The following is a 72089-nucleotide window of genomic DNA, read 5'->3' as shown; positions in this document are numbered from 1 at the left end:
AAAACAACATAGTGGATTTCACCTAATGTTTACGATCGGATTGCGCAATCCGCCCGCAGGTGTATAGGGGCCTTTACACATATCTTTTAGAATGTAAGCTCTGACGAGCAGGTCCCTCTATCCTGTTGTGCTTCTCCCTACTTTAGTTTCATCTACTTCTTACTCACCACTAGGGCACCTAACACTTGGCTGCTTATGGTCTGTTGCTTATCTGGGTGTTACGGTCGCTAATGTAGCAATATATATTATCCATGTCCTGTAGTGTATTGTTCTGTAAGTCGCTTGTCTACAACTTGTTTATGTACTATGTAAGGCGCTGCGGAACACTTGTGGGGCCATATAAATAAATGATGATAATAATAATAGTATCCAGCGGCACCAAGGGGAGTGTCCTGTCCTAGGGAGAGATCATGAAAAACATTATTTATCCACAATAATTAACATCAATCAACTATATTTATTTCAGTATGCTACAAAAAGAGGGTGGAATGCTGGTCTTGTAATCCCACAGCAGAGGAGGGAATGCTGGGAATTGTAGTTCACTCCCTCCTGCAGCAACACAAGGCGGCCTGACGGTGCCTTCCCCATGTCTGACATTCCACAACACCACCACGTGACCTGCCCTTCCCTCCGCCCGGACCCGCCCATTGCTGATGAGGGCACTTTCTGGAGCAAAGCTCTCGGATGACGTCACCCGGAAGTGACAGCGAGTAACGTGGCGCCCGTACTTCCAGCTGCAACCGAGCTGCCTGACAGGACCCAGAAGCCACGCCCTCGCCTGCTAGCTAGAAGGCGGGGCAGTGAGCTACAAAACTCTAGCTCGTCCGCCAATCACCGCTTCCCTAGCCGCCTCAGTGCCGGCTGCCCTGTGACGCCATGTTGGTGGTGGCAATGTATACTTAATATTTATAATAATAAGCAGTCTGAGTCTATCTGCCTTTCAATTCATTTTTATGAGACTACACAAACCAGACGTGGGGATATAGCTCGAGGAAAAACTTTTGTCTGGGGTTCCTACTTACACTTTTTAACTGAACTATTATCGGTGGGTGTTAAAATATTTGAAGATGAAGTGATCAGAAAGCTAGTGTACCAGTAGGGGGATATGGGTCATCTTTATGCTATGGGTCAAGTTGGCCTGCTTGTCACATTATAATGACACAGTTTTGTGCTGATCACTAATAATAAGTGTTACATGTAATCTGCTATGTGTTCCCCCTCCAGGTATAGGTTGGTATATGCTCTGGGAGGGCACAGCCAGGACGGCATTGCAGGAGGCGTGGTGGTAACAATGGTGTGCTATACGATGTCGATATTTTCGGCATTGAAAAGCAGGGGGTGGGGCTACAATGATGCAAATCACGTAATCGGACTGACTATTATAACTCTGAAGTGGATGGCTGCCGGGAGGGTGGAAGGGAGTTTCCTCCGTTGGCCCCTGAACAGGTAGACTGAGGGTCAGGAGCACCGTCCAATTTCCGAGAGCCTCCCGGCAGTCATTGTGGTAGAGTCGGAAAGTTTAGTAATGTTGCCCATCAAAAAGGACTGTCTGTCTCTCTATAAAGTGGTGGCTGTAATGTCTGGGTAAAACTAAAAGATGGGAGCTTGACAACACAACACCAACCACACACCCAATAACTCCCAACAATGTAGGGAGTCACTGGGAAACTGGAAGACCAACCTGGTGCACCACAACAGCAGATCATCCCTGCCCCCAGATTCCAGTGCTAATCAGCTCCCATTGGACTATCTGCCTGCCCTACAGCCTCATGTGTCATTTACAGGAGTCTGGGGGGTGGGCAGACCTCCTCTCAGCACACTACCGCTGAGACAGAACACACCTATCCCTACATCAGATGCCACTACTGATATTCTCTCCAGTGATATTCATCATCGGTCACTACCGATATTCTCCAGTGATATTCAACATCAGTCACTTCTGATATTCTCCAGTGATATTCAGCATCGGTCACTATCGATTTTCTCCAGTGATAATCAACATTGGTCACTACCGATATTCTCCAGTGTTATTTAACATCAGTTACTAACAACATTCTCCAGTGTTATTCTGCATCGTTCCTTACCGATATACTTCAGTGTTACTAACATTGGTGATTACCGATATTCTCCACTGATGATCTCCAACCACTCAGTTGTCCAACCATCTCTCTGTCAGTTGCTAATTCCTGGGTCCCTGATCAGGGGGTCGCAACTTGCTCACTGGGCACAGCAAAACCCATATCCCAATTGGAGGGGTCACTGGTGAAATGAGTTAGACTCCGCGCCTCTGGGTCAGGTCTCGTCGGCACCCAGAATTAGCCGATTAGGAAGTCATACATACTTCCTCCTCGCCTGCTACTGCCTCCCCACTTAGTCACCCTGACTCCCAGTCCTCTGACAGGGAACCTCAAGGGCCAGGTCATGACAGGGGCTTTATCAAACCTCTGCCAATGGTGTATTCAAGATACTTCAACTCTTCCATTTCTAAGCAACGACTGCCAATCAGGACTACAGATGACTACATTAACGAGATTAGCAGCAGCATACCGTCTATGGGGCCTTATCATTTTACACATCATACGCTGAAAAGTGTCGGATGCCCCGTCTAACCCAAATGGCAACAACTTACATTGGAACAAATCCTCCGGTACAGAAAAAGCTGTCTTTTCTTTTGCCGAGTGGGTCAATGGTACTTGCCAGTATTGGGCAGGCATCAAACATCAACACACTATTCAATTTTGGGAAATCATTGCAGAAGTGTAAGCTCCCGTCGGGTTTCGGAATAAGTACAATGGGACTTGACTACTCACTATGTGACTCTTCAATTATATATAACGCTAATTTGTTTTACATTTCTTTACACACCGATTCCCGTTGGGCTTCTGGAATTCCATAGGAATTTGTTAGCATTAACTCCTGGTTTTTCGAGTATGGGCGTGGCGCAGCATAAGGGGGCGTGGCTGGGGGGGTGGGTCATAATGACGAGATTCAGCGCGCTGTGGGGGTTTGTCTGAGAATTGCGGGGGGGGGAGGGGGGTGTCCCGGGGGTCAGTGGCTGGCCGGGAGGCTTGCCTACAATACCGGGGGTCTGGGAGTGCCACCTGATTTTCGGGAGGCTCCCGGCCGAATCGGGAGAGTAGGTAAGTATGAATAACAGTTATATTAGGACTGGGTTGTTACTCCCATGTCTCTTTTGCAATATCCAGCAATCCCCTTGGGTGTCTCCCATACAGCAAATCAAAGAAGAGAACCCTGTGGAAGATTGTGGCACCTCGCTAATGGCCAGCAATAAATAGGGTAACAATCCCAATCTTTCCCATCTTTTTCCAGCCCTTTCTTTAGCATATTCTTTTTTTTTTGTTTATCTGTTTTTATTGCATGTATTAAAAAGGTTACAAAATGATAATGAATTACATCCATCACTAAAACCTAAATATCAAACCAAGTAGAGCATTTACAGTGCTGATGGTATAAATCAACAGGATGCGGTCCCGGCATCGGAATCCCTAACGCCGATACAACACCAGCGCCGAAATCCCGATGTGACTCGGGATGCCGACGTTGGGATCCCGGCAGACGGCATCCCAATCATAAGGCCACAGCGGAAAGGTGAGTGGGGGGGGGCTTAGATTTAGGCATCCCGGGGGGGTGTTAGTGTTAGGCTGCGGGAGGGGGGATGCTAGGGTTAGGCTCCGGACAGGGGGGGGGTTAGCTTCAGGCATCACTGGGGGGGTTTAGGGTTAGGCACTAAGGGGGGATGGTTAGGGTTAGGCACTAAGGGGGGAGGGTTAGGGTTAGGCACTAAGGGGGGAGGCACTTACCGGGGGGGTTAGGGTGCAGGGTAGGGAGAGTTAGTATTAGGGGACAGGAAAGGAGGGTTAGGTGGTAAATAGGACAGGGGAACAGTACTCACCGCTCCCCTGTTGGGATTTCACCTTCGGGATGCCGCAGTCAGTATACTAACAGCTGGCATCCCGTTCATCTGTATTTCATACCGATTCCTAATCAACAGGATAGATAGCAAAATATCATACAAAAAACATATAACGTTGACTAGTATTACTACAGAAAAACATCAAATACAGTTTACAGCAACGGAAATACAATAATATAAAACTAAAGTAACTCACATATAACACAAACAAGGACAGAAAGAGGGGGGGTAGGAAAGAAGGGGTGGGGAATTGCAAGTGCATCAAGCCAAAGTGCAATATACATAACATGAGGCAAGATGACTAGGAGGCCTGCCCAGGGAAATGTAACGGCCCTTATAACCAATACCATAAGGTAGGCATAAATCAGAGCATGACTAAAAGGCCCTGTTCAGTTGTCTATACAGTAACCAACTTGCGGATTCAAAAAGTTTATAAACATGGGTTTGAGTATGAGTGCTAAAAAAAATCCCATTAATTATGACACACTTTTCAGTGTCTGGAACCGTGGACCTTCTTTTGAAATAGAGTAGCTGGAGAAGAAGGCGTGGAGGATTACGGGTTGTCCAATTGAGTTATAAAAAAATTTTTGGGCTTAAAATCGACCTTTAGTAAATATACCCCTAGTTGTCAATAGCAGGAGAGTATTACGTTTATGTGGCCCTAACGACCAATTGTCAAAATTAGAGTACAGCCTTGCCAGGGGGTCCATGTGTAACGAAAACATGTCATTAACATGATGTAGGACCTTCCCCCCAGAATTTAGCAATTTTTCCCACAAATTATGAAACAGTATGGCTGTAGACAATTGACATATAGGGCAATGACCCAGCTCCTCCCTAGCCATGTGACGTCGTTGACGCTGAGCGACGTAGGCTCGGTAAATAACTTTGACATGGACTTCTTGGAGGAAGAGCTGATGATAAGCGTTTAAGTCTGGAGTCATAATATTTCAAAAGAGGGTCAGGATCCCCGATAGAGGGTATAAACTTCTTCCAACCATCAACACAAATAGACCATAGGGAGGGGGATTGGGGTCTAAGAAGTTCTACAGGAGGATAGGTATGGTAACAGTGATGATAGACTGTCTATATCAGAACCTTCTGACATCGTTGGAGGGAGGGTTAGAGAAAAGTGATGAATCTGTAGGTACTTATAGAACTGAGTATTTGGCAAGTGAAATCTTTCCTGTAAAACCTGAAAAGAAAGTATGCAGCCTCCCATGTTACACACATCCTTTATAGCGCTATACCCTTAGACATACTTGCCGACTATCTGGCTGCTCCTTCCGGGAGGGAGCAGCCAGATCGGCAGAACAGGGGGCCTGGCCGGCAAAAGGGGGCATGGCCGGACAGGCTGAGGTCGTTTTGCAGGTGTGACAGGGGGCGGGGCCACGCGATCGCGTCATTTTGGCCCCGCCACACAATGCCGAAAAAAATGACGAGATTTAGCGTGAATCGCGTCATCGGCCCCCCGCTGCGGGGGTTTAACAGATGTTGGTGGGGGGGACGGGGATCGGCGGCAGGCGAGAGGCACCTGCCTTTCCGGGGGGGCGGGAGCTGCACCTGTTTATCGGGAGGCTCCCGCCCGAATTGGGAGGGTAGGCAACCCTGCCCTTAGATCTTCAGACTCTAACTACAGGGGGCACTACTTGAAGGGGCACAACTACAGGGGGCTCTACTTGAAGGGGCACTACTTGAAGGGGCACAATTGCAGGGGGCACTACTTTAAGGGGTACACAACTACAGGGACACTACTTTAAGGAGCACAACTAAGGGGGCACTGCATATGTGCACAGCTACAGGGGGCACTGCATATGGGCACAACTACAGGGGGCACTACTACAGGGGGCATTGCATAAGGGGCACAACTACAGGGAGCCCTGCATAATGGGCACTACTACAAGGAGCATTGCATGCAGGGCACTAGTACAGGGACATCATAATACAGAGTGGGAGGCAGGTTTCTCCTTACATTTTGCGGGGTCACCAACTCTGCTTGCACAAGGTAACAAGCTACCAAATTCTAACAGCGCCTCTAGCCGTTTTCCTTCTACAGTAATTATACACAATTGTTTATCTGGTTAAGCCTGTCAGTCTGCAGTGCAGGCTAGCTGGGCAAAGTGAGATGCTCTGCGATTGACATAAGATGTATCCTATTACATAGGTTCATAGGCAAGTGGGCAATCAGCTGCATCATGGCCCAACCCAACACATCTAAATGTCTGATCAAATATGTATCAAGTCTAACACGAGGCGGGGCCCTCCCTGGCACAGCTGGACAATCCCCAGATTCAAAGCCTACAGTCTCAGGATGTTTACATTCACTCCACCGCCCAGACCCTTTAACACTTCTCACTGGAGATCTCCATTGCGGTATCAGGGGTCATTGGGGGCCACTCAGCAGTTCCTTGCCCGCCACATACCTCTCCACCATTTCCAATTCCTGCTGGTCTGCTGTTGTAGGGTCACAGTCGCTCACCCACTTGCACAGAACTGCAGGCGGGGATTGTAGATATTGGTCCAAAACTACCCTTTCCACGATCTGTGGCCCTGTTAGAGTCTCTGGCTGTAGCCACTTCTTGGCGAGATGGATGATGTCATACATTTGAGAGCGATGAAGTTTATCCACTTGCTATCCCCAGCGATGAGCTTGTTGTGCTCGAACAGACACTGTGACACCCAAATGAGTTGGAATTTCAGTTTTTAGTTTATCAAAGTCTTTGGCATCAGAAAGACTCAAGACAAAGTATGCTTTTTAGTGGTTCAATACCAGAAGAGTGCTAAGAGGACTGCCCAATGAATATTAGGCCAAATTTGTCTCTCACATCCTTCTTTCAAGGGATGCTAAATAGGTTCCAACATCATCACTTTTTGTCATCTTTTGCAGAACATGACTAGCCCGTACGGAGCTGGAGCTAGTTGGGAAATCCGTAGAAACATTTCCAGACTGTGCTGTCAGATGCTGCACCACCTCTTCTAAGGCCTCCAGATCTTCACAATATCCAATTGCTATTGCCTCCGTGCCACCTCAATGGCCAATAGCAGCACCCTGGTGGCTTCCTGCTGAGCCCTAGTGGCTTCATGCTAAGCTGATGTAGCCTGTAGCAAGGCCTCAACTACGTCCTCCTGTGACCAGATGACCTCGCTCTGACAGGCGATCTAGCTGATCAGAATAGAGGGTGGATACTTGTCCCTGAGTAACATGAGTTTGCTTACTTCACCACTCCTAGGGATTCCCTTTCATTGTCTGCATCCACCTGTTACTGACTCCTCCCACTGATGCTTCTGTCCCTAGTGGTTTTCCAACTCCAGTGGTGAGTATTAGTGACCACACTGACTTCCCTTTGACTGAACTCAACCAGACTGACCGTAGCGATCCCAACCCATACCCCCCTGTAGAATGTCCCTACTTAGAAGGAAGTGAGGCCCACAGGCAGGAGTTCAGGGAAGCTCAGCTTGTTGACCCATCCCTGGAAGGCATACCGTGCCCAGTTGGCAGTGGCCTTTCAGGAATGGTGGCAATGAGTGTGACCTGGCGGGACGAATTAAGGTACAGGGTAGCCAGGAAGGTAGAAGGGGTTAAATCAGACGGGGAACATGTCCAGCTGGTGCCCCTAGGGAGCTTTTCTGCGCAACTGGTGTCAGTTGCCCACAAAACCCCTTTGGACAGTTACCCAGTGGAGGACCATACACTGAAGTGCCTGACACAGAGCCTGTCCTGGCCTGGAATGTCGGATGATGCCGAGCCCAAGTCCTGTACCGTTTGTTGGCAGCTTGGGCACTCCAGTGTTTGTGTTTACTCCAGGTCCCTTCCCATAGTAGAGCCCTTACAGCAAGTTGCTGTGGGCATAGCAGGCCCCCTGCTTGTGCCCAGTAGATCGGGGAAGACACTCAGCCTAACCGTGGTGGATGCCACACAAAGTGCAGAGGCTGGTGATCTGTCCGCCATCACTGTGGAACAGGTAGCGGATGAGGTGGTAAGAGGAGACCTAAAGGACAAGGTAGGTACCCCGGGTCACAGGTCATTAGAGGAGGATGGGAGGGTAGGTCTAACTGTTAGGGCAGACAGACGCCAGGTGGAAGTGACAGAGAGGCAGTGCCTGGAGTATAAGTGGGAGGAGGCAGTGGTAGGCCCAAACCAGTGGAGGTAGACCAGGGAATGTCCCCGGCTCATGACCCTGAGACAGGTACTGACGTTAGCAACTGTAGGGCCCTACGGACGAGTTGTCCGTGACTTTAGTGCTGTAGTGTAGTTGACTAGGAAGGGTCTTCCCAACTCAGTGGACTTTGCACCCGCTTGTGAGTTGGCATTCCAGTCATTGAAGGAGGCTCTGGTACCAGCTCCAGTGCATATGGTGCAATTTCAGGACCAGGACAATGTGGTACGAACTAATGCGTCATTGCACAGACTGGGAGCAGTACTGAGCAATGAGGGGTCATATGGGCAGGAGCACCCTGTGGCCTGTTTGAGCAGGATACTGCTATGGTGGGATATGCCACAATTGGGACACCTTGGTTGGCAACTGTTTGGGCATTGGACCAACTTCAGCACTATGTGTACAACTGTCCCCCCACAGGGGATGCAGTCAGGAAGCCGACGGTCGAAATGCCGACGCCGGCTTCCCGACTGTCTAATCCCGGCAGGGGTCTAATGACAGGTGTTGAAATCCCGACGCCTGTCATTTTACCTATGCCGGGAGCCCGATGCATGGCATACCGATCGAAGGAAAGCCGGGTGCGGACAGCCGAGGGGGGGGGGGGGAGGGTTAGGTTAGGGGCTCCCGGGGGGGGGGAGACTTAGGGTTAGGCTACGGGAAGGGGGGGTTAGGGTTAGGCATCTCCTCGGGAGACTTAGGTTTAGGTTGCAGGAAAGGGGGAGAGGGGTTAGGTTTAGGCACTTACAGGGGGGGTTAGGGTTAGGCACTTGGGGGGAGGTTAGGGTCACCGATCCCCCCACAGTGGTAACTGACCACCACCCTTTTCAGTGGCTGCAATCTAACTTGGGGGAAACTGACAGACTGTTGTGGTGGAGCCTTGGACTTCAATGTGACTATTTGGACATTGTGGATCGACAAAGGAAGGCCCACTGTAATATGGATGAACTGTCTAGGCCAGAGCCAAAGCCTCACAGGTAGCTTCCATTCACCTTCCAAGAGACTGCTTGACCAGGAGCCAAATCTTTGGTACATGGCCCTTTGGTGGCCCATCTGAGGAAGGGGAAGAAGCGTGGATGATGGTGGCCGCAGCACAGAAGGGGTTAACCGTCTGTGCTCTGGCGCCATCTTTAAATGGACAAAGGGCGCTAGGCGCCATATTTAAAATGTATAGGTGCCCATTGTATATGTGTTAACAGCGCTAGGCACCAGGTGTGGAAATTTTTTGACCTTTTAATGTGTTACGTGCCGCGGCCCGGTCCCGCTCCAGCGGCCACGGCAATCATGTATGTAAATCCCTGGAGCGCGGCAACGGAGGGCTGTATTTCAGCGGACCATCTCCGGCGGATGTGGCAATGGAGCATGTTAACCCCTCAGTGCGCTGAACCGGGGGGGACGGGTTGTAAGGAGCCACTGAACGCACCACAGTGTGGACCGGAGATGGGCTCCGGCAGCCGCGGCAATGAGGGAGGTTGGTGGAGGGCGTCACAGCAGCCAGGACGGAGTCCCGGACTGTTGACCGCTGGGACCTCAAGCACTCCCGGACTGAGTAGCCACACACTGGGAGACTGGGGAAGCCGGTTCTCAGTGTAGCGCAGACTGCAGGGCTGAGTACTGCACACAGGGGGACGGAGTTAGCCAGCTACCTGTGTCTACTTAACCAGTTGAGTGCTGGGGACTGGGAGCTTGGCTCCCAGTACCCCAGCACTACTGAGCAGAGTGGCCACATGCTGGGGGACAGAGAAGCTAGCTCCCCGTGCTCCCAGCACAGAGAGGGGCCAGTGAACAGGGCTATGTGCATGCCCGCTGGACCACAGACAGTATAGCTCCAGCAGTCCCAGACAGCAGGGCTAAGGTAGTTCGGCGCTGAGCGCAGGGCACAAAGTATAACAAAGGAAGACTGCTAAATAAATATGGAAATGTATTTAAAATTGTGCAGCACTGAGCCAGGAAAGCACGTCCTGGGCTGCAATGCTGCAGTGTGTAAAAGCCTGATGCTGGGCACAGGCACAAAGTGTGTACTGTATATATATTTAACATGATGTATTTTAAATGTATTTAAAGGTTAAAAGTGCACTTACCTTTGATTTCTCTGGAAGACCAAGGGATCCAGAGTCCTTAGTGGGCTGCTGGACCCTCCAGCCCCTTCCAGCGAAATAAACTGCAGTCCTATACAGTATCATGCCTGAAAGTGGTATGAGAAGGTGCATAGGGAGCTGGCCAACGCAGCCAGCTAATTGTTTCAGGGAGCTCCCAAAGAGCTTCCCCTCCGTAGCTGAGAAACCCTGCCCGGGGATCTTGGTTGCCGACCTCTGTAGCTCAGATTCAGGCAGAGGTGGCAGGGTTGGTCCCTTAGCAGATTCCTGGAAGTACGTTTTGGAGGGAAACTTGCCCCAACCCTAGAGGAGCCGACTTCTGGGTGGCGACTAAAACACCAGGTGGGCTTAGGCACAGGGGAGTGACCACTCCCCATAGGGGACAATGTTAAACATTCATGTGGACAGGATAAAAGAGTGCATGTGAGCCTTGTATGAGTGTATCCTTTTGAATATCGAGGACTGCTATAACATCTCTGTATGCTGACCCCCTTAAGCACAGGGAAGAGTCTTTTTTTAAGACTATTGAGCAATAAACATCTTTGCCTTTACAGCGACTGCATCTGAGTCATGCGACAACAGAATTACACTAAACGCTATTCCGTTTTCCGGCTGTTCTGGATTGAGCCCAGGTGTCTCCAAGCTCAAGCCCTCTGCCAGCTACGAGGGATCAGGGGGTATCAGCCGACACCAATCAGGTGGTGTGGCCGCAGCTAAACGCCGCATACACAGCAGTAACCTGTTTCAAATGCCGATAGGAGTTTGGTGGTGGCAGCAACGTTATACGCCCAAGGTGTAGCGGGCGGAGTCAGTAACAGCCAGGGGCTGATCACATTGCCTATATACTGTTTAGAACATTTAAACTGCAAGAAATATATTATGTTTCTTCTATTGCAGGTAACAAGTTTTATTTTATTTTATACTCCTGCTTGGTGGAATAGGACACAAATCTGACAATCTTACATTTCTGCAACCTATACAATGGGCGCACCTGTAGAAGCCCTTGGATTTTATGTTTTTTGGAGGTACCGCGCTTCTCACCAGCATATTGCTCAAATTAGGTGCTCACTTGTATATGATGGTATGCAAGGACGGACTGGGCCTGCTAATCAGCAAAAGGGGCGTGGTCTTGCCACAAAATGGGTGTAGTTATATCTCACGGGGCCTGTCTTTTAGTAATCCCGGCCGAGCAGAGTGCCGTGAGGCGGAGCTGCTCGGCCATGGTTTCACACCAGACCGTCTCATCTGGCCATCGGTCATGACGTCTCTCCTATCAACCACTGCAGAAGCCGGAAGGCGGAGCTCATGAGTGAGTTTCAGCCCGTCTCCGTCAGTGGGCGCAGCAGCCAATGAGAGTCTGACTCTCATTGGCTGCTGAAATACACACATCGCCGCCGGGTAGTACGAGTGTACTACCCAGCGCCGGCAGCGATGTGTGTGTAACAGTGTAGTGTGGACTGCACTCACTGCGGTCTGCACTACACACTGCGGTCTGCACTACACTGGCTGACTAGGGCGGGTCTGTACTGTGGCTGGCGGCGCCCAGGGCACGAGCCCTGGCGGCCCTACCCTAGTTACGCCACTGACTTTCATGGAATTAGGCTGCAGCAGAGTTGCCAACAATCTGGCTGCCAGATCGGCACAGCAGGGGGGAGTGCCGCGAATTTGGGGGTGAGGCGGACTTCGCATTTACGGCCACGTCCTGCTACACAATGCCCGGATTACCGGCATTGTGCGAATCGCGTCATCAGCTCCCCCAGACCGCCCACTTACAAGGGGAAGCGGACGCCAGCGAAGGGGGGAAGCTGAAAATGGCGAAGGAGTGCGGGCAGATGGCGCTGGCCAGGAGACTTACCCACTCTTCCAGGGGGACCGGGAGTGCAACTCGTTTTTTGGTTAGTCTCCAGACCATCCTGGGAGAGTAGGCTGCAAAGGAAGGCATTCCGTTTCCCTGGAGGAGGGGATGGGGGACCCAGCAGCCCACAGCGACTCCAGATCCTCTGGACTTCCAGGGAAAAATAGGAAGTTCAAATGTACTTTAAATATATACATTTAAACCTTCTTATATTAAATATACATACAAAAATTACACAACACAGTATTGGAGCTCGGGATCTGCTCTGTGCTGCACATACATATTCAAACATTTTACTGTATACATTTTATACATATCTGTCCACACTTTATTCAAACATTTGCAGTGTTTTTGTATTTCTAACACCAGTCCCAGTTCTGGGACTTTTAACTCTTTCAGTACTGCCTGAGCTGGAGTGGCGGGTTTTAACTGTTGGAGTGCTGGGGCACTGGGAGCTAGGCTCCCAGTCCCCAGCGGTCAGCACACAGCCCACAGATAGCAGCACACTGGGGGTTAACTCTTTGCTTCGCTGCAGCCACAGGAGGGGATCCGAGCTGCAGCAAATAAAATTACATAATATTTTTTATTTTTTTTAAACACACGGCGCCGGTCAATCATTCAAAAATGGCGCCTAGGGGCAATTTAAAGATGGCGCCATTGGCACTGAGGTTAACCCCTTCAGTGCCGAGGCTGCAATTTTAAGCACGTGTGCCAGGTCACGGGCCATTCGTATTTGTTCGTCAACATACGGAGCTGAGGACATTTTGTGACGCTTTAGAAATAAAAAGTACTAATGGTAAGAAACGGGGCAATGAGAGAGTCTGTAAAGTATTGTATAGCTCAGAGCTATAGACATTTGGGGAGGGGATTAAATTAAGAACGAATACATTCGCCCGGCCGAATCTTTGCCTGTATTTGAGTTCCCCCCTTGGAGTTTTGCACTGTCCTTGGTGCAATCCTGTTTGGTTTGCAGTGACAAAGGGGTGAACCTCACCTGTCTCTCTCTTCTGATATGGAAGATTGTGAATACATTTAGCGACACCTTAGTTAAGTGATTCCAAACCTGTGAGACCCCTATGGGGTACTCGCTGGCCCGTTCATGGGTACTTTAAACATTTTCTGTAATGCGATGAATATAAATATATATATAATAACAAAAAAATCTAATTTATAGCACATTCATTGCTTTTATATATAGTTGCGCCTAAACATTTTTTTCTAATATCAATTATATTGATTACAAATGTATTGCTTTGGAAATGTTGGGGGTACAAGTAATGCAAATGGGCTGCCAGGGGGTCCCCAGGAGGAAAATGATTCAGAACCTCTGACCTTAGACTTTTTTGGGACAGATTCAATTAGAGGCGCACAACGGCCAATTGTGGTAGCCGATTTCTGCTTGCAGCCTATTGGTGGGTATACGGGGTCAGATTTTGTTAAAGATATGAACGATAACGATTGTAAAAATCGACATGTTGGGCATGCATCGACCAACGATGCACGTTCCCGCATGTCACATAACAATAACCGTTCTAGCGCCGGCTCATGGCTAATTCTGCCCCTTTTTGTGGTAAAAACAATATTTTAGTGGTACAGAATTAGTAACATAAGATATGACTAACTATATATATATATAATAGTTTGTTTTATTATAATATATGTGGATTGTTTTATATCCTCTCAGCTCAGTCTGAGCTGCCAACTCTGTATCTGCTGAGTCTGCTCTGCCACACTCTCAATGGCGTCTTGCTCCCGCCGCTCAGCCTTCATCCCTCCCCAGCCATTGGCTGTCGTTGCGGCACTGTGATTGGCTGCCGTGGCTTGTTGCCATGGAGACAAGTGCTGGCAGCAGAGCTCCCTAGGGTTGGGCTGCGTGTTGTGGGCACAGAGTCGGGGCGGGGCTTTCCTATCAGGTGTGTGTGAGAGGTCACGGGAAGCGTCTCCCTCAGCAGCGACGCTCCCGGTTCCCAGGCCGCCCCCTCCCGCCTCTCCCCGGGACCTAGCCACGGCCAGGACTGCCGGCATCAGCAGCACCGATTTCCTGCGCACCCTTACCTCGTCACCATGTCCTCGGGAGGAGACTTTGGGAACCCGCTTAGGAAATTCAAGCTGGTCTTCCTGGGAGAGCAGAGCGGTGAGAAATTATATATGTCACCCCCTGACCATCCTCTGATCACCCCCATGTCACCCTCTGGCCATCCTCATGTCACCCTCTGGCCATCCTCATGTCACCCCCTGACCATCCTCATGTCACCCTCTGACCATCCTCATGTCACCCTCTGGCCATCCTCATGTCACCCTCTGGCCATCCTCATGTCACCCTCTGGCCATCCTCATGTCACCCTCTGGCCATCCTCATGTCACCCTCTGGCCATCCTCTGATCACCCTCTGGCCATCCTCATGTCACCCTCTGGCCATCCTCTGATCACCCTCATGTCACCCCCTGACCATTTTCTGATCACCCTTCTGTCACCCCCTGACCATCCTCTGATCAACTCCATGTCACCCCCAGACCATCTTCTGATCAACTCCATGTCACCCCCAGACCATCTTCTGATCAACTCCATGTCACCCACAGACCATCTTCTGATCAACTCCATGTCACCCCCAGACCATCTTCTGATCAACTCCATGTCACACACAGACCATCTTCTGATCAACTCCATGTCACCCTCAGACCATCTTCTGATCACCCTCCTGTCACCCCCAGACCATCCTCTGATCTCCCTCTGGCCATCCTCTGTTCACCCCCATGTCACCCTCTGATCACCCTTCTGTCACCCCCTGACCATCCTCTGATCACCCTCATGTCACCCCCTGACCATCCTCATGTCACCCCCTGACCATCCTCATGTCACCCCCTGACCATCCTCTGATCACCCTCATGTCACCCCCTGACCATCCACTGATCACCCCCATGTCACCCTCTGACCATCCTCTGATCACCCTCCTGTCACCCCCTGACCGTCCTCTGATCTCCCCCCTGACCGTCCTCTGATCTCCCCCCTGACCGTCCTCTGATCTCCCCCCTGACCGTCCTCTGATCTCCCCCCTGACCGTCCTCTGATCTCCCCCCTGACCGTCCTCTGATCTCCCCCCTGACCGTCCTCTGATCTCCCCCCTGACCGTCCTCTGATCTCCCCCCTGACCGTCCTCTGATCTCCCCCCTGACCGTCCTCTGATCTCCCCCCTGACCGTCCTCTGATCTCCCCCCTGACCGTCCTCTGATCTCCCCCCTGACCGTCCTCTGATCTCCCCCCTGACCGTCCTCTGATCTCCCCCCTGACCGTCCTCTGATCTCCCCCCTGACCGTCCTCTGATCACCCTCATGTCACCCCCTGACCATCCTCATGTCACCCCCTGACCATCCTCATGTCACCCCCTGACCATCCTCATGTCACCCCCTGACCATCCTCATGTCACCCCCTGACCATCCTCATGTCACCCCCTGACCATCCTCATGTCACCCTCTGGCCATCCTCATGTCACCCCCTGACCATCCTCATGTCACCCCCTGACCATCCTCATGTCACCCTCTGGCCATCCTCATGTCACCCTCTGGCCATCCTCTGATCACCCTCATGTCACCCCCTGACCATTTTCTGATCACCCTTCTGTCACCCCCTGACCATCCACTGATCACCCTCATGTCACCCCCTGACCATCCTCTGATCAACTCCATGTCACCCCCAGACCATCTTCTGATCAACTCCATGTCACCCCCAGACCATCTTCTGATCAACTCCATGTCACCCCCAGACCATCTTCTGATCAACTCCATGTCACCCACAGACCATCTTCTGATCAACTCCATGTCACCCTCAGACCATCTTCTGATCACCCTCCTGTCACCCCCAGACCATCCTCTGATCTCCCTCTGGCCATCCTCTGTTCACCCCCATGTCACCCTCTGATCACCCTTCTGTCACCCCCTGACCATCCTCTGATCACCCTCATGTCACCCCCTGACCATCCTCATGTCACCCCCTGACCATCCTCATGTCACCCCCTGACCATCCTCATGTCACCCCCTGACCATCCTCATGTCACCCCCTGACCATCCTCATGTCACCCCCTGACCATCCTCATGTCACCCTCATGTCACCCCCTGACCATCCACTGATCACCCCCATGTCACCCTCTGACCATCCTCTGATCACCCTCCTGTCACCCCCTGACCGTCCTCTGATCTCCCCCCTGACCGTCCTCTGATCTCCCCCCTGACCGTCCTCTGATCTCCCCCCTGACCGTCCTCTGATCTCCCCCCTGACCGTCCTCTGATCTCCCCCCTGACCGTCCTCTGATCTCCCCCCTGACCGTCCTCTGATCTCCCCCCTGACCGTCCTCTGATCACCCCCCTGACCGTCCTCTGATCACCCTCATGTCACCCCCAGACCATCTTCTGATCAACTCCATGTCACCCCCTGACCATCCTCTGATCACCCTCATGTCACCCCCAGACCATCTTCTGATCAACTCCATGTCACCCCCAGACCATCTTCTGATCAACTCCATGTCACCCCCAGACCATCTTCTGATCAACTCCATGTCACCCCCAGACCATCTTCTGATCAACTCCATGTCACCCCCAGACCATCTTCTGATCAACTCCATGTGTCACCCCCAGACCATCTTCTGATCCCCCCCCTTGTCATCCTCATATATTACTCTTCTGTAGCCCGGTTCCATACACCCTAATGTCACGCCTAGACTGATCATCCTGTCACCCTCCGATCACCACTAGTCACGTACTGATCTCTAGATATAATGCTATAAAGCCCAGGTAATCTTTGCACGTAACCTACTGATGTGTATAGCATTGCTTCATGTATAATATATATCTATTTGTATTCCGAGTACTCTCTCTGTGACTGTGTATGATGGTGGATTCTATGTGTGGTGTGCCAGCAGATTGCAATGATTCCCCATGATAAATCTCTGTGTGAGTATTTGACGTCTGGTGTGAAAGATGGTAGCTTTGTATTCTTCAGTTATGTCACTTGTTGTTACTGACCCTTTATAATACACATGTGATGCTAATAGATCTATAATCTCCTGTACATGTCTCTCTCTCTATGGTGAGTTCAGATGTCATCACTTTAGTTCATCAGGAAAACATGTCATGTACGGGATAACCTTCTCCTGTATGTTATTACAGATACTGGACATCACTTAGGAGACCTGTATAAAGCCTCTCGCCTTAATATGATCCTTACATCCCTTGGTGACTTAAGTTGTCCTTATACCTTATACTATAATTCTCCTATGTGCAGTATACGATACAATATGTACGTATATTGTTTTATATTACAGGCCTATATTATTATATGGACCTAAATAATGAGCTGTTTGGCTATAAGAATAAAACTGAGGCCTGAGTTGCCCCTATATTCTATAGGTGCAGCCAGTGATGATCGCCTCACATACGTCTTTGGTGATAGAAGTGTAGGATGGGCATTTAGTGAATGGATCTTGATGAACTCCAGGCAGCTATTCATCATTCATGCAGAAATATTCACTTGATGCGACAGACGCTTCATAAAATCCCGTCCTCTATATGTCAGGCATTCTGCTGCGCTGCAGGTGATGGGTCACCACTCAGCGCCTGATAGCTGTGACTGAGCGCTCTGTTGCACGATGAAGGCTTTAGGTGTGAGCCGTCTGTTGGGGGGGGATACAGGTGTAAGACCGAGCAGCCACATATAGTAGACACAATAGTCTGCAGTACTGTGAGGTGTGAGCCGTCTGTTGGGGGGGGATACAGGTGTAAGACCGAGCAGCCACATATAGTAGACACAATAGTCTGCAGTACTGTGAGGTGTGAGCCGTCTGTTGGGGGGGGGATACAGGTGTAAGACTGAGCAGCCACATATAGTAGACACAATAGTCTGCAGTACTGTGAGGTGTGAGCCGTCTGTTGGGGGGGGATACAGGTGTAAGACTGAGCAGCCACATACAGTAGACACAATAGTCTGCAGTACTGTGAGGTGTGAGCCGTCTGTTGGGGGGGGGATACAGGTGTAAGACCGAGCAGCCACATATAGTAGACACAATAGTCTGCAGTACTGTGAGGTGTGAGCCGTCTGTTGGGGGGGGATACAGGTGTAAGACCGAGCAGCCACATACAGTAGACACAATAGTCTGCAGTACTGTGAGGTGTATGTTGGGGGGGGATACAGGTGTAAGACCGAGCAGCCACATACAGTAGACACAATAGTCTGCAGTACTGTGAGGTGTGAGGTGTATGTTGGGGGGGGATACAGGTGTAAGACCGAGCAGCCACATACAGTAGACACAATAGTCTGCAGTACTGTGAGGTGTGAGCCGTCTGTTGGGGGGGGATACAGGTGTAAGACCGAGCAGCCACATATAGTAGACACAATAGTCTGCAGTACTGTGAGGTGTATGTGATTGAACTCGTTCCCCAGTATGTGATCATTCCTGTATGCGGTGTCTGCACAGTAACCACTTGGCTGGGTCATTTTATCTGATCAATACAAATCATTTGCTGCAAGAATCTGATGGATCTAAATGGTGATTTGTCTTTGTCCGATAAATCCGCCACGGTTTGCTGGGGATTATCGGTATGCAATATCTGGGTATTGGCTATATTGGAAAATGCTGAGTAAATGACTAATGTAGGAGCAGCCCAGACACACGGGTCTGTGCTATGAAGATTAATATACTGCAGGCACTAATGTAAAGCCCGGAGTATGTTATCTGTAAATTTGGACAGATATATTTAATTGGAATTGTGCATCATGTTTGTTCTAAATAAGTGCTTGGCCTAACACCTTTCCAACTGTTCAACTCAGTGTGTTCTACCATGTTAGGAGATGTAGTTCTACAACTACTGGATCAGTTCTTTATTCCTGTTCTGTCCCACAACAAAATACATGTATGAACTTTGAGATCACAACCATCCCTCTTTACTGTAATTGGGACTTAACTCACTGCCCCTGTCAAATGCAGCCCTGTCCTCGCTAACACATCACTCATCTCCTGATATACTCTGTGCTGCTGGGGACCCTGCTCCTCCCACTATGCAACTCTGTCTGTGACCTCCTGCTGTCTCCATTCCCCTCCTCACATCATGTCACTGCCCCTGTCACAAGCAGCCCTGTCCTCAGTGACACATCACTCATCTCCTGATATACTCTGTGCTGCTGGGGGACCCAGCTCCTCCCACTATATACCTCTCAGTCTATGGCTTCCTGCTGCCTCCATTCCCCTCCTCACATCATGTCACTGTCCCTGCACATGCAGCCCTGTCCTCACTAACACATCACCCATCTCCTGATATACTCTGTGCTGCTGGGGGCCATGCTCCTCCCACTATATACCTCTCAGCCTGTGGCTTCCTGCTGCCTCCATTCCCCTCCTAACATCATGTCACATGCAGCCTTGTCCTTACTAATACATAACTCATCTCCTGATATACTCTGTGCTGCTGGTGACTATTGTTACCCTAGCAAGCACAGGGAGAATATACAAACTCCACACAGTTTGGGCCATGGTGTGACTGACTGCCAGCATTTTGTGTGCCGGGACTACATCCCATAGTATCATATAGTATAAAATAGCGTAGTATCATAGCATAGTATAACATAACATAGTATCATATAGTATAAAATAGCGTAGTATCATAACATAACATAGTATCATATAGTATAAAATAGCGTAGTATCATAGCATAGTATAACATAACATAGTATCATATAGTATAAAATAGCGTAGTATCATAGCATAGAATAACATAACATAGTATCATATAGTATAAAATAGCGTAGTATCATAGCATAGTATAACATAACATAGTATCATATAGTATAAAATAGCGTAGTATCATAGCATAGTATAACATAACATAGTATCATATAGTATAAAATAGCGTAGTATCATAGCATAGTATAACATAACATAGTAAAGCAGTGTGAAATAGTTTTACAATGTTAATCTGTTGTTTCAAAAGTCTTGTGACCTCTCCTGTGTTATATGACCGATGCGTCTGACACACAGACATTGAACAATGGGGGTTTCTCAGCTTACAATACTAGATCGAACTGGCATTTAGTTGGCACACTTGGTGTAATGTGGGTAATGGCAGCGGACCCTCGGCCAGTTCTGCTTCGGTATGTGAGATGAGAGGCTCCTGGCATTCCTGGTGAATGAGCCCCGGATAATGTTCCACCCTGTAGCCGTTGTCCTGGGGGGATGTGAGCGGAGTGTACAGGTATCGGGCACAGGCTCCAGGCTCCAGTGTCACGCTGACATTCTATTGACATTTAATCTTCTTTTATTGCATCTGTCCAGCAGAGACATTGTATGAACTGCTGATAACAAGGATGACGTTCCAGCCTCTGATCAGTGACCTGCGACGTTATTCTGACCTTTAATCCTTCTGACTAATGGCTTATTACAGGGACAGCTCTCCCATAGGTGACCCAGAGAGGGTTCAGGTGCCGCCTGTCTCATTCCTAAACCTGGGAATTGCATCATGAGGGGTTAGAATAATTCTATCTTATCTGTGATGTGATATGTATGACTATGGGGTCTATTTACTAAGCCTTAGACGGAGATAAGGTGCCAGCCAATCGTCTCCTAACTGTCATTTTTCAAGCACAGCCTGTGACATGGCAGTTAGGAGCTGTTTGGCTGGTACATTATCTCCGTTCACTTTATCTCCCTCCAAGGTTTAGTAAATAGACCCTTAAATCACAGATCATGGCAAAGATTTGTGTGCTTTCAGGGCAGAGGGGCTCATTGACGTCACTAAGCATAGCGCTATGTGCTCTGCAATGGGAGACTGATCCCGATCACATGTCTGGGTCCTATATGTGCTGTGATTGCTGCCTATTGGGCCTTGGTGCACTGAATATTTATTCCCCATCATAATATGGGGACTCGCCCTCAGCTCTCTGTAAAGCGGGTTCTGTAGATGACTAATTAGCAATTCGTCCTGTAATAAACTAGACTGTAAATGGCGCCACGCTCCTGCTTTGTCTCAGGCTTCATGCATGTCTGCGATAACCTCGTACTTCTATAGCCTTTAAAGCCATTTAAATGCACTTTGACTCCAAAGATGAATTTAAGTGAATGAACCCGTTGATGCCATCAGACAAGCTCCCCCTTCCCCCCCAGCGATAATTCTGACGTTGCCTTCAGTGGTCGGTGAACGGAAGGCGTTCTGTGAGGGCACTCATTAAGTACAGACTAAAGCTGGGTACACACTGTGCCAACAGATCTGCATACACACTTACCGATCGGCCGCTCAATGTGTTTTCCCTGACATCACAATTGGGCCGGCATTTGAATTGGAATCGGTATGAATGACTGCTGGACCTATGCCCGGCAGTTCAAATCCCGACATCAGAATACTGGCAGGGGTGAAGATCCCGATCGGTAAGTATATTAACTAACCTAACCCTCCCCCCCTGACCCTATCCCCTCCCCCCTTCCCCCCGTAAGTGCCTAAACCTAACACCCTGTCCCTACAGCCTAAACCTAACCCTCCCAGGGGGGTTGCCTAATCCTAAGTCCCCCCCCCCGGGAGCCCCTAACCTACCCCCCTCGCACAGTTGTCCGCGCCCGCCGCTTGGCTTACCTTCATTCGGTATGCCGGGCGTTGAGCTCCTGGCGTAGCGATAATGATTGGAGTCGGGATTTCGACGCCTATCATTAAACCCCTGTCGGGATTACAGAGTCAGGAAGCCGGTGGCCGGCATCCCTTTGAATTTGCCCGCCCAGTTGCGCTGGTCCCTGCAGCAAGTATACGGGCTTTCAGCTGATATATCTGCCATCTGCTGTGCTGCAGAGCAGACGTCTATGGACGACGTCATTCACAGACATACCAGGGGGTACACACCCGCCGACGTGCTCGCAATATATATATCGGCTGTACGATTAGATGGCCAATATATTGCCCAGTATGTACCCAGCTTAGGACTCCGATGTCTGTGCATTTCCCTGAGCAGAAGCCATGTGACCCTAGTGAGACACATCCCCATTGTCTGTGCGACATGAGTCCCGACACTCCAGGACTGGAGAGGAAAAGGAGGTCGCCTCCCCGCAGCTCTTCCGTGCGATAGGAACGCTAACAGCGTAGATGTCCCCCGATGTGTGTAACTCTACTCAGTGCAGCTACTGATCAGATACCGGCTCCTGGGAGGGGGAGTAAATCTGTGAGCCAGGAGAAGGGAATACACTTGGGGCAGGAAATTGAATTTCTTAGAGCACTTCCGAGTGGATCAATAAGTTCTGGTGTCCGGTGGAGTGTCTGCAGATGGCTCCCGATAAATCTACACTGAGTGCCCCAGGCGTTTCCCTGAATTGCCCTGTAATGTGCTAGGGCAGTAATGGCCTGGCACTAGCCATGGGTGGTGATGGCAGGCCTGGTACCCGCAGCTTACTTATAGCTAAATTCAGATTTCTTTTTTTTTTTTTGTAGTTTAAGTAAATCACATAAGCATTCGCTGTAGTGGAAATGCATGCACAAGAATACTAGTACCGGAACATCGATTCCTAGTGTGCACCGCACAATGGTATCATCACAGGTAATACAAGTACCGGAACATTGATTCCTAGTTCCCTAAAATGTACCAATAAAGAGAGCTGCTTTCTGTCTGCCATCCCCCGCATCCGCTGTCTCCATAGTTTCCTATAGTCTCTAACAAGACCTTGCATGTATGAGCGAGCGCCATCTTGAGATGGCATTAGCCCATTAACTGCAATGGGACAGCCCTGCCCTGTGGGCTGCAGGAGATCCCGATGCCCATCTCAGCCTTTCCTGCATTGAGCATGTGCCGCTGGAATGTCCCGTATGCGCAGTAGCCGCCTGATGTCTGTAGGTGGAAGTAAAGTGATCGCACGTGCAATCCACATCTTACTGATCGCCAACGCGGGCTCTTCATGGAGTGCCAGTCCCGGCAATTTTAAATTAATACATTCCTACTATTCAGGGGTACACAGCACATTATAATGAACATGACCAAGCAGCACAGCTTCAGTGACAAGTAAATTAAAGTCCAAGTAATCCAGTATTTGTCTTCCGTATATGTATCACTGGCTGTTTGTTACTGGGCCACATAATCTCCATGAAATAACTGGAGTGGAGTATTCTGCTTAACTAAACGTGTCCCTCGTGTCACTTCATTGCATGAGGAGCTTCTGTAACAGGGCAGGCAGAGAGTGAGTGACAAACTTCTAGTCTTCCTCTCCAGCACTGTGTGGACCATTTGCGTCACAATAACTAAAATACATATATACACAGTACCCCACCGTTGGAGAATAACTCATCCCATCTCATTGAAAGCTGTGCGTGCATCTCATTAATCTACAGTATCACCGTCATAACACGGCAACTCCACTACTGTACTGATTTGCGTCCCGTTCTATTTAAAAAGATTGGTTGTGCGAACATGCAAATACAGTGTGTGAATGTGATATCCATCCAATGTAACATTATGGTATTCAGTACAAATTACAACAGTGGAGCACTCACCACCCAGCGGTTAAGCGCTGTATTACATGCCGTAGCATATCTTTCGTTGAAGAATACCACGGTACGCCAAAGTCCAGCCATCACGTAACGTTCCATGGCGCGACACAGAGGACTGAATGGCGCGCCATGAGCTGGGCCCATCTGTTGATGTCTCAGAGGCCATAAGGAAGCGGTCTTAAAGATGTGGGATGAGATTCAGCTGTGTGTGGAGAAATACTTTGCTTTAGTAACAGCTGCAGTGCGATAACTTTAAGGGGAACTAATTTTCCTGACATTGACGCGTTCCATAGAGGTGTACGGGAAACCGTGCGGCAATTTACAGGCTACCCTAACTGGCTGGTACTTTGCCCGGAATCCCTACATGGTTTATATCTAAACATTTTGCGGTTCATCTTTCCTTTGTCTTTAAATAACTTTTCTACAGCCTCCCAGGGAAGAGATTACCTAGATCTCTGCTATTATTTTGTCCTCAGCCCCTGTGTGTTGTGAATCATGGAGTCGGCTTATTAAATACCAGGAACCATTTAGCTTAGGAGTGGGGAATAAGCAGCTCCCAACTGTTGTAGAACCACCCATCCCAGCATGCCCTGCCACAGTTTAGCTCTATCTACCATCAATGGCTGTTTTCTCGCATCAACATTCATAAAGAGATTTTATTTCACGATATTAGTCCCTTTTTAAACCCTGCCAGCAATTGACAAGATATTTTGTGATGGAGGAGGATGTGTCTGATGATTCAGGATTATGTCACTTTCTATAGGACGCTGTACGCTACCCCAAGCATCGGCTCTGTAAGTATTTCTGCCGTGTTCAGAATCAGAGATCTGTACTCGGCCTGGGCGCGCCTTCCTGGAATGATGAGCATTCTGGGGCTTGTAGTTCCACTTTGGAAGACTCAGAGCACAGGTTGAATACTGGACTTGCGGTGTCCCAGGTTATCGATGGCTGCAGTTCCACCTCACAGTAGTATTTATGTCCTAGCGTTTATCGCGCAGCGTCTGCCTCAGGGAGGTATAAGAATAATGACTTGTGGCTGCTGCAGGTGTCGCGTTAAGTTGCGCGGCTGCTGTTTTTTGTTGTTGAGAATGCTGTTCTCTTGTGCCGAGGTTTGTGATTGGCTTGTAAACTTCTAGGTCTTCTAGGTAACGGAATTAGTGTTTCTGTGCACTGTGGGAATAGCTGATGTTGACAGAGGGGTCTGTTCAGCAAAAGTGACGATGTTGCTCAGAATATTATCGGGCAACATCGTCACGATATTTGATCAATTATGATTTATTTTAGCTATGCAGCATTATTTCCTGCAGGGAGAGTGGTTGCGGTAACACGCTGTCCCTGCGATGCCACAGAAGGGATTATCAGGATTCCGAAAACAATCCCTTCTGTTTGTTCCCTGCACATGCTCAGTCATGCGCTCGGGAACAGTCTCCGTCCTGGCTTCCCGGTGACCGCGGAGGGGTAAGTACAGCTCCAGCCTCCCGAAACTGATTGATATGTGTATACAGGCTTTATACTAGCCTGTATACATGTGTATTTATGTGCTTTTATATTTAACATTTATAGATAAATGTTAAATATAATGGCACATAAATATACATGTATAAAGCCTGTATACACATATCAATCAGTTTCGGGGGGTTTAAAAGCCTCTAGAGTGACTTACCTGCCGCCGATCACCAGTAGCAGGGATGGAGACTGGGCGGGCTTACAAGATGCTGCAGGGACTTATGGGAACATTTCCCTCTGACCCTGCAGTTTTCGTGATATTTAAGTATTTTTTTTCGTATAACGCCATTCTGAGATGGCGTCATATAAAGGAAATATTTATCGAGTGATTTAACACTTTTTGCTTTGTTGAATAGATCAATGGCTGATCCCTACAGTGCGGTGCTCAGCGAGATGAGAATTACTGGAGAAGATAATTGCGTTATCTTCTCCATTATCCCCTTGCTGAATAGGGGATTTACATAAAAAATACGGATATCATAGTTTCCGTATTTTTTATGTAAAAATATCAATGCTGAATAGACCCCAGAGAGAGTTACAGATGAAGTTACTATATAACAGACTTGCAGAAGATGCGCCCTGGTGGGACTGACATTGTATTTAGTTGTACTTTTAGTTAGTTTGTTGCTGGGCTCCCTGTAACCTGCGGTGAGGATAACAGAAGTGCGGTCGGGATATTTGCAGGCGGAACGTCCATGTTGTTGGGTGGAGATGGAGGAACGCTCCGTAGACTGCACTCTGTGACTCCCGGCTGGCCATTAGCTCAGTTTATGGCGTTGATGATGTGTCGGGAGCCTCCAGCCCTGCTGGAGAGACACGTTTGCTGTGTGAGTGCAGCGGAGCGAGGGATACGGGGATACTTGTCTGGACAGCAGAGTCGGGAGGTTATAGCTCGGATGCATTAGCAGCGGGGTCCGGGCAGAGGGCTGTGCTAGGCTGGGGTTATTGCTCTACTGCTGCTATCTTGTATTTCTCTTCTGGGTCCCCAGCTATTCTGATTACGAAGCGTCCGGGTCACACACTGCAAGATGTGTATGTCCTCCTTCATATATGTGTGTATAATAGTGTTAACTCTAGCTCTGGCGGCAGGCAGGGTGCCGGAGCTAGAGAGGGCGCCTGGAAAGGGGGTGTGGTCATGAAAAGGGGGCGTGTCTATAAGATGCGTCCCCTTTTCGTCATACTTGGAGGCGTGCCCGGCGCTTACGGACATGCTGGGCAGCCCCCAAGCGCTGCAGAAAGGGAGAATAGAGCGTCTTTTCTCCGGCAGTGACCGGGATGTCACCGCGACACCGCATGTTTCTCCACCCGCGGGACACTGCGTCCCGCAGGTGAGAACGGCACCCGCAGGCTGTGAGGGCAGGGCGCTTTTTGCCCTCCAGAAGGAGGGCAGGGCGCCGCGCCCCGCTAAAACAGCCTAGCGGGAACGCTATATAATATTATATATTGTCAGTGATGATTACAGAATATCTGTATACCTGGTGCCTTCTGTTTATACCTTTTTAGAAGACCCATCTGTCCCCTATGATATTGCCCTATACTTGGCTGCAACATGGCGCAGCACCATACCTAGTGGTAGCCTGCAGCCCTGGCACCACCCTTCCCCCCAGCAGGGACCACAACGGGACGCATTGAGTAAGCCTCTGCACATCTGCAGTAGTTTTCAAACATGTAAATAAAATGAGCACAAATCACATATATTCTTAAAAGTACACTATACCAGCGGTTACCAAACTCTATCCTCAAGGCACCCAAACAGTCCAGGTTTTAAGGATATCCATGCTTGAGCAAAGGTGACTTAATAAGTACCACATTAATTTTGATTCCACCATGGATATCATTAAAACCTGGACTGTTAGGGTGCCTTGAGGACTAAAGGCCTGATTCAGCAAGGATCACAATTGCAAAGCTGCACGCAGGCACATACTGTAGTGTGTAGTGCACGCAGGCAGCTTTGCTATTATGTCCTTGCTATTATGCAAATGCAGCCGGTGTATGACACCCCCTGTATGACACCCCCTGCTGCATTTGCATTTCCAGCACTGCTACGGAGGTCGCAACGCAGATCCTGGGAAACGGAGCAGACACGACCATATATAGTGTTCACTCTAGCTCCGGCGGCAGGCAGGGTGCCAGAGCTAGAGGGCAACCTTGTGCGCGCGGGCAAAAAGGGGGCGTGTCTATAAGACGTGTCCCCTTTTTCATCATACTTGGGGGCGTGCCCGACACTTACGGACATGCCGGGCAGCCCCCAAGCGCTGCAAACAGGGAGAATAGATGCCGGGCGCATGCGCCCAGTGTCTATTCTCCGGCGGTGACCGGGTCACCGCACATTTCTCCACCCGCGGGACACTGCGTCCCGCGGGTGAAGACTGCACCCGCAGCCTGTGAGGGCAGGGTGCTTTTTGCCCTCCTTCTGGAGGGCAGGGTGCCGAACCCTGCTAAAACAGCCTAGCGGGAACGCTACATATTTACGGGAACGCAGGCCGCCCTGACCCTTAAATGCCTCTGACCGTCAATCAGGCAGAGGCATTTAAGAGTTTTGCGATCAGCAGTGCTGAATCAGGCCCTAAGCTTGGGAGTCACTGCACTATACATTAAACCTGACCCATAAATACATATATAGCCTATGTCACACACTCCTAAGCAGGCTCATCCAATGGGCTGTTTATATGAGACCTACTGATACCAGCCCAACATTTCCTCTCGGTCACGTACGCTTACCAGCAGTAAGGAAACCACTGACTAAAACTTCTAAAGAGGACAAGGGAATGTGTTACCCATAACAACCAATCAGGCTAGCTGTCATTTATCTTGTGCAGACTATAAAATGACAGCTGCAATCTGATTGGCCGCTATGTACAACACCTCCACTTCTCCTTTTTGGTAGTAAATCTCCCCTTAAATGTCATATATACGACGCACGGAAATGCGATGTTGCTCTGGGCGCAGCTGCTGTCGCTGAGCACGTCTCTATGTTCTCGCCCATGTAGCGGCCTCACCAGAACATTCTGCTCCTAATGTTGGCCGGGGGAGATACCTGGGGAGACGCAGGGTGGAAACTATGGCACACACTGTGTGCCCACCCTCCTGCCACTTCCGTGCCACCTTCACTCCTTACATGTATCTCCTGAAACTCCACTGCATTTATGGCGTCTGCATTGATGGTAGCAGTGAGGGTGACGTTGGGCTGTTTTATTACATGGGACACTTTAGTATGTCTAAGGCGTTTTATTACGTGCAGCTAGTAATGTGTTTTCCCACCAGAGGTGGCGATCAGCAGTGACCGAGGACTCGAGGCCTTCTGCATAGAAGAAAAGCCTCATCACCCCCCTGTAAACGCCCCATCCCTAACCCTTTATCTCCATCACATAATCTTCCCTCACACATTCTATGAAGTGTCTGTTTTTTGTTTATTTCTGTTCATATATTATTCAGAATATAACTCACTTATGAGGCCTATCCATTAGCAGATGTTTTTTCTGAACGATGAAAGACAAAAGATATCTATGGAAAATTCCGCTGGCTGTGCTGAAGGATATCTGTTATGTACATGACACGATGAACGATATCGCATGACCTCATTCAGGGAGTGGATTTTTTTCTCTCCAGTGCTTTGTAGCTGCTGTTAATATTGTTTGTCGTTCGTCGTTTACCGCTTATAAACTGCCAGATATTTCTAATATCTGGCAGCGATATGCAATAATTGACCAACATGTTGGAGAGTCGAAAGATAAAATTTATTGGCCACGGGAGTGCGCATCTGTCATCGTTCAGGGCCTATCCATTTGCAGATAAATTGAACGATATATCGTTCAGTCGTTCAATTTATCTGCTAATGTATAGGCCCCTTTAGTCTTTAGGCCAGGGATGGGGAACCTCAGACCCATGGGCCATATAAGGCCCGCGGAATCATTTGGTCTGGCCCTTGGAGCTTTTTTCTGCTAGCCTCATCTGGATAGCAGGGTGCCTAGAATGGCGCCCTGCGGCCAGAATCTATGCAGCATCCGTAGGACGCTTCAGACGGTCACATCACTGCCCTTACAGCTCCTGGAGCATCCTCAGGATGCTCCGGGCATTGCTGTAATCGCCGGCAATCATGACCCCCCCCACCCCTGTATGATGTCACATGGAGGAGGCGTGGCCTTCACCCGGCCCGCGAATAATGTATATATCAAAATGGCCCTTAGCAGAAAAAAGGTTCCCCACCCCTGCTTTAGGCACATGGGCTACTTAGCTCCTGGGATGTGTCCTGCCCTGGCCTAGCAAATGACTATAGCTGCTCTCTCATAAGTATCTAGTCAGTCCGCACCGTGCACTGACTGTGGGCAACTGATAAACGTCAGTAATGTGGGCTCCCGGGCGTATAATGGTGACTGGTTCCAGCGATGGTGGCTGCAATGTGCCTTACTTAGAGGTGAAGGGAACCACTTGGCGAGGGTCTGTGTTCCACTTCCTGCACATTGTGGACTGGTGAGCCGGGTCTCTGGGGCTGATAGAGGTAAGCGAATGTGGTGTCTGGTCAGGCTGTACATGATCAGCACGAGGCTTGTCCTTGGTCAGGCGTCCATGCACCATCATCCTAATATCTCCTGTGCTTACCCTGTTCCCCAGCAGCGGGGTCTGTTCCGGCCCAGAGAGATGTTACCGGAATGTACGATCCGTTTCATGCAGTCTGTGGGATTGTGCGAGATCTTCCTGTGACGACCGGAGCTGGAATCCATTATAGTTGTAGCTTAAAGCATGGTGCTCAGTGGGTGATCATTCATCCCGGGGACATGGGGTCCTCCTTACTTCCCTACATAGACGGGGGCTGGGGTCAGGGCAGAAATCAGGAACAAGGTTTTCTCTGTACATGAAATCTATAATCTAGGAAGGGCGAGGATGGCGTGACTCCCGCTGTAGGCTTCCTGCGGTCACACCCTTACTATGAAGAGTGACACTAGGATATAAAAATACATTTGCTAGGAAAACAAATGTAATAATAATACAGTGGCTGGGTCTTTGGTCTCAGGGACCTCATGTGATGGTATAATGTGCTGTTATCATTGTGATTAAAGCATATTAATGGTTTACCCTGTGAATTGACTAGAAATAGACAGGTGACCTTCTCTGTAAGGAAATAACCCCACTACAAGTCGTCCATGCCACCTCTATGATATAACATTCTTACTGTAAGGTTATTGCTCTGCTTGTGCAGCGTAACATTCCGCAGAGTGCCCCTGTCTTTGTCTCTGTCTCCGAATCCTTCCGGACAGCTCTCCCGTGTGATACAGGTGCGTCCTTACATATCTATGCTGCAGTCACACTGAAAAGCCCCTCGCTGCGCTCCAGGTCCCGTGAGGCCGCTATCGTGGGGCGGCTTTTTTCTTTTTAAATGCATCTAAGTCACAATGTGATGCGACTAGGACGCCCCAGCAGACTGCGCTAAGTAACTGGCTATGCGACACTTGTATATCTGTGTGCCACTGAGCCCCTGAATCTCTGTATACGAAGTGCTAGAATGCAGCTGCCGCAGCCTTTTTCATTCCAAGTTCCGTTGTGGTTCATATACAGACTCCGGTGCGCACAGATATACAAGTGTCTAGTGTTCACGCCAGGCTGTTGAAGTAGGGCGCCGCGTCCTGCCCGATTTTTAAAAAAGAAAAATGCACCCTACCCCTTTTTAGCGGCGCACTGCAAAAACACAGCCTGGCCACTGCCGTTCTTCCGCCGCGTGAATACATGCCGTGCACATGCGCACGGCATCTATGCACATTAAGCAACCGATTCGGGGAAGCCCAGCACGCCCCTTTTAATGACGTTGCCTGCTTGTCACGCGCCCAAAAGTGACGTTGAGGAGGTCGTACCACCCACAATAGTGACGTTTGCGGGTCCGTGCCCCCTTCACCGGCTGGCCACGCTAGTGCTCCCGGTCCCCAGCGCCCTGCGCGCAGCTGATTCTAGCGGGAACACTAAGGGGTAAATTTACTAAAGTGAGAGTTTTTAGAAGTGAGTTTTAAAAGTGATGTTGCCCATAGCAACCATTCAGATTCTAACTATTATCTTCTAGAAGGTGCTAGTTAAATGTTAAGTAGAATCTGATTGGTTGCTATGGGCAACATCACTTTTAAAACTCACTTTCTAAAAACTCTCACTTAAATTTACCGCTAAATGTCACGTATCACATTAATCATCAATGTCTGCTGTTGCGTCCTAGTCATATCGCATTGCAACATGGACACATTTTTCTGCGAAAGAAGACGTCCAACGCTAACGGAGTTTCACGGGACCTGGCGGCTCACTCACAAACAGGCACATTGCGCTGCATGTTTGTATGAGGCTAGATGGATGAGGACACATTTGTAGCTCCCTACTGAGTCCTGAAGGAGTGTCGAGTGTCGCAGCGATGGGGCCGGTATGACAACATTGTGGGTATTGTGTGGCGATATTTGTTCCTTGGTGAAAGGTTCTGCAAATATCCTAGAGATCAGGAAAAGAGAAGAGGGCAAAGAGCCTGTCATAAATAACACAATCCTGTGTCTTACACATTTCCTTCTACTGGTATTCAGTAGCGCACCTGGAATATCGGTTCCCTCTTCAGACTGACAGAAGACAGGTAGTTGCAGATCTGTAATTACCTGTGTGTACACCTGGAATATCGGTTCCCTCTTCAGACTGACAGAAGACAGGTAGTTGCAGATCTGTAATTACCTGTGTGTACACCTGGAATATCGGTTCCCTCTTCAGACTGACAGAAGACAGGTAGTTGCAGATCTGTAATTACCTGTGTGTACACCTGGAATATCGGTTCCCTCTTCAGACTGACAGAAGACAGGTAGTTGCAGATCTGTAATTACCTGTGTGTACACCTGGAATATCGGTTCCCTCTTCAGACTGACAGAAGACAGGTAGTTGCAGATCTGTAATTACCTGTGTGTACACCTGGAATATCGGTTCCCTCCTCAGACTGACAGAAGACAGGTAGTTGCAGATCTGTAATTACCTGTGTGTACACCTGGATTATCGGTTCCCTCCTCAGACTGACAGAAGACCGGTAGTTGCAGACGTCTGTAATTACCTGTGTGTACACCTGGAATATCGGTTCCCTCCTCAGGCTGACAGAAGACAGGTAGCTGCAGATCTGTAATTACCTGTGTGTACACCTGGAATATCGGTTCCCTCCTCAGACTGACAGAAGACAGGTAGCTGCAGATCTGTAATTACCTGTGTGTACACCTGGAATATCGGTTCCCTCCTCAGACTGACAGAAAACAGGTAGTTGCAGACGTCTGTAATTACCTGTGTGCACACCTGGAATATCGGTTCCCTCCTCAGACTGACAGAAAACAGGTAGCTGCAGATCTGTAATTACCTGTGTGTACACCTGGAATATCGGTTCCCTCCTCAGACTGACAGAAGACCGGTAGTTGCAGACGTCTGTAATTACCTGTGTGTACACCTGGAATATCGGTTCCCTCCTCAGACTGACAGAAGACAGGTAGCTGCAGATCTGTAATTACCTGTGTGTACACCTGGAATATCGGTTCCCTCCTCAGACTGACAGAAGACAGGTAGCTGCAGATCTGTAATTATCTGTGTGTACACCTGGAATATCGGTTCCCTCCTCAGACTGACAGAAAACAGGTAGTTGCAGACGTCTGTAATTACCTGTGTGCACACCTGGAATATCGGTTCCCTCCTCAGACTGACAGAAAACAGGTAGCTGCAGATCTGTAATTACCTGTGTGTACACCTGGAATATCGGTTCCCTCCTCAGACTGACAGAAAACAGGTAGCTGCAGATCTGTAATTACCTGTGTGTACACCTGGAATATCGGTTCCCTCCTCAGACTGACAGAAGACCGGTAGTTGCAGACGTCTGTAATTACCTGTGTGTACACCTGGAATATCGGTTCCCTCAGACTGACAGAAGACAGGTAACTGCAGACCTGTGTATACACCTGGAATATCGGTTCCCTCCTCAGACTGACAGAAAACAGGTAGCTGCAGACCTGTGTATACACCTGGAATATCGGTTCCCTCCTCAGACTGACAGAAGACAGGTAACTGCAGACGTCTGTAATTACCTGTGTGTACACCTGGAATATCGGTTCCCTCCTCAGACTGACAGAAGACAGGTAGCTGCAGATCTGTAATTACCTGTGTGCACACCTGGAATAGTCCCAATTCTGCTTCTGTGGAAAGCGGGGACTGGTCTCCTGTATAGAGAGGTTTCTGTCTTGGTGAAAGTTAATGTTAGCGTGGGAAGGGGATCCTGCTGCTGGGGTACGATTTTTTGGATATTTAAGTCTCTCATCTCTCCAACTTCCCCAATTACTACAGCACAGCTTAGTGGTCAGACAGGGCTGCTGTCTGCAGAAAATACATAATCTTTGTATAGAAGCCATATTCTATCTGTTATATACCGATCACGGCTCTATCACACTTCCTGCAAAAAGGACTCTGCTGTACCCCAGCCTGTGTTATAGTAATGTGTAGCAGGTGGGTAGGTGCCGTACACCAGCCTGTGTTCTAGTAATGTGTAGTGGGTGGGTGGGTGCTGTACACCAGCCTGTGTTATAGTAATGTGTAGCAGGTGGGTAGGTGCCGTACACCAGCCTGTGTTCTAGTAATGTGTAGTGGGTGGGTGGGTGCTGTACACCAGCCTGTGTTATAGTAATGTGTAGCAGGTGGGTAGGTGCCGTACACCAGCCTGTGTTTTAGTAATGTGTAGTGGGTGGGTGGGTGCTGTACACCAGCCTGTGTTATTGTAGCAGGTGGGTGGGTGCTGTACACCAGCCTGTGTTATTGTAGCAGGTGGGTGGGTGATGTACACCAGCCTGTGTTCTAGTAATGTGTAGTGGGTGGGTGGGTGCCGTACACCAGCCTGTGTTATAGTAATGTGTAGCAGGTGGGTAGGTGCCGTACACCAGCCTGTGTTATAGTAATGTGTAGCGGGTGGGTAGGTGCCGTACACCAGCCTGTGTTATAGTAATGTGTAGCGGGTGGGTGGGTGCCGTACACCAGCCTGTGTTATAGTAATGTGTAGCGGGTGGGTGGGTGCCGTACACCAGCCTGTGTTATAGTAATGTGTAGCGGGTGGGTGGGTGCCGTACACCAGCCTGTGTTATAGTAATGTGTAGCGGGTGGGTGGGTGCCGTACACCAGCCTGTGTTATAGTAATGTGTAGCGGGTGGGTGGGTGCCGTACACCAGCCTGTGTTATAGTAATGTGTAGCAGGTGGGTAGGTGCTGTACACCAGCCTGTGTTATAGGAATGTGTAGTAGGTAGTTGCTGTACCCCAGCCTGTGTTATAGTAATGTGTAGCAGGTGGGTGGGTGCCGTACACCAGCCTGTGTTATAGTAATGTGTAGCAGGTGGGTGGGTGCTGTACACCAGCCTGTGTTATAGTAATGTGTAGCAGGTGGGTGGGTGCTGTACACCAGCCTGTGTTATAGTAATGTGTAGTAGGTCGGTAGGTGCTGTACACCAGCCTGTGTTATAGTAATGTGTAGCAGGTGGGTGGGTGCTGTACACCAGCCTGTGTTATAGTAATGTGTAGTAGGTCGGTAGGTGCTGTACACCAGCCTGTGTTATAGTAATGTGTAGTAGGTCGGTAGGTGCTGTACACCAGCCTGTGTTATAGTAATGTGTAGCAGGTGGGTGGGTGCCGTACACCAGCCTGTGTTATAGTAATGTGTAGCAGGTGGGTGGGTGCTGTACACCAGCCTGTGTTATAGTAATGTGTAGTAGGTTGGTAGTTGCTGTACCCCAGCCTGTGTTATAGTAATGTGTAGCAGGTGGGTGGGTGCCGTACACCAGCCTGTGTTATAGTAATGTGTAGCAGGTGGGTGGGTGCTGTATACCAGCCTGTGTTATAGTATTGTGTAGTAGGTCGGTAGGTGCTGTGCACCAGTCTACGTTACCGAATCGCACAGCAGGTCGGCACATTGATCCTTTCATAGTCTAGTACCCCCGAGTGTCTCGTCTACACGTAAACAAATAGGGCACTGCTTAATGACTAATTAATGCTGGCAACACTAGTACATGCACTGTGCGGTGTTCAGCTAGGCTCTGCCGCGTGCATTATACATGAGCTCCTACGCATTGTGTCGGCATTTAAAAAAAAAAAAAAAAGTATTTATTTCCATGGCATAAAGCTTCTCACTGGGAAAGAAAAGAAAAAAAATATTATATATATATATATATTTATTTTATTATTATACACACACGAGTTCTTTCCTTGTTTTATGTTCCTCGCCGCTACTATTTAAATGCACTGTTTACGTCCTGTCTGTTAGACACTTTGCTGCCCATATATCGTACTGCCCAGGTCCCAGTAAACCTCAGCTGCTCCCTCCGTGGCGTCTGTCTGTGTCACGTTGCTCTGATTCCAGCGCAGAGGACTTGTATGAACAGATCCCTAATATCTGCCTGTGTCGTGCCTCAGTGACTGTGATCCTCTCCAGCATAGAACAAGTTGTGGTGGATTGTGAGCGCGTTGCTTGTGTAACTTGCAGTTCCCGGTGGGTGTATAGTTATGCGCATTTTTTCACCGTCTTCTGTTCTTACTGAAGATCGTCCGGGCGGTGCTGGAACCGCGTAGATCGTGATTTTAGCGATTGACTCTCGTCGCCATGGAAACAGGAAGACGCAGTTTCCCAGCTGTTAGGCAGCTGTGCTATAGTCACTAACAGCTGGCGCTTAGTGGTGCATTGCGGACACAGTGATGGTCCTGCTATGTCCTGCTCAGGGATAATAAACGTTCCCTAAGGTAAGGCGTCACTTTTCTGCCGTCTGCCCTCCAATCGCGGATATGGTGGTTTTGGTGTAGAAAGTGGTAAAGACTTCTCTGAGTCCCTGTGGAACTTTCGCCGGGAGGATGGTTATATGGGGGTTTCCATCATTTGTTGCCTTTATTGCAATTTATTGCTGCCTACATGACCTAACCCAGAAAGACCTCACCTACACTCCGATCCCAATCCAGGGGCCTATGAAGTATCCCTGCTAATGGGCTCTACTACATCCTACCGTCCATCGTCACTGGGGCGGGGGGCTAGTGCTAGCGGGTGACTTGGGCTCCCCCAGCGGCTAGTCCCATGCAGAGTACGCTATATTTCTTTCAATTTCTCCCTTTTATCCTGCATCAATTTACGGAGCCAAATGTTGGGCCCATAGTAAAGCTTTTGTTACACCATTAAATAGGGCAGTGTAACACATATCTTGAAATATGCACTAATCCACTAAATACACAGAGCGTCCTGCTTTTTATCGGTTTTCTATAGGGGTGAATCAGTTGTCTTAGCCGCGGCTATTTCTTTTGTGGCGCCCGACGTCGCTATTCAATTGATTCTCCGTTCGGATGCGAACAGCCGCGACTGCACACGTTTCTGCTCGCAGCCTTTCAGGGTGGCGAGCAGATACGTGTGATAAGTCAGCTGTTTGGACGCCCAAAGCCGGGCTTTAGATGGGGTTAGCCGCTGTATGCGGCTAAACCTTGTGCTTCTGGGCGCGCACATGGGACAGTTCAATTGTTGCTCCGTTCAGACGCCTAAAGCTTTGGGGGGGGGACGACGACATTCCTTCTCATTGCCTGCTGAGGTGCGACGAGAAATGTGTCTAAAGTACTGGGGGGGGGGGTTTTTGCCGCCCTGATGGATTTTTCGGCGTCCTACCCTCTTCTTTAGACGGGTTTAGTCGCTGTGCAAAGCTAAACCCAGTGTTTGTTGGCACGGTAAATGCTAATAGGCACCTGAACAGAGAAACCATTGAATTGCTCCATCGGGCGCCTATTCGCATAGACGCCCAGCAGGGGGCAAGCGCCACAATCGAATTGCCCCCTGTGTGTCCAATCTCAGACCTACGAAGAGAAGATTCCTTCTCTATAAAGCGCACATCTCTTCTAACAAAATGGAAGTAAAGCCAATAATTATCTTCCTTTTATCGATGTCAGTTTGCACCCGCGTCTCACTACTAAAGGCCCCCATACATCAGAGATGGATTGGCGCAATCGTGCAATTTGCAATCGATTTGTGTATAAAAATCTGCAATGTATGGGCTTCACAGATCGTAGATTGCAACCAAAAAGTGATTGGAGTTGTTACATCAGGTTGTCCAACATATTGGATGTCACAGATGGATTGGGGCTGTAGATTGCTAGTGTATGGACGTGATCAGCAGATTTGCAGACCGTTACCAGTAAAATGATGGAGCCTTTCAAGATTGCCAGATCTGTGTTGGCTGCAATCGATCTGCAAATCACTGAAAAAGATCTGTAGTGTAAAGCTGGCCACACACTAGACCAACTTTCATCCAACCATCCAACTAGTTGATTGGTTGGAATGAAAATCTGGTAACTTATGGGAGTATATGATGATCAGCAAATGGCTCCTAAATGCCAAAAAACAGATGAAAATGGTCGGTCAGACAAGTTGTTAAATGTTTAATCTAAACAATTTGTTCAAACAACAGTTTTTGTCCATTTTCTGGCGTTTGGGAGCAAATTGCTGATTGTCATTTACTTCCATACCTTACCAGATTTTCATTCCAACCAATCAACTAGTTGGATGGTTGGATGTAAGTTGGTCTAGTGTGTGACCAGCTTAAGGGCGCAGATTGCTCGATTGGGCTTTTCAGATTGCTGATGTATGGGGGCCTTTAGTTATGCTTATATCACAATGGTATATGCTGGTGCTATACGGTTGAATATAAATAAATACTCCTAAAATACCATCTTGAACCCCAAAATAAAAGTTTGTATGTGACCCACGATGCTTTAATTTTTATTCCGGTCGTTGATTTGCGAGGCGTCGCGGTAATCCGCCGGTCCGCAATATTCACATCTTTCATATATGAGCCGTACTGATTGTAGAACAACTTTTTTTTTAATTAACGTATTAGAAATGCGCTCTCTCCGCCGTCCCCTCTGGTGACCTCTGCCCCCTGGGAGAGACGCTGCTCCTTACATGTAGGGCGCTCGTCTCCTCTCTGAGAGCTCTCTTGGTTTTATATTTGGAGGCTGTTTAGAGCTTCTGTTAGAGTCTCATTAATCCCGAGACTCCCAGCTGCGTGAGAAAAGCCGTTCCTGCCGTCAGGGCTGCGCTGCCGGTCGCTCGCTGGTTCTGGGAGATAATTAGTTGCTTGTTCATCTGTGAAGACTAATTACTTCCAAATAATTCTTATTTTAGTAGCATCTCTGTGATTATCTCATTTATATTACCGCGCAGATCCTAGAGAGCAGAGACAGTAACGTGACAGTTATAAATGTCTCTGCCGCCCTCCTCGCCTGTGCTGAGATCACAGCGCTCTGTATTCTCGCAGCTGCTGCGGATGGGGGAATGTATTATCTGAGGAAAGGCATTTACAGAGCAAGATATGACAGCGCTATAGTGCTGCTGCGGGTGATATATGGCTTATAAGACAGAACAAACCCTTGTAAAAAAAAAAATCTATTTCCTTTTTGCTTGCTGGTCACTTACCATATTTCCCAGGATGTCCGTTACCGAGGTTGTATATAAATTATTTATTTTCCCTTGTCTGTCTAAATCATGTTTTTGTGGTACAGGTCCTAGATGAGTGGAATTATGCATTTTATGGTTTAATTTGAATTCTTTTTTAATGGTTCCTAACTGCTAATCGCCCACCTGCATCTCACTGTCAGAGCCGCAACACGGCAATGTGTTCATTACATCCACTATATACCTCTGTCTGTGGCTTCCTGCTGCCTCCATTCACCTCCTCGCATCATGTCACTGCCCCTGTCACATGCAGCTCTGTCCTCACTGATACATCACATCTCCTGATATACTCTGTGCTGCTGGGGACCCTGCTCCTCCCACTATATACCTCTCAGTCTGTGACTTCCTGCTGCCTACATTCCCCTCCTCACATCATGTCACTGCACCTGTCACATGCAGCCCTGTCCTCACTGATACATCACTCATCTCCTGATATACTCTGTGCTGCTGGGGACCTTGATCCTCCCACTATATACCTCTGTCTCTGGCTTCCTGCTGCCTCCATTCCCCTCCTCACATCATGTCACTGTCACATGCAGCCCTCTAACACATCACTCATCTCCTGATATACTCTGTGCTGCTGGTGGACCCTGCTCCTTCCATTATATAATTCTCAGTCTGTGGTTTCCTGCTGTCTCCATTCCCCTCCTCACATCATGTCACTGCCCCTGTCACATGCAGCCCTGTCCTCACTAACACATCACCCATCTCCTGATATACTCTGTGCTGCTGGGGGACCCTGCTCCTCCCACTATATAACTCTCAGTCTCTGGCTCCCTGCTTCCTCCATTCCCCTCCTCACATCATGTCACTGCCCCTGTCACATGCCACCCTGTCCTCACTGACACATCAGTCATCTCCTGATATACTCTGTGCTGCTGGGCACCCTGCTCCTTCCACTATATAACTGTCTGTGGCTTCCTGCTGCCTCTATTCCCTCCTCCCATCATGTCACATACAGCCCTGTCCTCACTAACACATCACCCATCTCCTGATATACTCTGTGCTGCTGGGAACCCTGCTTCTCCCACTATATAACTCTCATGCTGTGGATTCTTACTGCCACCAATCCCCTCCTCACATCATGTCACTGCCCCTGTCACATGCAGCCCTGTCCTCACTAACACATCACTCATCTGATATACTCTGTGCTGCTGGGGACCTTGCTCCTCCCACTATATAACTCTCAGTCTGTGGCACCATTCCCCTCCTCACATCATGTCACTGCCCCAGTCACACTGGTGGATTGTCCCTACGTCACACAGAATCGGCACACTGGACATCCTGATTGGTCTCTCCCTGCCCACGTTAATGCTGGGGTCAGACCCGGTGGTCAGAAGATACAGATTATTACAGTAGGGTGCTCAGAGCCTTTTTGGACTCCTAGGGGGGAATTTAACAGTTTTTTTGGGCACCCAATGGCCGACAGAGCTATTAATGTGTTATTCCGTTCAGGCGTGAGTGACGCAGGCACCCATTGTTTCTGCTCGCTCCCTCCTGGGGTGAGAGCGGAAATGTGCGAGGAGTCCGGCTTTTGGGCACCTAAACTGCATTTCTGGCAGCACGCCCATTAGTTTGGACGTGCACGAAAATTAATTGGTGCCCAAAACAATTTAAATAACACCCCGATCAACAATTGTATCGTCCCTTTGGAAATTAATTCCTATTAAAGCAGATGTGTCTCAAATACTGACATTTGCTTTGTTCAGCAAGTCCAGACCTGGTCATCAATTACAGGAGACTCTCAGGTGCCTAATTACCCTCTGATACCCACATCTGTTCTGCCAGCTGTGCGCTCTGGTGCTGGGCTGTCCTGGCCTGTAGACACCTCTGGCCACTTTATGGATTTCCTGGGCAATAGGATTCCAGTAAGCCAGAAATTCCTTTGTTATCCAGATTTATTTACGTAGAGATTACGTAGAGAGAGCTGAATACAAAAAAACGTAAACCTTTAAATAATGAGTTTTTACACTATTTGATGCCACGACTCCCGTTTCCTTCCAGAAAACAGGATTTTTTAAAAATATTGTTTATTACTACAACAGCGATGAGGTCTGCACATGAGCCCAGGGAGGCGGCCTGCTCGGGAGCCACGCCTTCCCGCTTTGCTATTGGCCGCCCCGAGCTCCTGTACAGCTGTGATCCGCGACGGTCAGGTGTCATTCATTATTAGTATCACCGTGGAGCTCCTGCGTATATTTCATTGTGTGCGTCCCAAATGAAATGGGTGAGTTATCAGGACTAATGTCCACCCTCCACTGTGCTATATAGGTGCCGTCTATGCGCGTTCAGCGAGGCATCACACATTCAAAATACTCTTATCTCTCTCACATATTATACGGGTCACAACCCCAGCTCATACTGCTGCCATCTAAGAAACGTAATGTGTGTGTAGGACCGCCCCAGAGAACGTAGCGCGCTGCTGTCCAGCTATCGAGGGGTTAACACTCTGCGCTCCCGCAGTCACCGGCTTTCCTCAAACATCCGATATTCCGTATGGAAGGCATAGGAGCTGGTCTAGAGCGGCTAGGGAATGGTGCTGCTTAGAAAGCGCATACAAATAACACAACCACATACATGCAGAAGAGACCTCGTAAACCACTAATAATTCTGTACAGACCTCTGGCCCTGGGACAGGACTTCCCATCGGGCCTCTAAGTATAACAGTCTGTTTCTAAGGACCCCTACATACTAGACTATTTCGTTAACGATTTGTCCGATTCCGAAGCATCGGAAATTAAAAAAATCGTTAAGATCGCGCCGTGTGTACACACTATATCGTGCATTGCGCTCTCCCTTGGGGTCGTCTGAGCTTCCCTGCGTGCAGTCCAGACGATGCGCCTGATGAGCCCATGCAGTGGTGTGAGGCAGGGGCCGGCGTTTATGAGGCAGGGGCCGGCGTATTGAGCACCTGATTGTCCTGTGTGTCCGGACCGCGCGACATGTTGGCCCCTTCGCCAGGGGGAGTCGCATCGGTGAGTACGCACATCGTTTGGCGTGTACCCAACATTAGATATCAGATGCAGAGTCTGTAGCCTCCACGAACTCCTTATGTTCAGCAGGAACAGCCGCATCTATTCATTATAGCATTATCCTCCAACCAGGCCTTCTCATGCTCTCGCAGAATAAATAGTTATCTTACCTGTGTTTATTTAATGTGTCTTTTATTACCACTGAAGGCACTTACACTCCAGGTATTATGGTATATAGCTGTGAGCCTGACTTACTCTCCAGGTATTATGGTATATAGCTGCGAGCCTGACTTATACTCCAGGTATTATGGTATATAGCTGTGAGCCTGACTTACACTCCAGGTATTATGGTATATAGCTATGAGCCTGACTTATACTCCAGGTATTATGGTATATAGCTGTGGGCCTGACTTACACTCCAGGTATTATGGTATATAGCTATGAGCCTGACTTATACTCCAGGTATTATGGTATATAGCTGTGAGCCTGACGTATACTCCAGGTATTATGGTATATAGCTGTGAGCCTGACTTATACTCCAGGTATTATGGTATATAGCTGTGAGCCTGACTTATACTCCAGGTATTATGGTATATAGCTATGATCCTGACTTATACTCCAGGTATTATGGTATATAGCTATGAGCCTGACTTATACTCCAGGCATTATGGTATATAGCTATGAGCCTGACTTATACTCCAGGTATTATGGTATATAGCTGTGAGCCTGACTTATACTCCAGCTATTATGGTATATAGCTGTGAGCCTGACTTATACTCCAGCTATTATGGTATATAGCTGTGAGCCTGACTTATACTCCAGCTATTATGGTATACAGCTGTGAGCCTGACTTATACTCCAGGTATTATGGTATATAGCTGTGATCTTGACTTATACTCCAGGTATTATGGTATATAGCTGTGATCCTGACTTACACTCCAGGTATTATGGTATATGGCTGTGAGCCTGACTTACACTCCAGGTATTATGGTATATAGCTGTGGGCCTGACTTACACTCCAGGTATTATGGTATATAGCTGTGGGCCTGACTTATACTCCAGGTATTATGGTATATAGCTGTGAGCCTGCCTTATACTCCAGGTATTATGGTATATAGCTGTGAGCCTGCCTTATACTCCAGGTATTATGGTATATAGCTGTGAGCCTGCCTTACACTCCAGGTATTATGGTATATAGCTGTGATCCTGACTTATACTCCAGGTATTATGGTATATAGCTATGAGCCTGACTTACACTCCAGGTATTATGGTATATAGCTGTGGGCCTGACTTACACTCCAGGTATTATGGTATATAGCTGTGGGCCTGACTTACACTCCAGGTATTATGGTATATAGCTGTGAGCCTGACTTATACTCCAGGTATTATGGTATATAGCTGTGGGCCTGACTTATCCTACAGGTATTAAGGTATATAGCTGTGGGCCTGACTTATACTCCAGGTATTAAGGTATATAGCTGTGGGCCTGACTATACTCCAGGTATTATGGTATATAGCTGTGAGCCTGACTTACACTCCAGGTATTATGGTATATAGCTGTGGGTCTGACTTACACTCCAGGTATTATGGTATAAAGCTGTGGGTCTGACTTATCCTCCAGGTATTATGGTATATAGCTGTGAGCCTGACTTACACTCCAGGTATTATGGTATATAGCTGTGGGTCTGACTTACACTCCAGGTATTATGGTATAAAGCTGTGGGTCTGACTTATCCTCCAGGTATTATGGTATATAGCTGTGGGCCTGACTTATACTCCAGGTATTAAGGTATATAGCTGTGGGCCTCACTTATACTCCAGGTATTAAGGTATATAGCTGTGGGCCTGACTTATACTCCAGGTATTATGGTATATAGCTGTGGGCCTGACTTACACTCCAGGTATTAAGGTATATAGCTCTGGGCCTGACTTACACTCCAGGTATTAAGGTATATAGCTCTGGGCCTGACTTATACTCCAGGTATTAAGGTATATAGCTGTGGGCCTGCTCCATGTCCTGTCTGATGTACAGTATATCAGGAACTTATTAGCGGTAAATCCTGCGCAGCTTGTTCTGTACTGGTGTTTGATGTTTCCTAATCGCTTGTGTGCCATAAATAGAAGCTATGCCGCCCTTATGCGTTTTACTAAACCCAGGATGAACACATGAGAAATTCTAGAGCCACATGTACATTGAAATACCATCAGCATATAAATGAATACAAAACATATAAATCTGCTTTACAGTACACACAGATTAACCCCATCAGCTCCGGGTCCTGTAGGATAACTCTATCTTGGTTTGATCCATGTTAATAAGGATATCGTAAGTCTCCAAGGTGACTGCTAATATCCTTATAACACTGTATGGGGCACACTATATACTATGTAGAATACACAAGGTGGTCAAACATATGAACGATATCCTTACCGTTGTCACTCTGACATCACTGGTCATCAATAATAAGCTATGTCACTAGGATGTAGTCAGGAAACAGACGGTCGACATGCCGACCTGCCGGCTTCCCAACTGTCTAATCCCGACAGGGGACTAACGATAGGCGTCGGCGCCTATCATTATCCCTACGCCAGGAGCCCGACCCCCGGCATACCGAACGAAGGTGAGCCGGGCGCGAGAGTGAGTTTTTAGAAGTGGAGATGTTGACCATAGCAACCAATCAGATTCTACTTATTTATCTAGCACCTTGTAGAAGATAATAGCTAGAATGTGATTGGTTGCTATGGACAACATCTCCACTTCTATAAACCCGCACTTTAGTAAATATACCCCCTAGAATAATGTAATATGTTCTCAATCCTCTGAGCTGCGGAGAAGATGTTTCCTCCATCACTGATCTGTCTGCTCACGGTCGGTCATGTACTGCGACCTCCTCATCTCGCTCTTGTTAAAACGAGACGGCCTTACTAATGAACCTGCGCCACCACTGGTTATTGTGGTCAGAGGGCAGGGGTCAGTCTAATTGGCCTGGCTATGTTCCCCTCGGCTGCGTTATAGATGGTTACGTTAGACTGGTAACTGGCACCATTATCTGCAATAAGCACAATGGGGAAGAGCCTTTATATTCTCTAGCAAAAAAAATTGACAAGTTCAGTTCTGTTTTCATTAGCGCATATGACATTTGTAGTGTGAGAGAAAATATTCTCACTTCCCCCCGTGTGCTGCTGGCACAGGTTCTCCAGGCATAGACTCTTGTATATGGGCGTTACGGGGCCATGCCTAGCCGGTGTGCCCTATCTTGGACATGGGTGGTGTTGGCTGGTTTCACACTTGCTGGAAGTCAGACCCCTCCTCTATTGGTGATTTGCTCATCTGATGTAGGATTCCCTTTCCTCCTCTGCCCGTTAGTATGTGTTCTGTTTACATGTTATCTGTGGTAGTTACTGTACCCTCCACGCGTGGTGACGTTTATCCATGGATGGATCGGGGAAATACAACATGTATAAAATCCCACAATCGCCGATTACATCTATTTTCGGGTCGGGATGGGGGAATGGAGATTTAGGATGACACAGTGATGATAAGATGAGATGGCGTGGGTGTAGCCAGGTTTGGGAGCACCAGCAGGTAAGGAACCAGTTGTACCTCTGATACCTGCGGCACATATGGAGAGTGTTGCCTTCAGATACGTCTGGTGTCCCCACTACTCAGACTTACCTCTTACCAGACAGTGTTCTCCCCAGAAAACCTTTACAGCCGGGTGGCATCAAGAAGTAGCCGGGGGGGGGGGGGGGGGTCTTCGCAATAATAAAATGTTTTAAATCCTGACCTTATAATCTCAACTTGGGACACTCTCCTCGGCCCCTATACGCTGCAATGACGTAATGATGGGCACTCGCGCCCTGCAGCACAAACAATTGAATCGTTCCTGGACACTTTGGACTAATTGAATTCCCCCTCAAATAGAGTATCTAAACTATTTGATTGTCCTTTGCATATCCTCTCCTAGCTAATTCAGGAGGTGGAATAGGTCCCATCTGCAGCAGCTGACCCGTCCCTGTGGGTCTGTGGAGTGTCAGGCATAGAATGTGTCATATCCATGGGCTAATGCTTGTTTAGGAGCAGATAGTTGCTGTACCTCTTGGAAATGCACTAATGCATTGACTCCATTACTGGCTGCTCCTCCCATTATATGCAGATTACAGCATATATTGGGGATGGAGAGGATGTATCAGATGTACTATTACTGGCTGCTCCTCCCATTATATGCAGATTACAGTATATATTGGGGGAGGAGAGGATGTATCAGATGTACTATTACTGGCTGCTCCTCCCATTATATGCAGATTACAGCATATATTGGGGATGGAGAGGATGTATCAGATGTACTATTACTGGCTGCTCCTCCCATTATATGCAGGTTACACTATATATTGGGGGTGGAGAGGATGTATCAGATGTACTATTACTGGCTGCTCCTCCCATTATATGCAGATTACACTATATATTGGGGGTGGAGAGGATGTATCAGATGTACTATTACTGGCTGCTCCTCCCATTATATGCAGATTACAGTATATATTGGGGGTGGAGAGGATGTATCAGATGTACTATTACTGGCTGCTCCTCCCATTATATGCAGATTACAGTATATATTGGGGGTGGAGAGGATGTATCAGATGTACTATTACTGGCTGCTCCTCCCATTATATGCAGATTACAGTATATATTGGGGGTGGAGAGGATGTATCAGATGTACTATTACTGGCTGCTCCTCCCATTATATGCAGATTACAGTATATATTGGGGGAGGAGAGGATGTATCAGATGTACTATTACTGGCTGCTCCTCCCATTATATGCAGATTACAGTATATATTGGGGGAGGAGAGGATGTATCAGATGTACTATTACTGGCTGCTCCTCCCATTATATGCAGATTACAGTATATATTGGGGGAGGAGAGGATGTATCAGATGTACTATTACTGGCTGCTCCTCCCATTATATGCAGATTACAGCATATATTGGGGATGGAGAGGATGTATCAGATGTACTATTACTGGCTGCTCCTCCCATTATATGCAGGTTACACTATATATTGGGGGTGGAGAGGATGTATCAGATGTACTATTACTGGCTGCTCCTCCCATTATATGCAGATTACACTATATATTGGGGGTGGAGAGGATGTATCAGATGTACTATTACTGGCTGCTCCTCCCATTATATGCAGATTACAGTATATATTGGGGGTGGAGAGGATGTATCAGATGTACTATTACTGGCTGCTCCTCCCATTATATGCAGATTACAGTATATATTGGGGGTGGAGAGGATGTATCAGATGTACTATTACTGGCTGCTCCTCCCATTATATGCAGATTACAGTATATATTGGGGGTGGAGAGGATGTATCAGATGTACTATTACTGGCTGCTCCTCCCATTATATGCAGATTACAGTATATATTGGGGGAGGAGAGGATGTATCAGATGTACTATTACTGGCTGCTCCTCCCATTATATGCAGATTACAGTATATATTGGGGATGGAGAGGATGTATCAGATGTACTATTACTGGCTGCTCCTCCCATTATATGCAGATTACAGTATATATTGGGGGAGGAGAGGATGTATCAGATGTACTATTACTGGCTGCTCCTCCCATTATATGCAGGTTACAGTATATATTGGGGGAGGAGAGGATGTATCAGATGTACTATTACTGGCTGCTCCTCCCATTATATGCAGATTACAGTATATATTGGGGGAGGAGAGGATGTATCAGATGTACTATTACTGGCTGCTCCTCCCATTATATGCAGATTACAGTATATATTGGGGGTGGAGAGGATGTATCAGATGTACTATTACTGGCTGCTCCTCCCATTATATGCAGATTACAGTATATATTGGGGATGGAGAGGATGTATCAGATGTACTATTACTGGCTGCTCCTCCCATTATATGCAGATTACAGTATATATTGGGGATGGAGAGGATGTATCAGATGTACTATTACTGGCTGCTCCTCCCATTATATGCAGATTACAGTATATATTGGGGGTGGAGAGGATGTATCAGATGTACTATTACTGGCTGCTCCTCCCATTATATGCAGATTACAGTATATATTGGGGATGGAGAGGATGTATCAGATGTACTATTACTGGCTGCTCCTCCCATTATGTGCAGATTACAGTATATATTGGGGGTGGAGAGGATGTATCAGATGTACTATTACTGGCTGCTCCTCCCATTATATGCAGATTACAGTATATATTGGGGGGTGGAGAGGATGTATCAGATGTACTATTACTGGCTGCTCCTCCCATTATGTGCAGATTACAGTATATATTGGGGATGGAGAGGATGTATTAGATGTACTATTACTGGCTGCTCCTCCCATTATATGCAGATTACACTATATATTGGGGATGGAGAGGATGTATCAGATGTACTATTACTGGCTGCTCCTCCCATTATATGCAGGTTACAGTATATATTGGGGGAGGAGAGGATGTATCAGATGTACTATTACTGGCTGCTCCTCCCATTATATGCAGATTACAGTATATATTGGGGGTGGAGAGGATGTATCAGATGTACTATTACTGGCTGCTCCTCCCATTATATGCAGATTACAGTATATATTGGGGGGTGGAGAGGATGTATCAGATGTACTATTACTGGCTGCTCCTCCCATTATATGCAGATTACAGTATATATTGGGGGTGGAGAGGATGTATCAGATGTACTATTACTGGCTGCTCCTCCCATTATATGCAGATTACAGTATATATTGGGGGTGGAGAGGATGTATCAGATGTACTATTACTGGCTGCTCCTCCCATTATATGCAGATTACAGTATATATTGGGGGTGGAGAGGATGTATCAGATGTACTATTACTGGCTGCTCCTCCCATTATATGCAGATTACAGTATATATTGGGGGTGGAGAGGATGTATCAGATGTACTATTACTGGCTGCTCCTCCCATTATGTGCAGATTACAGTATATATTGGGGGTGGAGAGGATGTATCAGATGTACTATTACTGGCTGCTCCTCCCATTATATGCAGATTACAGTATATATTGGGGGTGGAGAGGATGTATCAGATGTACTATTACTGGCTGCTCCTCCCATTATATGCAGATTACACTATATATTGGGGATGGAGAGGATGTATCAGATGTACTATTACTGGCTGCTCCTCCCATTATATGCAGATTACAGTATATTTTGGGGGAGGAGAGGATGTATCAGATGTACTATTACTGGCTGCTCCTCCCATTATATGCAGATTACACTATATATTGGGGGTGGAGAGGATGTATCAGATGTACTATTACTGGCTGCTCCTCCCATTATATGCAGGTTACAGTATATATCGGGGGTGGAGAGGATGTATCAGATGTACTATTACTGGCTGCTCCTCCCATTATATGCAGATTACAGTATATATTGGGGGGTGGAGAGGATGTATCAGATGTACTATTACTGGCTGCTCCTCCCATTATATGCAGATTACAGTATATATTGGGGATGGAGAGGATGTATCAGATGTACTATTACTGGCTGCTCCTCCCATTATATGCAGATTACAGTATATATTGGGGATGGAGAGGATGTATCAGATGTACTATTACTGGCTGCTCCTCCCATTATATGCAGATTACAGTATATATTGGGGGTGGAGAGGATGTATCAGATGTACTATTACTGGCTGCTCCTCCCATTATATGCAGATTACAGTATATATTGGGGGTGGAGAGGATGTATCAGATGTACTATTACTGGCTGCTCCTCCCATTATATGCAGATTACAGTATATATTGGGGGTGGAGAGGATGTATCAGATGTACTATTACTGGCTGCTCCTCCCATTATATGCAGGTTACAGTATATATCGGGGGTGGAGAGGATGTATCAGATGTACTATTACTGGCTGCTCCTCCCATTATATGCAGATTACAGTATATATTGGGGGGTGGAGAGGATGTATCAGATGTACTATTGCTGGTTGCTCCTCCCATTATATGCAGATTACAGTATATATTGGGGATGGAGAGGATGTATCAGATGTACTATTACTGGCTGCTCCTCCCATTATATGCAGGTTACAGTATATATCGGGGGTGGAGAGGATGTATCAGATGTACTATTACTGGCTGCTCCTCCCATTATATGCAGATTACAGTATATATCGGGGATGGAGAGGATGTATCAGATGTACTATTACTGGCTGCTCCTCCCATTATATGCAGATTACAGTATATATTGGGGGTGGAGAGGATGTATCAGATGTACTATTACTGGCTGCTCCTCCCATTATATGCAGATTACAGTATATATTGGGGGTGGAGAGGATGTATCAGATGTTCTATTACTGGAGAAAGAACTGGCTCAGTAACCTACCAGTTAATGAACCAATGCAACTCCCTCCTGCCCCAATGCGCCACGTCCCGATGTCCAGAACCCTCACTAACGTGTCCTTATTGCCGGAGGACACAGATGCCAGACTGACTGACTGAGATGTGACGTCGGCACAGCTCTGAGTCGCACCCGGCATCCGTGGCAACAAGGACACGTCAAGAGTGACCGGGTAACAGGGGATGCGGCACATTGGGGCGGGAGGGAATGCCGGGCAGTAAGTTGTACAGGGGCGGTAGGTTGGTTCTGCCGGGTGATGCACCCACAAAATACAGCCTGGGGAGAACACTGCCATAGAGGAGACCTCTGGGGCTCCTTGGCCATAACTGGCCCATGTGTACCTATCCACAACCAGAAAGAACTGTTGGCCCTGCACTTCCCCCACTCTAGGCCCACATGTTGGTCGTCCAGTGTCTAGCGCCGTAGTAGTAATGAAACCTTGCCGAGTGGAAGATCTTTGCTACTTGTACTCATGGGAGAGACAAGCATCAGGCCTCATCCAGAGACACATAGCAGCACAGTGTGCTCATCATCTCACCAGTTTGCGGGCATTGATCGTGTTCCATCTCCTCCTGGAATGCAGAAGAGACTTCTCCAGAGCTTAGGGAACTAGCGTTGGGCGGTGAAGGTTTTGTGTGTTGACCCTGGACGGACGAATTTAAGTGCAGACCCCTGACCAAGGCCCTGTATGCTCTCATTAGCACAGCTGTACCTAGGAGCTGTACGCAGGAGGCCCATCCTCTCACCCCTGCTTGGCAGCAGTGAGAGCTGGCACCTGGGCACTGCGGCTTTGATATTTAATCACCTGGCACCTCAGCCAGGCAGACACGTGGCAGAGAAGATTACAGATCTGTGCTGTGTACCTTTCCGTGCTGCGCCAGGAGTCGCTCCGCTCTTATGGAGGCCAATGTCAGCCGGTCTCCTATTTACACAGGTGCCTATTATTGCTTATTCACTCACGAGGTGCCTTTGTTACACGGCTGATTAGGGATCTGATAGGGGCCCGTGTATATCTGATCTGGTACAGGATCTAATGTGATACACAGCCTGTACAATGCCGGAATCGGGGACTTACTGTCTGTTTGGGCAGTGATGTCTTCTCAACCTCATTTTTTTTTCTCCTATAGTTTATATAATGGCCGGACCAATTATATTCCTTCGCGGCTAGGACTAGAGTACTAATTCTCAACAATTGAGGTTTGAAACTCTCCAGTTTACTTTTACGCCCCAATAGGGATGCGAGAATGAACATAAATAAGTTTCATGGTGATGGTAAGCACATCCTCACCCCCTTAGAGCAATTGGTTTGTCCCTGGTGGTTAGTTTTCCCTCCCCCCTGACGGGATAGGGGTTCGCTAGTCGCCTCGTGAGGCAGAGTTAGGTTACGTGTCCCGGCGTCAGGCTGGAAAAACCAAAAAGTGACTCTCTTTGGCAGCGATGGTGGAGAACCATTGAATATTTATATATCTCCTCCACACTAGTCCACTAGAGGGCCAAGTTTATCTGCCTATATCTGCACCACGTGTTTACAACAGGCATTACGTGGTTCTGTAGCTAATGTGGAACTACAGGACCCAGCATGGCCATGTCCCATTACATGGTGGCGATGTCCTGTTCTCAGCTTACGCTGGTGCCCTGAATGTGTTTGGGGCAGAGAATGGTCCACTTCGCTCTGATCTAACCCTGAGCCAAGTGATCCTCTTAGTGGGGGCGATCCAGTTGTTTTATAGGGCACCTGAACAAATGGGCGCCCAACGGAGCAATTCAATTGTAGATCCGTTTGGGCGCGCATAGACGCGGTTAGACGCAGCCTCCTGATTATGCGAGCAGAAATGTGTGATAAGTCTGCTGCTTGGGCATCTAAATGGGGGTTTAGACAGGGCTAGTTGTCATACGCGGCTAAACCCCAAGCTTTTGGGCACGCACACGCGGCATGCGCCCACACGAGGCAACAATTTAATTGCTCTGTGGGGCGCCCAAAACACAATTGAATCGCCCCCAATGTGTCTTAACAGCCCTTTTGTAATTGTTCTATACAGACACCGCTCCACCCGTGATATACCTGGTGTGTACATGCCAGTAGTGTGTATGGACTGATCTATTCTGTATGTTAGAGGTGCACACAAACCAGCGTATGCTATACAGTTATTGTATGTTAGGAGTGCACATGGACCAGTGTATGCTGTATAGTTATTGTATGTTAGTGGTGCACATGGACCAGTGTATGCTGTACAGTTATTGTATGTTAGCGGTGCACATGGACCAGTGTATGCTGTACAGTTATTGTATGTTAGTGGTGCACATGGACCAGTGTATGCAGTACAGTTATTGTATGTTAGTGGTGCACATGGACCAGTGTATGCTGTACAGTTATTGTATGTTAGCGGTGCACATGGACCAGTGTATGCAGTACAGTTATTGTATGTTAGCGGTGCACATGGACCAGTGTATGCAGTACAGTTATTGTATGTTAGGAGTGCACATGGACCAGTGTATGCAGTACAGTTATTGTATGTTAGGAGTGCACATGGACCAGTGTTTGCTGTACAGTTATTGTATGTTAGTGGTGCACATGGACCAGTGTATGCAGTACAGTTATTGTATGTTAGGAGTGCACATGGACCAGTGTATGCTGTACAGTTATTGTATGTTAGTGGTGCACATGGACCAGTGTATGCAGTACAGTTATTGTATGTTAGTGGTGCACATGGACCAGTGTATGCTGTACAGTTATTGTATGTTAGTGGTGCACATGGACCAGTGTATGCTGTATAGTTATTGTATGTTAGTGGTGCACATGGACCAGTGTATGCTGTATAGTTATTGTATGTTAGCGGTGCACATGGACCAGTGTATGCTGTATAGTTATTGTATGTTAGTGGTGCACATGGACCAGTGTATGCTGTACAGTTATTGTATGTTAGGAGTGCACATGGACCAGTGTATGCAGTACAGTTATTGTATGTTAGTGGTGCACATGGACCAGTGTATGCTGTACAGTTATTGTATGTTAGGAGTGCACATGGACCAGTGTATGCAGTACAGTTATTGTATGTTAGGAGTGCACATGGACCAGTGTATGCAGTACAGTTATTGTATGTTAGGAGTGCACATGGACCAGTGTATGCAGTACAGTTATTGTATGTTAGTGGTGCACATGGACCAGTGTATGCTGTACAGTTATTGTATGTTAGGAGTGCACATGGACCAGTGTATGCAGTACAGTTATTGTATGTTAGGAGTGCACATGGACCAGTGTATGCTGTACAGTTATTGTATGTTAGGAGTGCACATAGGCCAGTGTATGTAGTGCAAAGTTGAATAATTCCTGTCCTTACTCTCTTTCAGTTGGAAAGACCTCCCTAATCACAAGATTCATGTACGACAGCTTCGACAACACGTACCAGGTAATCCCCCCACCCCCAGCACTCCATCATAGCATCTCCCCACCCCCAGCACTCCATCATAGCATCTCTCCCCCCAGCACTCCATCATAGCATCTCCCCACCCAGCACTCCATCATAGCATCTCCCCACCCCCAGCACTCCATCATAGCATCTCCCCACCCAGCACTCCATCATAGCATCTCCCCACCCCCAGCACTCCATCATAGCATCTCCCCACCCACCAGTTACCACGTTTTCTGTCCTCCTCAGATCAGGTAATGATTGCTGGGGGGATGTATATACATTATGTACCTATTGCTGCAGTCACTACATCCCTGTGTATGGTCACTGATCTATAGCGAGCCCCCCATGTACAGATCAGGTAATGATTGCTGGGGGGATGTATATACATTATGTACCTATTGCTGCAGTCACTACATCCCTGTGTATGGTCACTGATCTATAGCGAGCCCCCCATGTACAGATCAGGTAATGATTGCTGGGGGGATGTATATACATTATGTACCTATTGCTGCAGTCACTACATCCCTGTGTATGGTCACTGATCTATAGGGAGCCCCCCATGTCCTTACAGATTAGCGCTGTGGTGTATCTGATATACTGTACAGCTGACACAGATCCTGTACACTTCTCCTTTAACAATCTGACGTACAAGGTATTTCCGGCACTTTGCCGCGTGTCCCTAATATGTCGCATATCCAGGGGGAAGACTGAACCTGAAGATTTGTCCATGAAAACCATTATTTCAGTTCTCTGTGAAGAGTTACAGGATTATTGCTGGGATAACTAAATACAGCTGGGGTTGTGGGGATTTTGTGTTTTTTGTTGCTGTTTATTTTTAAACCCGTTTTTATTTCCTTTGCAGGCAACAATTGGTATAGACTTCTTATCAAAAACTATGTATCTAGAGGACCGAACAGTAAGTATTTAATTGTCCAGAGTCTCCTGCGATAGACGGCAATACTTCACACTTCTGAATATACACCATAAACATTCTGTGCTTTATCCTGTATCAAGGCCTCTGAAAATATGGATTAAATAATTCATATTCTATACAATCTGCAAACTGTATAGAGAGAAAGAAAGGAAACATGAGGAATAAAACTTTACCATTAGCGACCGTCCCTATCAATATGGCAGATGAATTAGGAGGGAGCATTTTACTGCTGGCTGACGGTTTCCTGTAATAAGGAACCTCTATTCATATAGTGTTCCAAGAGGCTTCATGCCATAAACGTAACACTAAAGGACCACTAAGCCTAAAATCAAATTGGTTTGCATAAAGGACCTGATGATATTCACAGATGTATGTGTAAAAGTTCCCACGCCACGTATATACATTTGCTGCGGAACATATTGCACTCTTATCGGCTGTTGTGGGCTGAAGGGGTTCCGGCTGCAGTTTCCTTTACTATGATAACTGACAGGAAGTCTGCCGTGCGCAGGGAAATGTCTTCCCCCTTGGTCACAGATATGAACACTATTCACAAATAAGTACCTGAGTATTAGCTCCCTGTCTGATGCAATCTGTCACGATTGGGAGTGAATTGCTCTGATTGGCGGGCAGTTGGGAGGTATGTTTGTCCACTGCTACAATGGCGAATGGGTTCTGCAGGAACCTGTCACTGTCACGTTCAGCCATGATGTCATAGGAGGCCTTTTGGAGAGGTAGAAGGGTCAGTTTAGCACTGAAATACCTAAGCATGTAGCTGAGGACATGGCAGCGCCCTGCGTGATGTGGTCACACCCCTCTGTTACATGGCCACACCTCTTTAGCGCCAATCTGCACGCCTCCAGTGTTGTCAGTATGCAATAGTAGGTACAATGTGGGTTATACCCTGTTCTGCCAGGTTTGGGAACTTTCACGTATATATTTGTGAATGTTATTAGATTGCGGGAGCAATTCAGTTTGTGCGGTAATGTAATGTGCTCTTGCTGCACTTACAGTAGCTCCTAATCGCCTCTTTCAATACTTGCCTCTATAGGCTGCAAACTAAAATATGCGATTTAGGGTGCCGTTGCCGCGGTGCATCGCGGGCAACGCCCGCAGTCACCCCTAGTTGAATTGACCCTTTTGTTTGTGGGTCCTCGGGGTATGGATGAGGAGAGGTAACCTCACTCTCTCTCATTGCCGTACAGGAGGAACTGGCTCTTCCCCCTGCTCCCGCCATGGCTTCCTGTTACTGTTTCCGTCTGTTTGATTGTTCTCCATCCCGCAGATCAGATTGCAACTCTGGGATACGGCGGGACAGGAACGATTCCGCAGCCTGATCCCCAGCTACATCCGCGATTCTGCCGCCGCCGTAGTAGTTTACGATATTACAAGTAGGTATCTCCAGCAGGCAAATCTTTTTTGACGGTGTGTTTTATCTTCTCTCTCCCACCCCTACCCCCCACCCCACCCCCTTCTGCTGTGCCGGCGGTTCGCCCCACGTTAGGTCCGGCTGCAGTTGTGGGACACGGCAGGTCAGGAGCGGTTCAGGAGTTTGATCCCTAGCTACATTCGAGACTCCACTGTGGCAGTTGTTGTTTATGATATCACAAGTGAGTGTGGACGAGAACGTCTTTGACTTTCCTATAATGTCGTCTGGTAGTCGTCACTGCAGTGCCGACCTGTTTATAACGGACTCTGGGCTATGCCCCTGCACTAAATATCTTTATCACACGCTGGTTCTGAGTAATCCTATGTAATATAAATAAAGTGAGTTTTACGACACGTTCTTGGTGAAATTTCTTTTAAATATTACACTTGGCCTAAGTCTATTAGATCTCAGTCACCTTACATCACTATAGTGTGCCCCATTCTCCATCCAAACGCCGACTCCCCCCTGGCTGCGGGACTACAGGACCCATCGTGCTGGGATTTGGTCCCCCACCACATCGGTAATGTCATCCGCTGACTGCCTAAGCTTGCCTTTAAACGGCTCGTAGCAATGACTGGCCACCACAAGCAGCGTACAGGCCCGTACTGCTGAGTGCAAGCTTTGGTCGTGTGCAGTCGGCCTTTTAAGTAGATTTTTATTGACAGGAAGTCTTGAGTGCATCTAAAAATAGCTTCCCCCTTGATCTACACCGTAATTGTGTACGCTATAGTGCGATATGTACTGTAGTCAATTTTCAGTAGGCTCTTTATTATACAAAATTTTATTAGTGCGCAGACGCTCACACACATTGAAACTGAGCTTGTCAGGCCTTTGTAATAGAGCATGTCACATAATTATACCATATAAGCACAATTGCCTGAGAAAGTAAAGCTATTAGCAAGGTGGCGTGAGACTGCCGGTGGCGGTAAGTATTCCTTAGGGGGTGTTGCACAGAAACCGTCCCGCCAATAACCTCAAAAACACGTATTCTTGTTTAAAAGCATCATATTTAAGGTGTGCGCTATGGCTGCTGTGTAACCGTGCAATACCCTGCATCATACGTGTGCGCCTTGGGCCGAAATTTCCGCCATATAACCGACATGTCCCTTACTAACTGTTGGTTGTGAAAACCCAGATTAAAGTACATTTGCAGCCTGTGGAGAATCCTTCCATCCGCCAGTCACACACAGCGGCTCAGGCCCCTGCCAGATCCTCTCATGTCTGTGGCTTCTGGTCATTTACATGTTACAGCATCCAGAGTTATATCTTTTTTTTCTGTCACACAGCAGGGGGGGGGCAGCCATTTTCTGGGCCGAACCAGTGTCATCACTGAAGAGTAAGCCACAAGATGGCTGCCAGCGCTGCGTGCAAGTTAGAAGAAGCTGTCCGTTTTCCAGCCATGGTCCGTTATAAGTGGAGAGCACTGTACAGTGTGTGCATGTTGCGTGTGCTTGCTCTCTGTGCCGCTGGCTTCCCTGTGCCTTGTATCTGCATGTCGCACTGTCACGCATGGTCTGCTTGGCGTTGCACTGGTTTCCAGTCAATGTAAGATACTCTGCTGCAGGAATACCGGGTCAGGCAGGCTGTGTAAAGGTCCCACTAGGGGCGGAAGCTCCTGGTTCTTAATGAAGGCTCAGGTCCCGTAGTTATAAGTTATTTTTGGAGGAATTGTCCCTCTGAGACTGTAGTACCCCAATAATAGAGGTAGAAGTTATTCTTAAGGGCCCATACTGATAGGTGACTATACACTACAAAGTCCGCCTGATCCGTCATCACCGCAGCGTGAACGGCTGCGACCTTGTACATTGAACCCTATTGTAAATGTGCCGTCAGTAAATGATATGCTATGACCAGGAAGGTATCCGGATTTACTTGGCTGCTCATATGCTGTAGGGTTCAATAGATCGTATTGTTACAGCCAGTCAAGCTGCTGTGATGTCACCTGTAGAGGGTGCTTAACAAGCGACGGTTTATATATTCCCCCAATTTCCACCTAGTTCTGCTGAATCAGTCTCCTTTCTCCAGTTGGCATAAAGTGGGAGGGGCACGGGCACACCCGCTTCTGCAACACCCGCATTTTAACGCAGAGCCCTATTAAATAAAATCTGCAGCCATGTGATTGTAATGTAGCAATGGTGTAGTATGCCACAGTCACAGGCTTAGAATATAACTGTGGTGGTACACGGTGTAGTCGCAGTGCAGTACAAGCAGAATATACCTGACTTATACAACATTCACAGAACGGATATGAAATAATCAATAGAGCAATTATTCAGGATACACTGGGAGCAATACAGCATCTACACACAGGCTAATCAGTCATTGGTTCCCAGCTGATGGTAGGGGGATGTATTAGTTTGCTGGTATCCTTTACATGAACTTTAGCTGCCTGGGTATGTCCTGAGACAACGTGTGTATCTCTAGATATGTAATATGTTGTCTTATTCTATAAGTCCCCGGCATTGCAGTGCATATACCAGGAACCCCATGAAAGATCCCCCTTGCCCCGATCTTACAGGGAAAGGTGACCCCGGGTGCCATTGTTAGCATCAGCGGCCATTGATCTTGTACACCTGAACAATAAGCTTAATTCTCGTTGTTCCCACCAGATGTGAACTCATTCCAGCAAACGACAAAATGGATCGATGACGTCCGGACGGAGAGGGGAAGCGATGTTATCATCATGCTGGTTGGGAATAAAACCGATCTTGCAGACAAAAGGTAAAGCCCCCCTCTGGCACTCGCTGTGAGCTTATGTTCAGGGGCCAAGCCCCTGTCCCCCCAGGTATTTTATAAATGGAGTCTGTCCCCCGTATCGGATGGCTGATACGTCTGGCAGAGACCAGCCACGGTCTTCTAGATAACCCAGGACTCTACATTAACTGTCCGGGTCTTGTCTCCCCACCTACAGGCAAGTGTCCATCGAGGAAGGAGAGAGGAAAGCCAAGGAGCTGAATGTAATGTTCATCGAGACTAGCGCCAAAGCCGGATACAATGTAAAACAGGTGAGTGGCTCTCAGGACTGGCCGGCGAGGAATACACAGCTGGTGTATTCGCTTCCCGGTAATATTCACCCGTTTTTCTGTCTTCCAGCTCTTCAGGCGTGTGGCAGCTGCTTTACCCGGCATGGAAAGCTCACAGGACAAGAGCAGGGAAGACAGTATCCTTCTCTTACCTACCTGTAGAGGGCGCCAGTGTCTGGCCTCTGTCTGCAATAGTTATTGCTAGTAAGATGTATGCAGTAGAGAGAGGCTGACGTTAAGTGGTGACATGTGTCCTTGGGTTGGGTACGGGATGCTGGGGCTGAGAATCCCGACGTGGTTATAATATACCGACTCCGGCTGGTAAGTACCCTAAACCTAATCCTCTCTCCCCGCAGCCTAACCACCCCCCCACCCCCAATACTTTCCGTCGGCACAGGGATTCTGACCGGTGTTGGGATGCTGGCGCTGGCGTGCCAACTATGTCCAGTTTACTTTGTTCCTGGTGAATAGGTAACATTCATGTTGATGGGGCAGAGCCCAAAATATATGGACCAAGTAAATCCTGCTTTAGGTTATGAATAGTTGTGAGAAATGTCTGCTCCGGTAACCGGACGGTATCATTTGTTCTAAGTAACTTTTTTTTTATCCTTAACTCGCGTTTTCTACAGTGATTGACATTAAACTGGAAAAGCCTCAGGAAGCTCCCGTCAGTGAAGGCGGCTGTTCCTGCTAAGACCACCGGCTCTCCCACCCATCCACTTCCCCCCCCGATTCCTCCGTCTCCCTCCCTCCTCAGAACATCTTTCCTCCCCCCACTAACCTGAGTGTGGATATCGGCTCACCCTCCTCACCTGTCCATCGCTGGTTGTCTGGTGACTCTGAACAATTAGCTGCACAGGCTCATTAATATATATATAAATATATACAATGTCTTCATTATTTAAATGAAACAGAAAATGGTGTAAGGAAAAGCAAACAAACCTGCCTGTTATTGTTCTGTATTAAAGCCCCAGTTCACATCTGCAGGGTGGGGGAGGAATTACATCGTCGCAGGACAATATGGGGGTATCTGCATCTGATCTCATGAGCTGTGACTCCCTCGTCGCGGCGACGGCCACAGCTTTCTATGCCGTTGATATGCCAATCACACATACATAGCGCTTTATGGAAGTAGCCATTCTGTGGGCCAAACCTCGGCTAGGAGCTTATGATTCGTTGGGGGCAGGGGGCACAAAGTGGCTCATGCCTCCGTGCGGTCACTAGTGCCTAGCGAATTGATAAGCCTCCTTCACACGTGTCAGATTACCCCACGGCACCGCTGCCCTCCTCTGTGCGAAATTGATCGGAACCCCCTTTATCTAAGCCAGGCCTGGCCAACCTGTGGCTCTCCAGCTGTTGTGAAACTACACATCCCAGCATGCCGTGCAGCAGTTTTAGCATTCCCTAATAGCAAAACTGAAGCAGTGCATGCTGGAACTTGTAGTTTTACAACAGCTGGAGAGCCACAGGTTGGCCATTCCTGATCTAAGCAATGTATTAGGCTGTGGTCATACTCGCCGCTGTTTTACATAGCAGCACGTTCCTGCTTACAAGGTGTGAACTGCTGCTTTAAATGGTTTTCCATTTTATTAACAGTTTTTTTTTGTTTTGTTTTTTCGTTTTTTTAAATAAATAAAGTATAAATAATGCACTTTGTAATGTCGCAGGGCAGATACCGCTAATAATCATTGTGTATCGCGGAACAGCAGCAGCTGCCGATCAAACACTGTACATAAATAAACAGCGGCAATCGTCGGGGAGACTGTGATTCGCTCTCTTATATTGTGCGCGGTGGGGATTGCATGGACTGGGCCACGTGGGCCGCTGCTCCTGGGATAACAGACAGGAGTCGCTCTTCCGTCCCGTGTTATATAGCACATTAATCATCGGCTGTGTATACGGTGACCGAGACAAATTATTTCTCTCGCTATTAGTACAAGTCCAAGAGGTAGGAGAACAACACTGCAAATGTTCAGTCTGAAAATATTTATTTTTACAATCCAGCTATGAGAGCGAGCTGTGTGTACACGTTAGGTGTTTGCGGAGGTTTAACATATATTTTAACCACACGAAAACCACACAAGAAAGAAATCTATGAAGGTGTGATCAATAAACGATGAATTACTCCCCACGTGTAAATGTGTCGGTAAGCTCAGCAGCACGGTCCAATCTGGGATCAGTACAAGAATCCCCCTCCCCACAAAGCACAACAACACCTGATGGGGCACTGCGCTTCCGAATATCACATCACCACCTCTGAAACAGCAGATACAATAGTATCAGGACATGCTGTATTTAAGTAATAAGAATAGACCTATGAATATAATAATGTTAAATGAAAATCCATATACAACCACACTGATTAGATTCACACGGGCATCATACAGATATCAGGAATATACTGTGATTATATCGTATGTAAAACTCACCCGCTGCACTCAGTAATACCCCTTTCACACCGCTAGCTGGGTTACACCTGGGATTTTTGTACATGGGTGCGACCCGGCTGAGACCAATTTCGGACTGGCGGCCCGACCCGGCTTATTGGATGTAATCCTCTCCAAGCAACGGCTCTTCTTATGCAGTGAACGGGACCCGGGTCGCATCGACCCAAGTTACCCGTTCTCAGTGCACCACCAGCTGGGTTAAACCCCTGTTCAACCACGCTCGTTACCCGGGTTCAAAGGCTGGCTCGCTCGACCTGGGTTATTTCAATTGGGCCCTTTCACACTGCACAATAACTGGGGTTGCAGCACGTTCACGAGCAAATAGCGCGGGGTAATACTGGCAGCGTGATAGGGTTCTAAATGATCTCGGGATTAGAGCTGCACCTGGACGGAACGACACAAAAAATTATCTAAAGACTCGCAGAGTTGTATTAAGAACTGCACATGGCCCCCCCCCACCATCTGCAAAAATGTGTCTCCTGCGCTGTGGGCGAGCTCCTTATGGTTCTCCTGCGGCGCTATCTTTCTGGCGATAAATTCAGATAGACTGAGCAAACGCAGAAGAGAATAAAGACTAGGAGCTAAAAGTGATAAGGTACCAGCCAATCAGCTCCCAACTGCCATCTCACAGGCTGTGTTTGAAAAGTGACAGTTGGGAGCTGATTGGCTGGCACCTTATCACTTTTCACCCAGTCTCCTAACACTGCTTAGTAAATAGAGCCCTAGGTGCCAGAGTCTTTGCAGCGCCAGCTTTCTAAATGCATCACTGAGAAGATGGCGCAACGTGAGATGCATATGGAGCCGGCGCGCTGCACGGGGAGGCACTGAAGTAGTCTGTTCGCAATTAGAGGGGATGTGTAATACGCAGAACGTCCCCGGGCTGAATGACCCTCCTCGGTCCGGAACATACGTAGTGGTGGCCTCAGTGGATGGAAGAGCCGCAGTGACCATGACACGCAGACGTGCTCCTGCGCCAACAACCATCCCCAACTGTACAGAAACTACCTGGGCACTTTTTTGCACATTGATTTTATCTTCTACCGCTGCAGTTATGTGGTCGCCCCTCTTTTGGACTGAGTATTGCTGCTGGAGACCTTTGCACACTGCTCCCGCAGCTGGGATGTGCTGAGGTCTGTGATTGCTACCAGAGCCTCTGATTGCCCCTGTGTACGTAGTCAGCAGCACCCCCAGAGATCTCTCCATTCGGGTGCTGCAGTTGGGGATGGTTGTTGGTGCAGGAGCACCTACCTGTGCTTGCCGTGGTCACAGCGGCTCTTACAGAACAGCGCTGTATCACGTGGCAGGTCATAAGATACGTCCTATACAGGTGCCCACATTTCATGGTGATTCCCGGGGGGGTACTACCATCTGCCCTGGGATAAATCCCTGATAACGAATTCCTATATTAAACAGCGGTGCCTGGCGGAATACCCTCCTTCTAGGAATGTCCATGTATAAAGGCTGGAGACTCGGCATCGCTAGGTAGGCATGGCCTATACACAGAATAAGAGGTGTGTTACTACGCTATGACAGGGACAAAAGCTTTCATGGACGGACCTTCTGGGACTGCACTTGGGAATTAGGGGCACGACGTCATTATATTATGAGATTCTCATGTTTCTTGTCATGTAATAATGTCTGTTAGCGATACTCATATCTGGGAACTCATTTGGTCACCACGTGAGATAACCCGCTGATACTTTACTTTGGTGTATTTGTACGGTGACCTCTGAGTTTCCAGGTTTGGAAAAGGGGTTAGTGAGGGAAGGCGCTTAATTTAGTCTCATCTACACGGTCCCTGGGCATGGACATTGGGAGGATTAAACATATTGGGTCACCCTGGAGTAATTCTACCTGGTTACCCAATAGCACATAGGGGGCAGCTATATAAAGTCCTATTTATAATATAGTATTAAGTAGGGAGAACACAGGAAATAAAACCATATAGTAATAATGGAGGTTAGTAACAGCGCCGGCAGTATGTGTGTAAGTAGGTCAGGACCTCTCCCGCGCTGAGGCCCATTCACCACCGATACCTGACTGACGCCAAATGACAATATATCTTATAGGTACTAAACAACAGCTGATTCTAAAAAAAGGCTCTGTAGCTCTAAACTAAGCTAGAAAGAGAACACTAGCAGCGCTATATTATTATTCTGCAGGAAATAACGGAACAGGAGGCATTACAGACACCGCATGAATGCATATAGAAATCTGCCACAACGTAACATATATACAATAGTTAATGATAAATGCTCCAGAAGCTTAAATAGATAATGATCATATAAATATGTGCTAAAATAAGACTATAGGAAACGCTGATAAACCACATAAAGGTCTCTAGGGCCTGCCCGGAGCACTACATCGCCCAGAAATACCCGTAAGCACCAGGCTGCTTCTACACTGCTGTTATACTATTGTCTCTTACTGTACTTGCTGTTCTACCAGTTCAGTAAACCTAAGAAACTGATAAGCTGCACCACATGTGGACTAACCGCCACCGGACAACTGCGTGTCACATCTGACATCACCGATGCTCCGGCCAAGTGTATTCCATTCTGGTGGGTAATCGTTCTAGATAATATACTTGCCATAATTCCGTTGCTCTCCCCATTGCTAGGCTACTCTGCTAATACTAATATTCGTTCTGTTACCTAGAACTCAGAGTTGTATCACACTTTGGGTCATAATCTGCGTTTTGTATGAGGATATGATGTGATAATTGCCTTCCAACTCGCAGTGCGGAAATTTAATACTTGCAATTAACTTACGTGGTTGCTGTTGCAGTCGGAAATTAAGGAACCAGTGGTACTGGTTTGAGTGAGTGTAATTATCAGACACAGGATAGTGGAAACTAGATTCTGTACCATCATGGGGCGCAGGTTTCCCCTCATCCACCAGGGGGCAGAGTATGTATGGGCTCCAGTTTAGAAACAGGTCAATCCCTGAATGGAACCATTCTGTTGATCTCTGTGGAACCCGGCTGTAGCCTCTGCGCCTCCTCCGAGCACTGGGCAGACCCTGAGAGCAACTTCTATTGTTATGGCTGGCCCAGTACTTGGTGAGTGCAGGGTGCTCGCTCAGGGGCTGACTATTGCACGCGGTGTTTGCATGATGCTACAGGAGCCAGATTTACTACCTTATGCTAACGCCAGTTTCCATAGGCTCAATGCAACGATCTGGGTGGCGCCCACTGTTATTTTGTCTAGAGTTGCAAAAGTCATAATTGGCATTGGCACTTGTGCCAGCCCCATGGTTGGTTCAAGAGGTCCTTTCAGACTGCCTCCATAAGATGCTGATTGTATCTCTCACAGATTTATTTTGGGTGGGTGGGGGGTGCAGGACGTTTAATGGTTTGGACAACTTTCAGAGACCCTTGAGTGATAGAGGCCTCCCCACTGCTGTCTGCGGTAACACACTTTCGTTGGTGCCTTCCATGTGTATTATTGTGGTATAAAGCGGGTGAGGAGATCGCCTATTTCTAACATTGATCTTACTGACTGGTGCAAAGGTTTTTTTTTTTCCCTCTATATTGAGTACTAATATAATGTTACATTTCCTTGCCGGTCAGAACTCTCATTTTAAATTCTGTACTTGCGGATTTAGGTTACAATTAAAAAGTCCTTGAACCCACGATCTCTAGCAAAGGCTGAAGCCTAGTACCATAGTAATACTCCATTGCGGTAGTGAGTATTACCATAGTAATACTCACTACCGCAATGGAGTATCCATAGTAATACTCCATTGCGGTAGTGAGTGAGGCGATGGGTGAAGTGAAGGAGGTGGATGAGAGGCACTACACTGCACTGGGAGCGAGGTTATTAATGTCTCCGGTACTGTCTGCGCGCTGTGATTACTGACGGTCTGACACAGCGAGAGGTAAAGGGCTTTTACTTCTCAAATGAAAAACCGAACAACAGGAAGATGGAGGATATCGCGGCCGCGTCTGGATGTTGCTCCAGGAATACTGTACATCTTCACATTACTCCACTGTGTGGGGTCCGGAGGACAGAGTTTGAGAACCACTGCACTACTCAATATGCTCATTTTTCATGCAGTACATATTCAGCTCTGCATAGGAGTCTATTTAAAGGGCCGCCTGTCCCTTGGGGACATCACTGAGGTACGAGGCACAAATATCCTGGAGGCTTGCCTTGTTTTACATGTTTGGTAAATACAGCAGGAATGCTGGAACAGACGCTATGGCCTTTCAGGGGATGTAGTCAACCTCCGGCGCGGACTATGCCGGCCCCGGAATTCCAACAGCAGTCACAATCCCGAGTTAGGCTGCTTAGTTAGGGTTAGGCTGCTTAGGGGTAGGGTTAGAATACTTAACTGCATGTGTTGAATTGCCACCATCGGGATTAGTCTGCCAGGATTCTGACTGCCAGAATTATCAGTGCTGGGATCAAGTACCCAAACCCTTTCCAGTGCTTATAGAATATTGGCATAGAGGCAATGGGTAATGCTGCTGTAGGATAGGATTATTAGCGTATATAGGTGACGGCAGGCTGGGTGTGACCCGATAGCGGAGTACAGAGGTGACGGCAGGCTGGGTGTGACCCGATAGCAGAGTATATAGGTGACGGCAGGCTGGGTGTGACCCGATAGCAGAGTATATAGGTGACGGCAGGCTGGGTGTGACCCGATAGCAGAGTATAGAGGTGACGGCAGGCTGGGTGTGACCCGATAGCAGAGTATATAGGTGACGGCAGGCTGGGTGTGACCCGATAGCAGAGTACAGAGGTGACGGCAGGCTGGGTGTGACCCGATAGCAGAGTACAGAGGTGACGGCAGGCTGGGTGTGACCCGATAGCAGAGTATATAGGTGACGGCAGGCTGGGTGTGACCCGATAGCAGAGTACAGAGGTGACGGCAGGCTGGGTGTGACCCGATAGCAGAGTATAGAGGTGACGGCAGGCTGGGTGTGACCCGATAGCAGAGTATAGAGGTGACGGCAGGCTGGGTGTGACCCGATAGCAGAGTATAGAGGTGACTGCAGGCTGGGTGTGACCCGATAGCAGAGTACAGAGGTGACGGCAGGCTGGGTGTGACCCGATAGCAGAGTACAGAGGTGACGGCAGGCTGGGTGTGACCCGATAGCAGAGTACAGAGGTGACGGCAGGCTGGGTGTGACCCGATAGCAGAGTATATAGGTGACGGCAGGCTGGGTGTGACCCGATAGCAGAGTACAGAGGTGACGGCAGGCTGGGTGTGACCCGATAGCAGAGTACAGAGGTGACGGCAGGCTGGGTGTGACCCGATAGCAGAGTATAGAGGTGACGGCAGGCTGGGTGTGACCCGATAGAGTACAGAGGTGACGGCAGGCTCGGTGTGACCCGATAGCAGAGTATAGAGGTGACGGCAGGCTGGGTGTGGCCTGATAGCAGAGTATAGAGGTGACTGCAGGCTGGGTGTGACCCGATAGCAGAGTATAGAGGTGACGGCAGGCTGGGTGGGACCCGATAGAGTACAGAGGTGACGGCAGGCTCGGTGTGACCCGATAGCAGAGTATAGAGGTGACGGCAGGCTGGGTGTGGCCTGATAGCAGAGTATAGAGGTGACTGCAGGCTGGGTGTGACCCGATAGCAGAGTACAGAGGTGACGGCAGGCTGGGTGTGACCCGATAGCAGAGTATAGAGGTGACGGCAGGCTGGGTGTGACCCGATAGCAGAGTATAGAGGTGACGGCAGGCTGGGTGTGACCCGATAGCAGAGTATATAGGGGTGACGGCAGCCTGGGTGTGACCCGATAGCAGAGTATAGAGGTGACGGCAGGCTGGGTGTGACCTGATAGCAGAGTATAGAGGTGACGGCAGGCTGGGTGTGACCTGATAGCAGAGTATATAGGTGACGGCAGGCTGGGTGTGACCTGATAGCAGAGTATAGAGGTGACGGCAGGCTGGGTGTGACCTGATAGCAGAGTATAGAGGTGACGGCAGGCTGGGTGTGACCTGATAGAGTATATAGGTGACGGCAGGCTGGGTGGGACCCGATAGCAGAGTATGGGGGTGACAGCAGGCTGGGTGTGACCTGATAGCAGAGTATAGAGGTGACAGCAGGCTGGGTGTGACCTGATAGCAGAGTATAGAGGTGACAGCAGGCTGGGTATGAGGAGAGCTCGGGGCGGCAAACACAATCGATTTTAGGTTTGATTTATTTAAACCTAATTGTCCTTCACGTGTGCGCAATTCCATAATATGCCCACACATATAACAGAGGCATGAGCAATGCACAAATGGCTTCAGAGGTCAGTCAGTGCTGGTGATTATCATCAGGGAGTATTTGCTTACAGCCCCCAGACTCCTGGAAGTATTATAGTTACTGACCGGCTTATATGCGGTTCTGCTGTAGCTTGCAATTATGCGAACATGCTCTTACTGTGTGCGGTCTGTGCTTGCTCACCCCCGTCCCCTCAATGTGCCTCTATAACAGAAAGAAGACGCAAGCTTCAGGTCTGCATACAGCATAGGCCCTTTATTGGTGCATTTCACGCTAAGCAATGGGCACAAACCCAGCTCAGCATGAGCCCCAGAACCTTCAACTAAAATAAAGCCAAGTTCTCAGCAAACCTCATTAATCGTTCTTGATGGCCCCCTAACGTACTCCTGCTGCAGGGCGCAGGGTCATTTATTTAGGCCCTGTTCCTGAGATCTGATTGATTCCTCATAGGGTGGTTGATCCTGCGCCTCCCTTTGTGTGCTGCCCTGGATTTCTCTGCACACAAAACTGGCACATTAACCCGCCGCCACCAGTTGACAAAGTCTCTTTATTCCAGCAGCGTCTGTCCATCATTAGCACCATATTGCAGCTGCCTCTGCAGTTCCTCTCTGATTGCACTGTAATGACAGAAGAGCAGAACACGGATATACCAAGATCCCACCGCAGCATGGTCTCAGTGTGTGCCCAGGAGCTGTGCAGGGACTACGCCGAGATCCTCATTAACCTGCTATGGGCTGGCTGAAATCTGCGTGCTCTGCGTTCAGTCCTGGGTCAGAGGTAAAGGTTACAATGGGGATTTGGAGAACTGCTGAGCTCTGTGGTGCTTTCCGGTAATTATATAACATATTTGCAGAGACAAAAAAAATACACAAGTTCAATAAAGACGGACTAAAGTTTGCACCAGTTTTTTGTTATATGTTACCACAAGGGCTGCTGACTGGTCACAGTATATCTATATCACATTTCGGTGCCTCTAAGCAGCTCCCAGTATTGGAGAAGGGGCCTGTTGGTAATGCCCCTTACACCTTATGCCCCACCCCCCTCCCCCCAAAGCAACTGACTCTCTGTGTCCCCATGTAATCAGCTGGCGGGCAACAAATCAACACCGCTGACACCCGGGTAGACGGTCCTCACTGGACCAGCCCTTCTTGTGTGCGTGACTAGGTGCAGGGGGAGCGGCGGGCAACAGAAGCAGCTCGGGCACCATAGCAGCCGCACCGCTTGGACCCACGGTAGTTACACCACTCTCTGCATACATGTTAGCACACAGTGGGGTCCTTTTCAGGATGAATGGAATGGGGTTATAGGCGAGGGCAATGTACACAAATACAGGCTGCAGGTGTACTTCAGGGCCCAGTCTTCTACCTGAGCAACGCCGGGTATCCCAGGTAGGGTTCTATAAAATGGAAGCTATAATCTGGTTGGTTGCTATAGGCAACACCTCTAACTATCCTATTTAGACAGATTACTAAATCTTATGTCTGCAAAGTATGAACAACCTTCCTGTCAGCTGAAGGTGCATGGCAGCACATACAGATAAGGTGGATGGAGATAAAGTACTAACCAATCAGCTCCTAACTGTCATGTTTAAAACGCAGCCTGTAACATGACAGTTAGGAGCTGCTTGGCTGGCACTTTATTTACGTCCACTTTTGTTTCACCTAGGCTTAGTACATTGACCCTTAATGCTGGGCGCACACTATATGATATGTACACAGCCAACTGTGCAATGCGATGTAACAATACATCGCACTCACCATACACACTGCACCATCCGTACGATATACTGTATACTATGTACCCAGCTTAGGAAACACTGAGCATCTTATATAACATTCAAGGTCAGTGATAATAAGACAATATGAGAGTGATTCATTACACCAGAGATACTGTCAGCATTAATTATAGAAAATGCTCTTTATGGCTTTATCGATTGTAGTATAATCTGATGCTAAAATGCCCATGGTGCACTGCATGGCTGTCCGGCATATACTGGGATAATAAATACCCATGGTGCACTGCATGGCTACTCTGCATACACTGAGATAACAAATGCCCATAGTGCACGGTCTGGCTATCCAGCATATACTGAGATAACAAATGCCAATGGTGCACTGCATGGCTGTCCGGCATATACTGGGATAACAAATACCCACGGTGCACTACAAGGCTGTCCGGCATATACTGGGATAACAAATACCCATGGTGCACTGCATGGCTACTCCGCATACACTGAGATAACAAATGCCCATAGTGCACGGTCTGGCTATCCAGCATATACTGAGATAACAAATGCTCAAGGTGCAGTGCATGGCTGTCCAGCATATACTGAGATAACAAATGCTTAAGGTGCACTGCATGGCTGTCCAGCATATACTGAGATAACAAATACCCAAGGTGCACTGCATGGCTGCTCCGCATATACTGAGGATAACAAATGCCCATGGTGCACTGCATGTATGTTCAGCATATACTGGGATAACAAATGCACATGGTGCACTGCATGGCTGCTCCGCTTATACTGAGATAACAAATTCCCATTGAGACCTGCATGTCTGTTCAGCTTATACTAGGATAACAAATGCCCATGGTGCACTGCATGTATGTTCAGCATATACTGAGATAACAAATGACCATGGTTCACTGCATGTCTGTTCAGCTTATACTAGGATAACAAATGCCCATGGTGCACTGCATGGCTGTCCAGCATCTACTGAGATAACAAATGCCTATGGTGCACTGCATGGCTGATTCACATATACGGAGATATCAAATGCCCACGATGCACTGCATTGCTGTCCAGCATATAGTGGGATAACAAATGTCCATGGCGCACTGCTTGGCTATTCAGCATATAGTGGGATAACAAATGCCCATGGTGCACTGCATGGCTGTCCAGCATATACAGAGATAACAAATGCCCACGGTGCACTGCATGGCTGTCCAGCATATACAGGGATAACAAATGCCCACGGTGCACTGCATGGCTGTCCAGCAAATACTGGGATAACAAATGCCCATGGTGCACTGCATGGCTGTCCAGCATTTCCTGGGATAACAAATGCCCATGGTGCACTGCAAGGCTGTCCAGCATACACTGGGATAACAAATGCCCATGGTGCACTGCATGGCTATTCAGCATATACTAGGATAACAAATGCCCACAGTGCACTGCATGGCTGTCCAGCATATAATGGGATAACAAATGCCCACTGTGCACTGCATAGCTGTCCAGCTCATACTGGGATAACAAATGCACATGGTGCACTGCATGGCTGCTCAGCATATACTCAGATAACAAATGCCCATGGTGCACTGCATGGCTGTCCAGCATATACTGAGATAACAAATGCCCACTGTGCACTGCATTGCTGCTCAGCATATACTGAGCTAATAAATACCCATGGTGCACTGCATAGCTGCTCAGCATATACTGAGATAACAAATACCCACGGTGCACTGCAAGGCTGTCCGGCATATACTGGGATAACAAATGCCCATGGTGTACTGCATGGCTGTCCAGCATATATACTGAGATAACAAATGCTCAAGGTGCACTGCATGGCTGCTCCGCTGATACTGAGATAACAAATGCCAATGGTGCACTGCATGGCTGTCCAGCATATACTGAGATAACAAATGCTCAAGGTGCACTGCATGGCTGTCCAGCATATACTGGGATAACAAATGCCCATAGTGTACTGCATGGCTGTCCAACATATACTGAGATAACAAATGCTCAAGGTGCACTGCATGGCTGCTCCGCTGATACTGAAATAACAAGTGCCAATGGTACACTGCATGGCTGTCCAGCATATACTGAGATAACAAATGCTCAAGGTGCACTGCATGGCTGTCCAGCATATACTGAGATAACAAATGCTCATGGTGCACTGCTTGGCTGTCCAGCATATACTGAGATAATAAATGCTTAAGGTGCACTGCATGGCTGTCCAGCATACACTGGGATAACAAATGCCCATGGTGCACTGAATGTATGTTCAGCATATACTGGGATAACAAATGCCCATGGTGTACTGCATGGCTGTCCAGCATATACTGAGATAACAAATGCTCAAGGTGCACTGCATGGCTGCTCCGCTGATACTGAGATAACAAATGCTCATGGTGCACTGCATGGCTGTCCAGCATATACTGAGAAAACAAATGCTCATGGTGCACTGCTTGGCTGTCCAGCATATACTGAGATAACAAATGCTCATGGTGCACTGTATGGCTGTACAGCATACACTGGGATAACAAATGCCCATGGTGCACTGCATGGCTGCTCCGCTTATACTGAGATAACAAATGCCCATTGAGACCTGCATGTCTGTTCAGCTTATACTAGGATAACAAATGCCCATGGTGCACTACATGGCTGTCCAGCATCTACTGAGATAACAGATGCCTATGGTGCACTGCATGGCTGATTCACATATACCGAGATAACAAATGCCCATGGTGCACTGCATGGCTGATTCGCATATACTGAGATAACAAATGCCCACGATGCACTGCTTGGCTGTCCAGCATACACTGGGATATAAAATGCCCATGGTGCACTGCATGGCTGTTCAGCATATAGTGGGATAACAAATACCCATGGTACACTGCCTGGCTGTCCAGCATACAATGGGATAACAAATGCCCATGGTGCATTGCATGGCTGTGCAGCATATACTGGGATAACAAATGCCCACGGTGCACTGCATGGCTG

The 72089-nt window shown here is 48.1% G+C and overlaps 1 protein-coding gene across 2 annotated transcripts; it reads left to right on the top strand.

The window, feature by feature from the left end:
• Positions 1-13908: 13908 nt before the first annotated feature.
• Positions 13909-60364, top strand: RAB6A (RAB6A, member RAS oncogene family). 2 transcript variants are annotated; one of them, XM_088462456.1, is made up of 8 exons: positions 13909-14173; positions 53257-53315; positions 54181-54234; positions 55535-55640; positions 58288-58399; positions 58590-58683; positions 58772-58838; positions 59331-60364. In XM_088462456.1, the coding sequence occupies exons 1-8, from the start codon at positions 14104-14106 to the stop codon at positions 59393-59395; spliced, it is 627 nt and encodes a 208-aa protein (XP_088318582.1). In that variant the 5' UTR covers positions 13909-14103; the 3' UTR covers positions 59396-60364. The 2 variants fall into 2 exon arrangements, with proteins under 2 accessions (XP_088318582.1, XP_088318581.1); XM_088462455.1 differs by lacking the exon at positions 55535-55640 and adding an exon at positions 55754-55859 and having other exon boundaries at positions 13910-14173.
• The last annotated feature ends 11725 nt before the right edge of the window (positions 60365-72089 follow it).

Source organism: Taudactylus pleione, unplaced genomic scaffold (genome assembly GCF_031769625.1).
Source record: "Taudactylus pleione unplaced genomic scaffold, aTauple2 ptg001248l, whole genome shotgun sequence".
Taxonomy (NCBI): Eukaryota; Metazoa; Chordata; class Amphibia; order Anura; family Myobatrachidae; genus Taudactylus; species Taudactylus pleione.
The sequence above is the reverse complement of the archived record's forward strand: the minus strand, read 5'-3'. Positions and strand labels throughout refer to the sequence as shown.

Excerpts from the sequence above, each read along its gene's own strand:
- RAB6A (XM_088462456.1), top strand. The coding sequence starts at position 14,104 with ATGTCCTCGGGAGGAGACTTTGGGAACCCGCTTAGGAAATTCAAGCTG. Across the intron at positions 55,641-58,287 it reads AGTAGTTTACGATATTACAA|ATGTGAACTCATTCCAGCAA; the intron begins GTAGGTATCTCC and ends TGTTCCCACCAG. Across the intron at positions 58,684-58,771 it reads CCGGATACAATGTAAAACAG|CTCTTCAGGCGTGTGGCAGC; the intron begins GTGAGTGGCTCT and ends TCTGTCTTCCAG.